At 45.8% G+C, this 72,089-nt stretch overlaps 1 long non-coding RNA gene and 1 pseudogene across 1 annotated transcript; both read right to left on the reverse strand.

Annotated features, from left to right (window-relative positions):
• Positions 1-9,504: 9,504 nt before the first annotated feature.
• On the reverse strand, positions 9,505-42,229 carry LOC134943617 (uncharacterized). The gene is made up of 3 exons (XR_010181638.1): positions 41,899-42,229; positions 23,193-23,343; positions 9,505-9,750 (listed from the first exon to the last, which is right to left on the reverse strand). It is a non-coding gene; the product is annotated as an uncharacterized LOC134943617 (long non-coding RNA).
• Positions 23,510-23,660, reverse strand: LOC134946721 (U2 spliceosomal RNA; annotated as a pseudogene).
• Positions 42,230-72,089: the final 29,860 nt, after the last annotated feature.

Genomic DNA, 72,089 nt, shown 5'->3' on the forward strand with positions numbered 1-72,089 from the left:
CCGAACCCTACCGGACTTTGCCTTCCGAGTTCGGTTCCGAGCCAGGCTCGGGTTTTCCCGCCTGACTCGGAAACCTGAACGCAGCAAAACGTCATCATCCCGCTGTCGGATTCTCGCGGGATTTGGATTCCATAAAAAGAGCCGCGTGTCGCGGCCATTTTCACTCCAGTCTCGGAGAGTATATTGAGAGGACGTGTCCTCAGTATTCAGTGTCTGTGTGGGGGCGGGAAAGTGGGGTGGCGAGTCTTGTGCTGTATTGTGCTGTCCAGTGTAGTCAGTGTATTGTGCTGCATCAGTCCAGCCAGTCATAGTGTTGGTGTCCTCTGCTGCCATATATCCAGTGTAGCTGTATAAAGTGGTGCTGTGTTGTGCTGCCCAGTCCAGTGTAGTCAGTGTATTGTGCTGCATCAGTCCAGCCAGTCAGTGTTGGTGTCCTCTCCTGCTCTCCTGCCATATATCCAGTGTAGCTCTGTTGTGCTGTGCAGCCCAATGAGGTCAGTGTATTGTGCTGCATCAGTCCAGCCAGTCACAGTGTTGGTGTCCTCTGATGCCATATATCCAGTGTAGCTGTATAAAGTGGTGTTGTGTTATGCTGCATCAGACCAGTGGTAGTGTCCTGTCCATCAGTCATTCCAGTGAGGATATATGCTGCTGCTATATGTCCACTGCTGCTGTATAATAATAATAATAATAACAACAACCACAAGTCCCTTACAGTGTTGTTGTGTTGTGCTGCATCAGACCAGTGGTAGTGTCCTGTCCATCAGTCATTCCAGTGAAAATATATGCTGCTGCTATATGTCATTTGCTGCCGTATAATAATTATAACAACAACCACAAGTCCCTTAAAGTGTTGTTGTGTTGTGCTGCATCAGACCAGGGGTAGTGTCCTGTCCATCAGTCATTCCAGTGATTATATACGCTGCTGCTATATATCCACTGCTGCTGTATAATAATTATAACAACAACCACAAGTCCCTTACAGTGTTGATTTGTTGTGCTGCATCAGACCAGTGGTATTGTTCTGCCCATCAGTCATTCAAGTGATGCTGTACGCTGCTGCTATATGTCAACTGCTGCTGTATAATAAGTATAACAACAACCACAAGACCCTTACAGTGTTGTTGTGTTGTGCTGCATCAGACCAGTGGTAGTGTCCTGTCCATCAGTCATTCCAGTGACGATATACGCTGCTGCTATATGTCCACTGCTGCCGTATAATAGTAATAATAAACAACAGCCACAAGTACCTTACAGTGTTGTTGTGTTGTGCTGCATCAGACCAGTGGTAGTGTCCTGTCCATCAGTCATTCCAGTCATTCCTGTGCCGCATATTGTCTTATATAACTCCCAAAAAATATCAAAGAAGAGCCATTCCTCCTAGTGCTGAAGCTGCTGCCACTAGCCATGACATAGATGATGAAATGCCATCAACGTCGTCTGCCAAGGCCGATGCCCAATGTGATAGTAGAGGGCATGTAAAATCCAAAAAGCCAAAATTCAGTAAAAAGAACCAAAAAAAGAAATTTAAATCATCTGAGGAGAAATGGAAACTTGCCAATATGCCATTTACGACACGGAGTGGCAAGGAACGGCAGACGCCCTGGACTATGTTCATGGCTAGTGGTTCAGCTTCACATGACGATGGAAGCCCTCATCCTCCCACTAGAAAAATTAAAAGAGTTAAGCTGGAAAGAGCACAGAAAAGAACTGTGGCCCTCCTTCCGAGTTGTTCGCTCGTTGCCGAGTTTCGCTATATTGCGATTAGTCGCTTACTGCGCATGCGCAAGGTTCGCAGAGCGCATGCGGTTAGTTATTTTACTCAAAAGTTAGGTATTTTACTCACGGCATAACGAGGATTTTTCTTCATTCTGGTGATCGGAATGTGATTGACAGGAAGTGGGTGTTTCTGGGCGGAAACTGGCCGTTTTATGGGTGTGTGCGGAAAAACGCTGCCGTTTCTGGGAAAAACGCGGGAGTGGCTGGAGAAACGGGGGAGTGTCTGGGCGAACGCTGGGTGTGTTTGTGACGTCAAACCAGGAACGAAACTGACTGAACTGATCGCAGTAGCAGAGTAAGTCCCGAGCTACTCAGAAACTGCAAAGAAATTTCTATTCGCAATTATGCGAATCTTTCGTTCGCAATTCTGCTATGCTAAGATTCACTCCCAGCAGGCGGCGGCTTAGCGTGTGCAATGCTGCTAAAAGCAGCTAGCGAGCAAACAACTCGGAATGAGGGCCTGTGTGTTCTGAGATGGTATCACAAATCCCGAAGGAGAGTCCAAGTGTGTCGGCGGTTGCGATGCCTCACCTTCCCAACACTGGACGGGAAGAGGTGGCTCTTTCCACCATTTGCACGCCCCCTGCAAGTGCTGGAAGGGGCACCCACAGTGCAGTTCCTGATATTTAAATTGAAGATGTCACTGTTGAAGTACACCAGGATGAGGATATGGGTGTTGCTGGTGCTGAGGAGGAAGTTGACGATGAGGATTCTGATGGTGATGTGGTTTGTTTAAGTCAGGTACTGGGGGAGACACCTGTTGTTCTTTGGACGAAAAAAAAACCCATTGTGATGCCTGGGCAAACTACCAAAGAAGCAACCTCTTCGGTGTGGAATTATTTCTCCACAAATCCGGAAACAGGTGTCAAGCCATCTGTTGCCTCTGTCAATCTGTAATAAGTAGGGGTAAGGATGTTAACCACATAGGAACATCCTCCCTTATATGTCACCTGCTGCGCATTCATCAGAAGTCATTGTCAAGTTGTGAAACTTTGGGTAAGAGCATAAGCAGTCCACTGACACCTAAATCCCTTCTACCTCCTGTACCCAAACTCCTGCAAGCCACACCACCAACTCCCTCAATGTCAACTTCCTCCTCAGTCAGGAAAGTCAGTAGTCCTGCAGGCCATGTCACTGTCAAGACTGAGGAGTCCTCTCCTAACCAGGATTCCTCCGTAGGATCCTTGGGTGGTACGCCTGCTATTGCTGCTGCTGTTGCTGCTGGGTGTCGATCGTCATCCCAGGGGCGAAGTTGGAAGACCACTTGTACTACTTCCAGTAAGCAATTGACTGTCCAACAGTCCTTTGCGAGGAAGATGAAATATGACAGCAGTCATCCTTTTGCAAAGCGGATAACTGAGACCTTGACAGCTATGTTGGTGTTAGACGTGCGTCCGATATCCGCCATTAGTTCAGTGGGACTTAGAGAATTGTTTGAGGTACTGTGTCCCCGGAATCAAATCCCATCTAGGTTCCACTTCTCTAGGCAGGCGATACCGAGAATGTACACAGACATCAGAAAAAGAGTCACCAGTGTCCTACAAAATGCAGTTGTATCCAGTGTCCACTTAACCACGGACATGTGGCAGGGCAGACTAAGGACTATATAACTGTAACAGCCCACTGGGTAGATGTATGGCCTCCCGCAGCAACAACAGCAGCTGCACCAGTAGCAGCATCTCGCAAACACCAACTCGTTCCTAGGCAAGCTATGCTATGTATCACCGCTTTCCGTAAGAGGAACACAGCTGACAACCTCTTACAGAAACTGAGGAACATCATTGCAGAATGGCTTACCCCAATTGGACTCTCCTGGGGATTTGTGATATCGGGCAATGGGGGTAATTCCAAGTTGATCGCAGCAGGAATTTTTTTAGCAGTTGGGCAAAACCATGTGGGGAGGCAGATATAACATGTGCAGAGAGAGTTAGATTTGGTTGGGTAATTTTATTTCTGTGCAGGGTAAATACTAGCTGCTTTATTTTTACATTGCAAATTAGATTGCAGATTGAACACACCACACCCAAATCTAACTCTCTCTGCACATGTTAAATCTGCCTCCCCTGCAGTGCACATGGTTTTGCCCAACTGTTAACAAAATTCCTGCTGCGATCAACTTGGAATTACCCCCAATGCCACCAATATTGTGCGTGCATTACATCTGGGCAAATTCCAACATGTCCCATGTTTTGCACATACAATTAATTTGGTGGTGCAGAATTTTTTTAAAAATGTCAGGGGTGTGCAGGAGATATTGACGGTGGCTCGAAAAATTGCGGGACACTTTCGGCATTCTGCCACTGCGTGCCGAAGACTGGAGTGCCAGCAAACACTCCTGAACCTGCCCTGCCATCAACTGAAGCAAGAGGTGGTAACGAGGTGGAATTCAACACAGAGGTGTATCTACCCATTGGCCAGGATGGCACTCGCCAGGGGCGTTAGCCAAGCAGGGGGCACCTTCCAACGGTGCCACCCTCGACCAATGGGTGGAATCTCTTAAGCCGTAGTGTCTGGCAATACCTGCTGTGCCAAGCTAACTGTGCATTGCCTTGGATGGAGGGTGGAGGATTGCTCAGCAGGCAGGAGCTGGCGCCGGTGTCCAGCATCGCAATGCACTACAGGGAAGAAACTGAAAATAAACTACTACTCCCAGCAACCCTTGTTGTCGGGAGCTCCCGGCGGCAAGCGCTGCTGGAAGCTGTAGTTTATTTTCAGTTTCTTCACGTAGTTTATTGTGGTGACGGACACCGGCGCCAGCTCCTGCCTGCTAAGTGATTCTCCGCCCGCCATCCCAGGCAGCTCGGCACAGCAGGTATTGCCAGACTCTGGCTATCTGCTAGGATGCTGTGGGGTGGGGACTAGGGCTATGTTCTGTGTGGGGAGGTTATGTATGTGTTGGAAGTAGGGGAGACTACCACTATGTGCTAAGGGTGGACTACAGGTATGTGCTGGGAGGGGGATGGGGACTATGGCTAAGTGCTTGGGGAGGTGAGGAGCTATGTGCAGGGAGGGGGACTATGGCTATCTATGCTGGCAGGGAACTATTGTTATGTGATGGGAGGGGGTGGGGACTATTGTACGACTGTGTTGGGAGAGGTGGAGACTACAGCTATATGCAGGGGGACTACGGCTATTGCTTGGGGAAGTGGGGGCTATGGCTATCTACTGGGAGGGGACTATGGCTATGTGCTGGGAGGGGGATGGGGACTATGACTATATGACTGTGGGGGCATATCTGGCACTATAAGGGCATATCTGGCACCATGGGGGTATGTGTATCTGAAAACATGGGGGCATATCTGGCAACGTTGGGGCATATCTGGCAACGTTGGGGGCATATGTGTACCTGGCACTGTGGGGGCATATCTGGCACTGTGGTGGTATATCTGGTACTGTGGGGTCATATGTGTATCTGGCACTGTGGGGTTCATAGCTAGCAACTTGGGGGCATATCTGGCACTGTGGGGACTTATGTGGGGACTTATGTGTATCTGGCACTATGGGGGCATGTGTGTATCTGGCACTGTGTGGGCATGTGAGTATCTGGCACTGTGTGGGCATGTGCGTATCTGGCACTATTGGGGGCATATGTGTATCTGGCACTGCACTATTGGGGTCATATGTGTATCATGACTCCATTTTCATTGGTCACACCCCATGTGGTGTGGCCCATTTTTTGGCCAAAGGCATGCGCACACAGTACATCTAAGACTTTTTTCTACTTGCACTGCACTGCACTTATTTGCACTACTATTTGATTATACTACCTGGCCTTGGGTGGCATTGCCTCCTCAGCCAGGCCAGGCATTGCTGATGTCTCCTCAGTGTTATAAGAATTACTGTGTGGGCATTATGTGTAAAGGGAACTGCTACTGTGTGGGCAAAGGGGTATATTCAATTGAAGTCGGATCCATTCCGACATTCATTTGTTATAATGGATACGACCTGGGCTATTCAATGCATTCTAAATTTGACTTTAAAAAAGTCGAATTGAGATGCGGGAGCTTAGACGTGGAGAGCCGCGGGCAGACGGGGGAGAGCAGCACTACACCGCTGCTGTAGCGCTGCTCTCCCCCGTCTGCCTGTGGCTCTCCCCCGTCTCCCCGCCCCCGCCTCTCCCGGTCCCCGCATCATAGCCGCTGCTCACGGCAGCGTCCACCCGGCTCCAGCAAGCGAGGTCTCGCTTGCTGGAGCCGGGTAGATGCTGCTGTGAGCGGCGGCTGTGATACATCCTCCGGCGCTGCTCTCCCCATCTGCCCACGGCTCTCCCCGTCTCTGCTCCTGCATCTCACTACGACTTTTTTTAAAGCCGAATTGAGATGGTCGAAAAGGGGGCCAAAACCTGTCGGTTTTGGCCCTGTTTTCGACACAAGCACGCGGATCGGCAGCTATTCCGCCGATCCATGTGATTTTCGACAAAACGAATTCCTCATCTTGACGAATAATTTGGGGTTAGATTAAATAAATCGGAACCCCGTCCAACCTAAAAAAGTTGAAAACTGTCGTCTTTTTCGACAGACGGTAGCTTTTGACTTCAATTGAATATACCCCATAATGTGTATAAGGGTTATTACTGTGTAGTGTCATTTGAATTGAGTGGTACTATTGTATGGTCATGCCCCTTTTCCACAAGATCATGTCCCTTTCCCACAAGATCATGTCCCTTTTTTGCACATGCACCTCCCCTATTTCAAATACGGGGGGCGCCAGTCCCTTACTTTGCCAGGGGTGCCCAGACCCCTAGATACACCCCTGATTCAACACTCTATATGCTTCAGAGGATGGAAGAGCAGCAAAAGGCCATTCAAGCCTATACATCCACCTACAATATAGGCAAAGGAGGGGTAATGCACCTGACTCAAGCGCAGTGGAGAATGATTTCCATCTTGTGCAAGGTTCTCCAACCCTTCGAACTTGCCACACGTGAAGTCAGTTCAGACACTGCCAGCTTGAGTCAGGTCATTCCTCTCATCAGACTTTTGCAGAAGCAGCTGGAGAAATTGGAGGAGCTAATACAGAGCGATTCCGCAAAGTATGTGGGACTTGTGGATGGAGCCCTTCATTCGCTTTGCCAGGATTCAAGGGTGGTCAATCTGTTGAAATCAGAGCAATACATTTTGGCCACCGTGCTCGATCCAAGGTTTAAAGCCTACGTTGTATCTTTCTTTCCAGCAGACACAAGTGTGCAGAGGTGCAAAGATCTGCTGGTTAGTAAATTGTCAACTCAAGCGGAACGTGACCCATCAACAGCTCCTCCTTCAATTTCTCCCACCACTGGGGCTGCAAGGAAAAGGATAAGATTTCCTAGCCCACCCGCTGGCGGTGATGCAGGGCAGTCAGGAGTGAAAGCTGAGATCTGGCCCGGACTGAAGGACCTGCCAACGATTACTGACATGTCTACTGTCACTGCATATGATTCTGTCACCATTTAAAGAATGGTGGAGGATTATATGAGTGACAGCATCCAAGTAGGCACGTCAGACAGTCCGTATGTATACTGGCAGGAAAAAGAGGCAATTTGGAAGCCCTTGCACAAACTGGCTTTATTTTACCTCAGTTGCTCCCCCTCCAGTGTGTACTCCGGAAGAGTGTTTAGTGCAGCCAGTAACCTTGTCAGCGATCGGTGTAGGAGATTACTTCCACTAAATGTGGAGAAGATGATGTTCATCAAAATTAATTATAAATTCCTCTGGGAAGACCTTTACCAGCAATTGCCTCCGGAAAGTACACAGGAACCTGTGATGGTGGATTCCAGTGGGGACGAATTAATACTTTGTGAGAAGGAGGATGTACACAGTGAAGGGGTGAGCAATCGGAGGATGAGGATGAGGTCGACATCTTGCCTCTGTAGAGCCAGTTTGTGCAAGGAGAGATTGATTGCTTCTTTTTTGGTGGGGGCCCAAACAAACCAGTCATTTTAGCCACAGTCGTGTGGCAGACCCTGTCGCTGAAATGATTGGTTTGTTAAAGTGTGCATGTCCTGTTTATACAACATAAGGGTGGGTGGGAAGGCCCAAGGATATTTCCATCTTGCACCTCTTTTTCTTTTTTGCATCATGTGCTGTTTGGGGGCTAGTTTTTTTAAGTGCCATCCTGTCAGTAACTGCAGTGCCACTCCTAGATGGGCCAGGTGTTTGTGCCGCACACTTGTGTCACTTAGCTTGGCCATCCAGCTACCTCATTGCACCTCTTTTTCTTCTTTGCATCATGTGCTGTTTGGGGCCTATTTTTTAAATTTGCCATCCTGTCTGCTACTGCAGTGCCACTCCTAGATGGGCCAGGTGTTTGTGTCGCACACTTTTGTTGCTTAGCTTAGTCATACAGCGACCTCATTGAACCTCTTTTTCTTCTTTGCTTGATGTGCTGTTTGGGGCCTATTTTTTAATCTGCCATCCGATCTGCCACTGCAGTGCCACTCCTAGATGGGCCAGGTGTTTGTGCCGCACACTTGTGTCGCTTAGATTGGCCATCCAGCTACCTCATTGCACCTCTTTTTCTTCTTTGCATCATGTGATGTTTGGGGACTATTTTTTAAATCTGCCATCCTGTCTGCCACTGCAGTGCCACTCCTAGATGGGCCAGGTGTTTGTGCCGCACACTTGTGTCGCTTAGCTTAGTCTTACAGCTACCTCATTGCACCTCTTTCTTTTTTGCATCATGTGCTGTTTGGGGTCTATTTTTTAAATCTGCCATCCTGTCTGCCACTGCAGTGCCACTCCTAGATGGGCAAGGTGTTTGTGCCGCACACTTGTGTCACTTAGCTTAGTCATACAGCTACCTCATTGCACCTCATTTTCTTCTTTGCTTCATGTGCTGTTTGGGGCCTATTGTTTAAATCTGCTATCCTATCTGCCACTGCAATGCCACTCCTAGATGGGCCAGGTGTTTGTGCTGTACACTTGTGTCGCTTAGCTTAGCCATCCAGCTACCTAATTGCACCTCTTTTTCTTCTTTGCATCATGTGCTGTTTGGGGACTAGTTTTTGAATAGTGCCATCTTGTCTGCAACTGCAGTGCAACTCCTAGATGGGCCAGGTGTTTGTGCCACACACTTGTGTCGCTTAGCTTAGTCATACAGCCACCTCGGTGCAACTTTTAGGCCTAAAAACAATATTGTGAGGTGTGAGGTGTTCAGAATAGACTGGAAATGATTGTTATTGAGGTAACTAATACAGTAGGAGCAAAATTACCCCCAAAATTCTGTGGTTCTAGCTGTTTTTATGTTTTTTTCTAAAATCGTCCAGATCCAAAACCAAAACACGAAAGTGGAATTAGAACCAAAACACGAAAAGTGCCAGCCGCACATCTCTAATATATATATATATATATATATATATATATACTCTCCAAAATGACCCGCCACTCCAGCGGTCCCCTCCGCACAGGTATAACTGCTCACGGTGCCCTCCTCGTAGAGTCAATCCTCTGGAATATACCCAATACAATGAGGCGGCACTCAGGAGACTTCTTAATGGTGCTGTTTAATGCAGTGTCTATGTTTCGGGGACGCAGACCCTTCGTCAGGATATATATATATATATATAGACACTTAAGTCCTTACTTTGCGCTGATAAGAGCTACACCTCACAAGGTATCCCGTGTTAGATAGGGTACAATGTGAAAGATGCAAACATAAAATGGTTTTCCAGGGGAGCTAAGGGATATGTTTCTATATGTATCTCCACCAACAAGTAAATACCAACTTATAAAAGTTAGCCACAACCACTTAAATAATACAAATTTATTTACATATTGAACATCATGTCAATAAAAAAGTGACTCACAGTCTTTACGTCGTCAGCATTTATACATTTTATCCATAATAAAAACATTTAACATTAAAAACAATTGTATTGAAAGTGTTTGATTGTGGGGAATACATTTTCTGGTCCAATTTCTTGCAGAAATCAACAAAATCTGTAGATAACAACCAACGCGTTTCATCCATAGGACTTCTTCAGGGGTCTAGTATCTAGGTGGTAAATATAAAATTCAGTATCATATAGCCATGTGGTGGGTGGTACATTTCTCCACTATAGTATACATATCAATACAGTCATCTAAGTGGACTTATGGAGCATTTATCAGTTCGATAACAGAACAGTAACATAGGAGGTCATTCAGACCTGATCGCTTGCTAGCAGTTTTTTGCAGAGTGGTACAAAAAAACTTTGTGCAGTTTCTGAGTTGCCCAGAACTTCAGCCTGTCCGGACCGGAATTGACGTCAGGAACCTTCACTGCAAATGCTTGTACACGCCTACGTTTTCCAAACCACTCCCAGAAAACGGTCAGTTGACACCCACAAACGCCTTCTTCCTGTGAATCACTTTGCAATCGGCTGTGTGAATGGATTCTTTGTAAAACCCATCGCACAGCAACGATCTGCTTTGTACCCGTGCGATGCGCCTGTGCATTGCGGTACATACGCATGCACAGTTCTGACCTGATCGCAGCGCTGCAAAAAAAAACTAGCGTGCAATCAGGTTTGAATGACCCCCATAATCAGGTCACATTTCGGTCAAGTCACTACCTGATTATGTTACAGTTCATCTTCATTGGTACGATTACCCTCACTAAAGACATATGGTTTTTCAGATATTCCATCTGTGGGACAGTTTTAATTGTACCGATAAATGCACCATCTCCCTAATATACTCCAGTATGCAAATAATAACAATCTGGTATCTTTCATTATTATTTAGTTTGGCTGATAAAAAAAATAAATCACAATTCTAAACATCTCAGATCACTTGATTTCATTTGTGCCAAATTTGTATATATACAGTAAAACATAGTTAAATAAACTTATATTTATAGAAACAAAAATCTACAAATGGTTTATTTTATATAGTTGTATTTCTTATTCGATATGCCCAGTGGTAATAAGGATATTAAGAAATTAGTTTATCTAAAATCCTTTTCTTCTCATAGATCATAGGATAGTAACTCATAATATCATTTAATAAAATTTAATTAGCTAATAAAAAATTAGCTAATGCTGTGGATTTCTATATATACTTTAAATTCCATAATACAGAGACTCTAGATATAAATTTTATTTACAATCTCTGACCAAAATGTTTCCAAACTGTTTATCTACAACTTGACTTCTATTATACATAATTAAAACAAATGATTGCTGCCTGAATGATTGGAATATTTTCAAAGTCCCAAAGTTTCATTAAGGAAGGGTCACCATCCCAAACTTCATTAAAAGGCAATAAAAAGGCAGAAAACACTGTATTACATTTTTTTTGCCTAAGTTCCATAAATACAGTAATTTTAGAGACCAAGAGCCAGATGTTAATAATTCTAGTAACACTGTAATAGATAATTTCGATTTTGTGTATTGCAATTAATAAAATATCAAATATAGAGCTTTTGAAGTAAAATATTTATATAATTTTAATATATAAACAAGCGTTTCCCCACATATCATTACATATGAAGCCACCTACTGGTTTGTTTGTTTTTTATTTCTGGTACAATACTTAATTAATTCATAAATAAATAAATACATAAATAAATAGTTCATGAAATGATCCATATGGGAATAATTGGAATGCGGATTTTAAAGGATTAATCAAAACATAGCCTGCTTTGTCAAAAATATTACTACAATTACTATAACTAACAAAATTACTAAAATTACTCCAATACATTTAGATATGAAACCATTAAGATTTTATTCAAGAGCTGATACCACTAGGAAATCTACATTGACTAATCCTTAAAGAGTCACAATATAATTTAATTGGAGTTACTATAAAGCAGACAAATAAAGCGTAAAAGCAATGAATGTAAGTCCAACAAAAAAAAGTAATGCTAACCTTTGTCCAGGAAGAGTTTTAAAAATGGGTTCAACATATATACTAAATCTCTATTCTAAAATATACAGTAGCTCAGATATGGCATTCATTTCACTAATTACAGTATGATTATTGCACATATAGGGGTGTATTCAGTTATCGTCGAAAACTGCCATCTTGTCGGAAAGACGGCAGTTTCTGACAGGTTTAGGTCGGAAGGGGTTCCGACCTATTCAATGCGGCCCCTTTTATTCCGACAAGTCGAGAATTCAGACTTGTCGGAAGCCTGTCGGAATGCACGCGGACGTGTATTGTCGGAAGCACGGCCAAACCCGACTGATTTTAGCCCCGTTTCCGACAATGTCAATCCGACTTTAAAAAAAAGTCGGATTGCATACATTGGGAATGGGCCAAACCTGTCAGGTTTGGCCAGGCATGGAATACACACGTCGGATCCTTTCCGTCGTAAAGGATCCGACATGAATTGAATACCCCCCATAGTGTGTGTTATAATGAGTTTTTGTGAAGATACAGATTGCCGTAGGATGGCAATGATATTGTCACTAAGCAAGCCCACACATCAGTGCCGTGCTGGGCTCTCTCTCAGCTCTCCCGCTCTGTGATTGCTGCAGACCGCTGTTTATCTTCCACCTCAGTGATCGCGGTGATTGGCGTCCCACATGGAGCCAGCGTAAGGCAGGAAGCTGTATCAGTGGTGAGTGGCTATCATCTGAGACCCAGGGGTCTAAAGATCCTTCAGAGGCACCTCCTGATTGTCAGTGCTGGTACTGCAACATCCCAGTGTTCCTGCAATAGCTAGTACTGCAACATCCTAGTGTTCCTCTGAAGCACGGATTATGGAAAATATTGCTTTGATGCAATATATTTCTCTAGAAAGGTTATACATTGAACTGTGAGTGGCCCCATGAATTTTTCATTTCTACCCAAATGAACTTCAACCTTTTTGGATCTATAAAACTTCAATAAATGAATAATTGTAAAGCATGAACATCTTAGCATGCACAAAGCAAGGTGACATAAAGTACACTTCAAACATCAACCTTTTTACTTAAATCCATTTATTAACTGCAAACCATTAAGTCTAGAGCAACTCAGTTTTTACAAATGATCATTATTACAGTAATACAGTATATCATTTTCAAAATGATCCCAATAATATATTAAATCCTTTGTTTTGTTACATCCAGTGCTTTGCTACTGCAAACTATATTATCTAAAGCAACTTCTTTCATTTGAATTGATCGTGAGCACATTAATATATAATATTTTACTAATTAACCTGATTACAATCATAACACTTAGAAAAAAAGATGATTAAGGTATATAAATCTGTTATGACCTGTATTCTGCTATTTATCCAGGAACTCATAAAAAAAACCTTGTTCATAAGAAGCTCAGATTACAGGCCCACCAACATTGGATTCAAGTTAGGGAAACTTTTTATGACTATTCCCACATGATTGCTGTATCTGCAACTTTTACTTACAGTAGGTCAATCTAGTTTAATTGGAACAAAAACAAATCTAAGGTGTTTGCACACATCTCTCAGTGCATGAAATAGATTTCAATAAAAGTGAGATTGAGGTGGGAAAATTCATTTAGCTGTGGTAACTGATCCATCAGAGCTTTTTTTTTATCCTGCCTCAGTGTGTTTAAAAAAATCTCCCAATAATTAGCCGGTTTTCAGAAATCGGGCATTGAAAACATATAGATCCATGAATTTATCACAGATTCTATTTGTTTTCACCCAAAAACGGATAATTGTTGCTCCCAAAAAAATGTATCGGGGCTAATTGAATTCCCCCTAGTATTTGTTAGTATTTGCAGCTTGAAGAATATGCATATGAAGCTAATGTGAAGCAATCATTATGGTGTATCATGGTAACAGGAGACGCACTGGTGAGCAACCATGGGAGCCAAAGGAATGACAGCATTACATGACAAAAGCAGCATTACATCAGTAAAATATATTCTAGTGTTTCTGAAATGTACAGTCTGCTTTGTATGCTGATTACCAGAATTCTTACAACAGCTTAGTATGTTTGTCATCAAAATTTGTTTTGTTTTGTAAACTAATCACCTGAATGGACACTAGAGGGCAGATTCAATTTCCAGCATGAAATTTAAAAAACTCTGCGGTGCAGATTTTTTCCCAAAGCTGCATGATGTTGCTATTCAATTGCAAGACTGAAAATGGGAAGCAACTCTATAGAAATCACTGCGTCTTTTTTCGGGTGGGCTTCAGTATGCCGACTGCAGTATACCGGCGCTGGGATCCCGACAGCCGGCATAACGACACTTATTCTCCCTCATGGGGGTCCACGACCCCCCTGGAGGGAGAATAATATAGCGTGGCGTGTATAGCGCGCCACCGTGCCCGTAGCGTGGCGAGCGTAGCGTGGCAAGCGTAGCGAGCCCACAAGGGGCTCATTTGCGGTCGCCACGCTGTCGGTAAGCCGGCAGTCGGCCTCCCGGCGCCGGTATGCTGGTCGCCGGGACCCCGACCGCCAGCATACCATAGTGAACCCTCTTTTTTCACGCACCTCCAAAGCAAGTTTGATTTTTCTTAAAATCATTGTTTTTAGGAAAAATTACTGTGACTTTCTCTGGGACCCCATCCCCTCCCTCCCTTGAAGACTAATTAAGCAATTGCAAGTGTCTAATTAGCTTAATTAGTCAGTAATTACTCACCTTCCAAAGCAGGGTCTTCTGCATCCAATGTCGGGAGCCAATCCTCTGCAGCAGCGGTGACAATGTGAGATGTGTGGAGTATCTGTGAGTGTGTACAAGAAATAAGAGAATCTCTTCGGTGCGCAAAGCAGCCTATACAGTAAATTGCACAGAAATTGGGTGACTCCCACACCCCAATATTGTATAGAAAAAAAATGGATGTGCAATAAATAGTATATGGCGCTAATGAGTTATTTAGACAGTAATCTAGTCCCAGGAGTAAATAACACAATATACAGTAAGGGGTCAAATAGTAGCAGTGTTAATAATTATTTACGTTCCTGCAGTAAGTCTATTGTCCAGCGTATAGCATCATCTTTCAGACGTCACTATTTCTCCCTCTGAATCCTCTTTGATGTCGAGGTCTCAGTCGTGATAATCATAGAAAGGAATTAAAATAAACCGTATATCGTGTAATATGTTCTTTTTAATAAAAACTCAGACTGGACAACATAAAATACATATATGAGTAAAAAACATATGGTTCTGAGTCTGGAACCCACATAAAGCACACTAAACGTCAGGTGATATCCCAAACAGGTAAAAGAGGGAATAATTATCGGAGGGTTTAAGAACCTAAACAAGTTCTCAAACAGATGTGATCAAAATTCCAGATGGCCTCCCGGGAAAAGGTCCTCCAGTATCCGGTATTCAGTCCCTCTGGATAACACTGCGGGGGTCGCCTGCGTTACACCAACGCGTTTCAAACCCTTCTGGGTTCTTTATCAAGGTCGTGTGCTAAACTCTTCTCACAATGATCCTTTTATTACACCCTCCACCAATCTGTTATGATTCCCGAACTCCAGACCAGAGGAGATCTTATGGCAGAGGTCTGAGTACAGGGAAGATCTGCTGGTAGTGGGAGCAGGAGAGCCTAGTAACCCCTGGCGCCCTAACTCCGTTGTCTCGCCCGTGTTATCAGAAATCCCCTGCGAGACTATGGTTGCTTGAGCCCATGGCAGCCGCGTTCGAAGGGCGGATTATGTCTGCCCAACCCCGATGCCCCCTCAGGTCTTAATGGGAGACAAAGGGAAATCCGAGACAGGGTGATAACAAGGGGCCCTCTGACTAAGCAACCAGGCCAGGGGTTACAAGCTAACTAACTTAAACCAAAGGTATGTGCGGACTAGCCGCCAGGGAAAAGGACAACCAAGGATCCACCGATCCGTTACTCCTATCCAGCACCGCTGGATACCAGAGTGGATCTGTGGGAGCGGAATCCTCCGCAAAAGCTCCAGAACACAAATATACTAAATAATAAACAGTAAGCGGAAAAGCCGCAACACACGGCTGCGCCGCGACTCACGAACACCACAGGATGTTAAAGGTGCTCGGTCAGACTCCAGGAATGATGACAACTTTCCGAGTACAGGACCACTGAGGACAGGAACAACCGGATTGAGCAAGACTGGAACTCTCTGCAACTGACACAGGCAAACAGGAAGCTATCACCGGCGTCTGTGGGAAGTCCAAAGGGTGCTTATAACAGAGAGCTCCCCAATCAGGAGCCAGACTGGGTAATCACAATGAATGCCGTGCAGCTTGCAAGCTGCACGGCCAGCACACCATAAAATAATTAGAACAGACCCAGCAACGGGGAACGCGGCCCGAACGTGGCGTCCCCGTTGCTAGGGTCAGAGCGGCTCCGTGCGCCCGGCGTCTAGCGTTGCCAGGGAGCCGGCGGCTGTACGCGCACGGCGTCCCTGGTTGCTAGGCGCCGGGCCGCACCGACGAGCGGACCCCGGCGCCTAACACAATCAGATTCAAAATCACTCATAAAAAACACCTGTTAAAATGTGGCTGCCTCCATATGTTTAGCCCTGTTTCCATGGCAACCGCCCACATAGAATTTACAGACTTTTGAGAAGCTTCTAAAACACAGATTCACAGAGCTTCCCACTTTGTATAACAAAATTCAACTATATTAAATAGTTGCAATGACAAATATTCAGAGGGCCCATCAAGTTCAGCAAGTGCCCGTATCTTGCCTGCTGTTCATAAGAGTATTGTATCACATCCAGTGCCTTGTTGTCAGGAGACCGCACTGCCTCCTTGTCTTAACTAGCCACACATCGGGATTTGTAACAGACTTAGGGGGCAATTCTGAGTTGATCGCAGCAGGATTTTTTTTAGCAGTTGGGCAAAACCATGTGCACTGCAGGGGAGGCAGATATAACATGTGCAGAGAGAGTTAGATTTGGGTGTGGTGTGTTCAATCTGCAATCTAAATTGCAGTGTAAAAATAAAGCATCCAGTATTTACCCTGCACAGAAACAAAATAACCCACCCAAATCTAACTCTCTCTGCACATATTATAGTTGCATCCCCTGCAGTGCACATGGTTTTGCCCAACTGCTAAAAAAAATCCTGCTGCGATCAACTTGGAATTACCACCTTAACCCGCTGCTCGTTACTCCCGTATGTAAACATACACCTCTTCGTTGATTGACCGCATGGCCGTAATGTCACTTCCGGTCCTTGTTTTCTAGGATACCCAGTTCTTAACCTATCTTAAGTCACCACATATACTTCCAAAGTCACTGTTGCTTAGCAACGCCCAGTTCATATAGTAGTTTAACATGTCTTTCAATCTTCTTTTATAGAGGACAGATGGTAAGTAGTCCCTTAATATGAGGAATTATTCATTACTCCTTTTTACTGGTAAAATGCGGAAACAGTCTTTAGTTCAATTATATAGTTGTTCCGCAATATGACCTCTCCTGTCAACAAGGAGAAATAGATGCATAGTAACACAAAGAAATGAACCAAATGTTACATACACAATCAGATTTTTTTTAAATTGATACTGTTCACTGATATTTCACAAAAAACACTTTAATTCACTTTAGCGCCATATATTATTTATTGCACATCCATTTTTTTTTCTATCTGTGAGTGTGTGCATGAGTGTGTGTGATTCCCTCCTCCCCCCGTATGAGTGTATTCCTACTGGATCTGGTCACTTAGACAACTGCACCTCCCAGCAGCACCCTACCTAATGAAAAGATGGAGGGGAGACTACTGGGAACGGCGGAGAGCACTGGTGAGCCACAGAGAGTATCATTTATTATTTTGTTTCACATGCAGTGGATTTTCAGTGCTTGAAATCCCTAGGAGCAAATGCAGGATTTCTCGAAGGAGGTTTCCAAATGTTTGATTTTAGAGTGAATGTCACCAGTCCATGAAGGATGCATAATTAGTATGTAACAAGCTATAGTATGCCCCAAACAAAGTTTATGAAATACTTCAGACATAAGCAGGCCAAATAATTATGGTGAGCCACTTACCAGATTCCTTCTCTGGTGCGATGTTTGAGCGCTCAGATCCACAGAAACAGACATACAGCAGACTTGGTAGGAAAATCTGCTGTTACAGCACATGTGCAGCAGCTCTATTCCATCCGTTATACTGCCTGGAGTGGCCCCTGGCCAGGCTGTGAAGAAGGGGGGCTTTCCAAGCAACTGAAACCCCCCCTGAGTTGGCCTATGAACCCTATAACATTTTTTTATTGGCAACTGTAGGCATTGGGAGCGCGCATCCTCATGTTAATCCAAAATTGGGCGTGAGGTACACAAGGTTTTTTACCTCGCTAAACCTAGCGCCCAATTGAATTCTCCCGCCCATATATTGGTCAAATGCTGAGTATAGTAATCCTGTATATTTAAAGCATATTTGCATAAGAAAAGAGCATGTCTTTAGTAAATATGACTTTTGTATTATATTATGTTGTGTGACATTCTTTGTGATTTTTGAGACCTCCCCTTCAGGAGATCACAGTGCAGAGGTCCAATATGCAAGTAAAGGGGGCATGATAATGTGAAGCCTTCGCACAAAATTTCATAGTGTGATATCCTATTAGATGCGGTAATTTACCTCTGCTAAAAGGCTCGCCAGGGTGACGGTGCCGGTGTCCTGATCCCAGATGCCGGCATTTGTTGTGTATTATGCATTCCATGCCTCAGACACACAAAACACAATCCTCAATAAGCAGCCTTTCAGAGCCGTAATAACACATGGGTCCTTGAACTTATCCCAGATCCCAATTTTTATTGCACGAAAACATGTATTTATGGCTGGAAAAAAATGTTCTAGAATAGGATAGCCCGATACTCACCATCAGGCTACAATCGTGATATTAGCCTGTTTATCCGGTTGAAAAATTAATGGGGCTAATAGGATACCCGTAATAGGCTCTCATACATTCCCAGAAAAGTTGTTGACTGCTTGCGATTTCAAGGTGTACTCTGAGGTTTTAAAAAGCTCCTATGTGAATAATAATAATAATAATAATAATACAATTCATTCCACATGTTCTGCGAATTTGATTCAATTCTTACCATCAAGCTTTATTCTTTTAGCTTTATAGGCGAGATGTAATAGCGTCCGAGATTGCCGGAGGTGCAGGATGCCTACGGTTGCTCAGACGTTTTTTTAAAGCAGCCATAAGCCAAAGCAGTGCCTTGTAAATGACTGCTGCTTTATAAAAGAGAGTTTAAATAAAATAAAATAAAAACACAAAACAACTTTGTTATAATTAAATTCATTGAACATGATGGATATTTGTGTAAGAAAAGACATATAAACACACTAGTGCACAATAAGTAATATGCACACGTCATATTTCAGTAAACAATTGCGCATAGAAATATATGGCTGCTTGTGTGTTCTGAAAATTGTACTTTTTATTTATTTGTATATTATTTTTGGGCACAATCTATTGTGCCAGCATAGAACAATTTTGAAGATCTCAATACTTATTTTCCATCTTATGTGCCCAACTGAAACATCGCTGTAAACATTACTTCTGCTCATTTTTGTTTCTTTATTGAGTTACAGCATTGACTGAACAACTTCTGCTCAACAGCTGTATTCTTGAATTAATTGTGTGACAGCTATAGGTTGGCTGCCTGCCAACATCTGATGCATGGAGAGCAAAGGGATTAAAAGGCTGTGTAAACCTAACTACTGTAGTTGTTTTCAAATTCACCAGATAAAGGTCAGCTGGATGCTTTGGCAGATAAACAGCATCTTAATTTAGGCCAAATTACAATATAAATATTATTAAAATTTATTTTTTTTAAACTCATGGGATATGACTATTACAAACCATCAATAGATACTGTATGTGGCTAGTTTATCCAAAACACTTTGGAGACCAATATTTTCCTGCATGAGTAAACAACAAAATCTCATTTTAAATTCACATTATTAAAACAATTTTTTATTTGAAGATAATGCAAACAAGAACATGACCAGCGTTTAAAATTATATTAATTAATTTTATGTAAACAATGGATTCCATACCAGATAACAGGATTTTGGTACTTACCGATAAATCCCTTACTCTGAGTCCATAGAGGACGCTAGAGTTCGTACCATGGGTATAGATTGGTGATCAGTCGAGCCAGCACTTTAAAATGTTAAATGTGTGTGACTGGCTCCTCCCACTCTATACCACATCCCCAGACCAGTTAAGAAACTGTGCCAGAGGAGAGACGGCAACACGGCCAACAGAGGAGGAGGTAAGCAAGATCAGAGATCTCCGTAAAACAGGAACATCAGAAACACACAGACACATAACCACACAAAAAATGCAAAATGGCAGAAAGGCAAGGAAAACTTGCAACCAGGTCCTAAAAACACCCAGCCATCCAGAATTCCAGGGGCAACCAGGTATAGAACCACACCACCAGAAAAAAGCAGCGCAGGGTGGGCGTCCAGTGTCCCCTATGGACTCAGAGAAAGGGATTTATCGGTAAGTACCAAAATCCTGTTTTCTCTCTCATCCATAGGGGACGCTGGAGTTAGTACCATGGGTTTGTCCCAGAGCTTCCCAAACTGTCGGAGGAGCGCTGAGAATCTCGGAAGACTGCACAGTCTAGCCAAGACTCTAGGCCACAACCGAGATGCTTTTTGGAGCGTGACAAAATTATGTCAGGCAACCTAATATGCAGTATGACCCAAAGGGAACTGATAGAGAGACCCACCAACAAATAGAAGGAGGCGATACAGATGCCAGAAATGGCCGAGAAGCAGAGAGGCTAGGATCGGCCAATAAAACAAGATGACTGGGATACATATGTCGTACCAATAGCCTTGCCAGCAAGCCAGATAGCATGTCAAGGCTGGCCATGCAGTTATCGAAACAAAGGTGGAGCCATCATGGCTACACAAATATTGTAGTCACGATCATGCCCTAAATAATCATAAGGATTGCAGAGGCTAGCCCGAAAGATTGCAACCCTGCAATAGCAAGTGAGAACCGCAGCGTAAGGCGGAACATTGAAGGCCAACAACTCCCTGAACAAACAGATGAATGTCTGACAGGATAAGTTATTGGGAAGACCCACCAGTGAGTCTACACTTTAAAAGAAGAGCATAGAGAGCCCTGCTTGCCAACAAAAACGTAAAAACAGAAAAGTTGGCACCAACCAACAAGAGTAAACTGCTTAAGCCACAAATGCCGTTCGATATTATAGGAATGCCTGGACTACATGTGGCATGCATACACAGATGAGCCACCAGAATTTTCTGCATTCCTACACCTCTGGAACAGCCAATCTGTCAAGCATTGGTGCCAGAACAAGCCCAAACACAGAGGCAACATTCCAGGGTTGTCCATGAAAGAATCAGCAGATCTGTTGACCGAGACCTGCGAGGCTAGACAAGAGAATGAGAACAAAACAGTTGTATATTGTCTACACTGCATGAGTAAACAGGGAAGGAGTACGAAAAACAGTGAACACCTAAGCTAGCTGGTAAGACCACAGATCTCACAAGGCCTCCACAGTTAGTGCCTTTCACCGGAGTAGAAATTATCTGTGCAGAAAACTCACTCTAAGGTAAGTAGGGTTTGTCCTTTGCAAAGACCACTGGTTATATGTCGACTTAGGGAGAAAAACCGAATGGTGGTAGTATAAATTGTGTACTTCTTACACTTATAAGTATGTCACAGTAGAGGTGTAGCGCACAAGCGGTTATACATACTCATAAGACCTAGAACCAACTTTGGAAAGGAGAAGCAAAGTGACCCAATGCCATTCAAGTATCCCTGGGTGCAGGGCATCGATGGGCAGGGGAGAATCCTGAGTGGATACCTGGACTTGTCCGGAGAGACCAAGTGTATTGTACAACCAATACCGGGGAGAAATCTGCAACTGAGTAATCTGGACCAGCTTGTAGAGGAGAAAATCCAGACCGTGTGAAAGAGGAAATCTCATAGGGATGTACTGGAACGGTCTCTTAAAAGCCAACCTCCACATTTTAGAAGTTTGAAAGACCCAGCAAGCCAAGCCCCTTTTGCTTAAGGAGATTAACCAAGAGAAGCTACACAAATAGAACTAAGCATCTTTCATGTATAAGTGATGCTAACAGAAGCAGTTACCAAATATCTCTCCAGACGAGGCTTAAAGGGAATAGGTCATCCAGATAAGGGATGAAACCTACAACTCTAGGTCACAGTTGAGGAACTCCTGTGACCACATATAAAACCTCCTTATTAACGGGAAGTCAGTGGAAAAAGTATAAATATATATATGAAAACTGGAAGACGACAAGAGGACTACAAACCCAAATTACTTAAGAAGGATTTTTCAGAAGGGAACAAGGAGGAAATAGTCCAGGGATATTCAGGAAATCTCCCTGCACCAAGTCTATACTTGGATGTAAGCCCTCAGTTCCAGAAGAGACTGAGACCTTAACACAGCTCCCCACAGTACATGTGGTCTTGATATCAGAATATGTGCTATAAGAATCAGGACCTGTGAAATGGACAGACTGGAATGGTGGTGACTATCCTTTACATCTAAAGTAATTGAGATATATGAGACATGCTTGTGGAGGTCCTGATCCCAATCGTGAAAAGAAAAGGATCCAGGAGACCCAATCCACACTGCGATCTTCTAGTTAAGATGGTAAACATCGCTATTAGTCAAGGGAATCTCCTGGAGAACCCGAATGTACCCATAACCTGTACATGTATACCATATATATATTATTCATATAGATATATGTATGAATATATATATATATATATATATATATATATACACACACACACACACACATATACATACACACATACATCTGCACATATTAAATGTTAGTTCTGCAGTAAGGTTTGTATCCTGGTCCGTTTGTGTACATGTCCCTGCTGTTAGCTCATTGAGCCACAGGGCTCTGTTCTTAGAAAAGGGCTGGACCAGACAAACCTCTCTTCTGGGCAGGAAACGGAATACTACGATAGCTTAGTATTCCATCTATAAATAGGGGAGAGAACTGGAAGACATCAAATGATGGCAGAGCTCTGCCAGAAGTTTCTGTCAACTTTCTCCACTCTCCCTAACCTGTAGGAAAAGGAGGTACATATATACATATATAATGATTTTTCCAGATATGTAATGTATATATTCTAAATAATTGTAAAGCAATAGCAGGACATAAAATATTGCACAAAGTGCCAATGTTTCCCTTCCTGATATTAAACACTGGTCAAACCTAGGATACGAACCAGAAACTCTGACATCGCTGTGTGCAGGGAACATCACTGTGTGTAGGGAACTTAAACACTAGGCTACAGAGCCTACCCCTACCCATCATTACTAGCAAACTATCCCCTGGGTGCAAAAATAAGAAGCTCCTTACAGCCTTACAGCTTCTGTTATTGGGCAGCTGCGTTTTAAGGAGACGCTCAAAACACTGCAGATGCTTAAATAGAAACCTCCCACTGTTACACATAGAAGCAAAAGGTCAAGCTCTGGAGGCATATAAGTAAACCAGAACCACCTCACAGACGTGTATATGTGTTCTACAGAAGCACAAGTCTGCAAAACTAGGACCGAAGGTGAAACATACCTGGATCTATCTTCTATACAAAGTCAAGTCTAATCATGTTCTGGTGACTCCCAAATACTCCCTGTTCCTTGTGGCCAAAGACAGCTGCAGAGAAAAACCGACTTGACCGTATGCAAATGGACACTCTGTCAGATGACCGTATAGTAGGAATCTGTGGGGAATAAGGGTCATTATAAACAGTACAGACTGGAATACATGCTAGCAAATGTGTCCCAGAAACAGTGCACAGCACGCTGTGTTTGTAAGAAGAATAATAGCATAATGAAATTTATCTCAGACTACGTCACGTGTTTTATAGAAGTGTTGGATTCAAATTACCTCGTTACACTGTCCAGATGGTGCAATACCAGGTCATTGCATGGAGTGGACAACCTCCATTCAATATATATGGCCCCCAGATAGGGGCACATGAGATATGAAACTGATAAGAACAGATACTACTCTGATCCTAGAGGGCAGAGAACTGGTTAATAAATACATATATCACTAAATTACCGGGCCAGTGGATGACATTGAACACGCACGGCCAAAACAGGAACTGATATCTGTAAACCTGTGTTACTCTCAGAGGGAACTAATAATAACCAGTACCCTAGATTGAGCTTTGTTAAACAAATAACTAACTCCATACAGATATATGGACATGTACAACATACATATATGCATACATAAATATACTGTATACAAATATATAATACAGGCATATATATCCCCAGAATATCATGTTGGGATGTCAGTGTGTTTAACACGGTCCCTCCCCCCTCCAGTGTGGGAGCAAATGGTGCCATGCGCCAGCCTGTACCTGGCATCTTAAAGATTGGGTGACTGCATAACCTCTAGACTAGCTATGTTCCTAGCTAACCTGCTGCTAGTACCAGAGGTGGTGTGTACAGTAGTAAGTGAGCTGGGCAGGGAACCATATCTCTGTGTTACCTTAGTGCTGAGCTGCCTTACTGTCACAGCATAGGAGTGTATAGTGCCATGTGTCAGCGTGCACCCGTTGTACTGTAGCGCACTGTCTGTGCCATAGATGCTCGCCTTCATCACAAGCCCTGCAATGCACCCATCGTAGTGAGGGAGTGATGGGCGCCTTGTTGTGGTCTGCCTCCTGCCCGGCGTCAGACTTCCCGCTGTTACTTTGGCGGTCCCTGTCAGCTGCCCTGCTAATTACAACAGCAAGATTTTCATAGAGGCGGAGGGAAAGGAAGATTGGCCTGGACGGCGCTTACCGCCACCCGGCTGCCGTACACTCTGCGTATGGACAGAGGGGGGAGGGGCACCACCTGGCTATACGCTGCGGCTAGCCTCCTGGCTATATCATACCTCCCAACATGACCCTCTCCAGGAGGGACACAATGCTCTGCTCCTGGACTTTTCTCTTAATGTATGATTGCAATCACCTGTGCTGAAACACCTATCTTATCCATTTACTTGTTCAACACAGGTGCTGGCAACCTTAAATGAAGAGAAAAGTCCAGAAGCAGAGCATTTTGTCCTTCCTGGAGAGGGTCATGTTGGGAGGTATGCTATATGCTGAAACGCCCCCCCCCCCCCCCCCCCCCCGGCCCCAAGACGGGGAATGCTGCTCACTACAGCTCTATGGGGCAGATATATTAAGCCTGGAGAAGTGATAAAGCAGTGATAACTACTGTAAGTGATAAGTGCAAGGTGATAACGCACCAGCCAATCCAGCATTTTAGCGCTGTGTGCAAGAAACGGCATTGGCACCCCCCCCCCCCATGCAAGACAGGGGCAGTGCGCGCCGTAGGCGCGTGAAAAATATATAGAGGTGTGGCTTCATGGGGAAAGGGCGTGGCCACAAAATAATACCAATTCATACTACGGTGCAGAGTAGTCTCCATTATTCAACTTACGCTGCACAGTAGCACCACTACACCAGGTAGAGCCCTTTTTACACATTACGGCAGGCAGAGTCCCCTTTTTTACACATTACAGCAGACAGCGTCCCCCTTTTTACACATTATTGCAGACAGAGTCCCCTTTTTACACATTTCGGCAGACAGCGTCCCCTTTTTTACACATTACAGCAGACAGCTTCCCCTTTTTTACACATTACCGCAGGCAGAGTCAATCTTTTTACACTTTACACTAGACAGAGTCCCCACACATTATGGCAGGCTTTTACAAAGGGAAGGAGGGAGATAGAGAGAGGGAAAGAGAGAAAGGGAGAGAGAGACAGAAAGGGAAAGAGTGAGTAATAATAATGTGATGCCCAGTATCTGCCCCACTGACCCCTGCTAACCACAACTGCAGCTGCTGTCCCCGCAGGGGTTAATAGACTGTCCGGTTGCTAGGCAACCACAGCGGTCCGGACGATTACCTGCAGGACACTAGGACCCAGAGTTGGAAAAGCTGGAGACTCGTGGTGATTGGCGGTCCAGAGAGCGGGAGAAGAGGAGGCAGGACTGGCGTCGAAGAGGAGAGCGCGGTAGAGAAGGGCCTCACTGAGCAGCCGCTGAGAAGACGGAGTGTGTCCCACCGCTGCACGGAAGGAGGGACGGGGAGCGCGACCCACCGCTGCACTGACGGGAAGGAAGGTGCGACCCGCCGCTGCATTGCCAGGAGATGGAGGGCGACAAGAGAGAAGAGCCGGGGAGTGATGTCATGCCCGGCCGCCGGGGAGAGCATATACGCTGCCGCTGCCCGGCGGGAACAGGCTGCCGCTGGCCGCCAGAGAAGAGCTGGCAGCCGGGGACTGGGGAGAGCAGCCGCTGGAGTCAGCGCGACCGCTGACATAAGGAAAAAAGGGGATAAGTGCTGCTGCAACCGCGGCAGGAGCTGGCTGCGATCCGGGGAGCGTCGTGCTCCTGAGCACCCAAGAGGAAGGGAGAACCACGTCTGGACCCCGAACAGAAACAGGTACCTGCTCCCCATGTTGAGCCCCCTGTATTAATCAGGATCTCTTAGAGACAGCCCTGTCCACTCACCCCCTGGAAATCACACTAAGACCCAGATATGCGGTACCTGCCACATCCGTAGTTTCAATAGACTAACCATACTTCAGCCGTCCAGCGCAGTTATACGGAGAACTAAGGCGTCACCTACGTGCACCAACCAATCCATTGTGCAACCCTCCCAGTTACCACTGATGCCTGGTCACTAAACATTTAACCCTGTATCATCCATAACCCCTATATTCCTTTGGAGTTACCACGTGCCTTGCGTGGATTCATACCTGGACGTTCAGGACATTATATAGGGAAAGAGACTCTGATAGGAGTTCATAGCACCATCCAGTGGTCCATTAATTTGATGTTGAAATTCTCTTACATTTGTATCTCAAATATGATCTCTTGCATTAGTTATTTCTAATATGATAACGTGTCCATTGATGTAAGAAAAGTGTTCAAGTTGATGTTGAAAAGTGTTCATTATATCACTAATGTAATATGAGATAATGTGCCTTATTGGATTGTACTGAGTTTACCCACCTGCGAATCCAAGCCACTTAACCAGGGTAGTACCCATTCTTTTTTTTACAATAAATCTGTGTTATTGTATCCTACCATAGTAATCCTTACACACTTTGGGGGTGTTGTCCGTACTGGGGTATCCCCGTCCTTCTGCCCAAATCCTATACAGGAGTTCTACGCAGATCCGGGAGGAGCCGCACCCGGGAACAGGTCAACCAGACAAGCCGCAACAGGACTGACAGGAATCTCAACGTATCACAATTACATTTACTCTGGGGCAGCACTAAGAGCAGTGTGTGAATAGTAGCATCTGTCCAGCATCCCCCTGCACCGCCCTGCAGTCTGACACAATGTCCCCGATGTCACGGAACTGACCTGAGGGGAGCTTCTCCTCTATCCTCAGCAGGAAGGGTGGGGAGCAGCGGCGTCTGAGATAGATGTGTGGCTCGCGGGACTCGGGAGAGCAGCATCTGTGCCTCCATACTCTGCTCCCTACGGCCGGGCTCTGGGGGGCATCTTCTCAGGAGCTAGTCTGCGCCCCTCTTCATTGGCTGCCTCCTCCGTTGCCATAGTACACAGCCGGGGGGAAGCGGAGCCCACACAGGACAAGCAGCGCTGCTTGCTGTACTGTATATAACTAGCAGTGCATCCGAGAGAGAAGGAGCCGCGTACGCTGCTAGTGTTATACATTCAGCGGGTGGATGATACTCGGCGGCGTAAAAACATTTTAGTGATCTCGGGGTAAGGCGGACAATGGCGCCCACACACCAACTGCGCTGTGTGCAACGCACCGTCCGCACTGCCCTAGTTACGGCTCTGGTGCAAGGTGATAACGTACCAGCCAATAAGCTCCAGTATGTAAATTGGCAGTTAGGAACTGATTGGCTGGTGCGTTATCACCTTGCACTTATCACTTACAGTAGTTATCAGTGCTTTATCACTTCTCCAGGCTTAATACATCTGCCCCTGAGTCCCTGCACTGTTGAGGGAGGCATAAACATGTCATTATGAGCAAAGCTAACCACCATCTAACTTCAGAGGATACAGCAGTTCTGTCTGTATAATGTATACACATAGGGGGTAATTCAGACCTGATCGCTCGCTAGCGTTTTTTGCAGCGCTGCGATCAGGTCAGAACTGCGCATGCATATGCATCGCAATGCGCAGGTGCGTCGTCCGGGTACAAAGCGGATCGTTGCTGTGTGATGGGTTTTATGAAGAATCCATTCACACAGCCGATCGCAAGGAGATTGACAGGAAGAAGGTGTTTGTGGGTGGCAACTGACCATTTTCAAGGAGTGGTTGGTAAAAAGCAGGCGTGTCCAAGCGTTTGCAGGGCGGGTGTCTGACGTCAATTCCGGCCCCGGACAGGCTGAAGTGATCGCAGCAGCTGAGTAAGTCCTGGGCAAACTTGCAATGGGAGAAAACAGAAGGTTCTTGTGTGGGTGCACTCTTGAGAGAAAAAATTGATAATGTATGAAATTTTTAGAGAATGCTAAAGACATAACGTTTATTGACAATATTAAAACAAAATTACCCTTTCCAAGGATCTATGAAGCAAATAAAGATTTGAGAAAAAATATTAAAATTGTTCTGGTCTCTTTATTTCAAAGAGTATTTGGAAAGGTTGTAGACATTAGTGCCAATAAATCAATGATATCATCCTGCTCTATGTCTTTGGTTTTCTTCCCAAAAATCAGATTTTCCCTTTTAGTTGCTGCAGTGGCTGTATATGCCCGTTTGAGTGAGCGTTTGCTATAGCCTCTGGTTAGGAGGCGATTAGTAAGTTCCAAACTCTTGATTTTGAAGATTCGGTCCTCCGAGCAATTACGTCTCAAACGCAAGTATTCCCCTTTCGGGATGTTTTCAATGGTGGGGGGAAAATGTGAGCTTGTTTGGTGAAGGAGACTGTTGGTTGCCGTCTCCTTACGATATAATTCAGTTTCCAAGAAACCTGCGTCAGATGTGTAGATATTAAGATCGAGGAATGGTACCCTTTCAGAGCTAATGAGATGTGTCAAGGTAATGTTAAGATCATTCGTATTGAGAATCTGAATAAAGTCCATGAGCATACCTCTGTCACCATTCCAGATTATGAATACGTCGTCGATGTATCTCAACCATAATATTACATGTATAGTGTATTTCTCTATCGTCCTAGTGGATGCTGGGGTTCCTGAAAGGACCATGGGGAATAGCGGCTCCGCAGGAGACAGGGCACAAAAAGTAAAGCTTTTCCAGATCAGGTGGTGTGCACTGGCTCCTCCCCCTATGACCCTCCTCCAGACTCCAGTTAGATTTTTGTGCCCGGCCGAGAAGGGTGCAATCTAGGTGGCTCTCCTAAAGAGCTGCTTAGAAAAAGTTTAGCTAGGTTTTTTATTTTACAGTGATTCCTGCTGGCAACAGGATCACTGCAGCGAGGGACTGAGGGGAGAAGGAGTCAACTCACCTGCGTGCAGGATGGATTGGCTTCTTGGCTACTGGACATCAAGCTCCAGAGGGATGATCACAGGTACAGCCTGGATGGTCACCGGAGCCGCGCCGCCGGCCCCCTTGCAGATGCTGAAGTCAGAAGAGGTCCAGAATCGGCGGCTGAAGACTCCTGCAGTTTTCTAAAGGTAGCGCACAGCACTGCAGCTGTGCGCCATTTTCCTCTCAGCACACTTCACACGGCAGTCACTGAGGGTGCAGGGCGCTGGGAGGGGGGCGCCCTGGGAGGCAAATGTAACCTATATAAAGGCTAAAAATACCTCACATATAGCCCCCAGAGGCTATATGGAGATATTTAACCCCTGCCTGATTTCTCTAAATAGCGGGAGACGAGCCCGCCAGAAAAGGGGCGGGGCCTATCTCCTCAGCACACGGCGCCATTTCCTCTCACAGCTCCGCTGGTCAGGACGGCTCCCAAGTCTCTCCCCTGCACTGCACTACAGAAACAGGTTAAAACAGAGAGGGGGGGCAAATTTATGGCGATATTTTGATATAACAAAGCAGCTATAAGGGAGCACTTATTATAAGGCTATCCCTGATATATATATATAGCGCTTTTGGTGTGTGCTGGCAAACTCTCCCTCTGTCTCCCCAAAGGGCTAGTGGGTCCTGTCTTCGTTAGGAGCATTCCCTGTGTGTCTGCTGTGTGTCGGTACGTGTGTGTCGACATGTATGAGGACGATATTGGCGTGGAGGCGGAGCAATTGCCAAATATGAGGATGTCACCCCCTAGGGAGTCGACACCAGAATGGATGCCTTTATTTATGGAACTACGGGATAGTGTCAACACGCTAAAGCAGTCGTTTGACGACATGAGACGGCCGGACAATCAATTAGTGCCTGTCCAGGCGACTCAAACACCGTCAGGGGCTGTGAAACGCCCTTTGCCTCAGTCGGTCGACACAGACCCAGACACAGGCGATGACTCCAGTGGTGACGGTGACGAATCAACCGTATTTTCCAGTAGGGCCACACGTTATATGATTTTGGCAATGAAGGAGGCGTTACATTTAGCTGATACTACAGGTACCACTAAACAGGGTATTATGTGGGGTGTGAAAAAACTACCTATAGTTTTTCCTGAATCAGAAGAATTAAATGACGTGTGTAATGAAGCGTGGGTTGCCCCTGATAAAAAGCTGATAATTTCAAAGAAATTATTGGCATTATACCCTTTCCCGCCAGAGGTTAGGGAGCGCTGGGAAACACCTCCTAGGGTGGACAAGGCGCTAACACGCTTATCTAAACAAGTGGCGTTACCCTCTCCTGAGACGGCCGCACTTAAAGATCCATCAGATAGGAGGATGGAAAATATCCAAAAAAGTATATACACACATGCAGGTGTTATACTACGACCAGCTATAGCGACTGCCTGGATGTGCAGTGCTGGGGTAGTTTGGTCAGAGTCCCTGATTGAAAATATTGATACCCTGGACAGGGACAATATTTTACTGTCGTTAGAACAAATAAAGGATGCATTTCTTTATATGCGTGATGCACAGAGGGATATCTGCACACTGGCATCACGGGTAAGTGCTATGTCCATTTCGGCCAGAAGAACTTTATGGACGCGACAGTGGACAGGCGATGCGGACTCAAAACGGCATATGGAAGTTTTGCAGTATAAAGGGGAGGAGTTATTTGGAGTCGGTCTATCAGATTTGGTGGCCACGGCTACAGCCGGGAAATCCACCTTTCTACCTCAAGTCACTCCCCAACAGAAAAAGGCACCGACCTTTCAACCGCAGCCCTTTCGTTCCTTTAAAAATAAGAGAGCAAAGGGCTATTCATATCTGCCACGAGGCAGAGGTCGAGGGAAGAGACAGCAACAGGCAGCTCCTTCCCAGGAACAGAAGCCCTCCCCGGCTTCTACAAAAGCCTCAGCATGACGCTGGGGCTTCTCAAGCGGACTCGGGGACGGTGGGGGGTCGTCTCAAAAATTACAGCGCGCAGTGGGCTCACTCGCAAGTAGATCCCTGGATCCTGCAGATAATATCTCAGGGGTACAGGTTGGAATTAGAGACAGATCCACCTCGCCGTTTCCTGAAGTCTGCTTTACCAACGTCCCCCTCCGAAAGGGAGACGGTTTTGGAAGCCATTCACAAGCTGTACTCTCAGCAGGTGATAGTCAAGGTACCTCTTCTACAACAAGGGAAGGGGTATTATTCCACTCTTTTTGTGGTACCGAAGCCGGATGGCTCGGTAAGGCCTATTCTAAATCTGAAGTCCTTGAACCTGTACATAAAGAAGTTCAAGTTCAAGATGGAGTCACTCAGAGCAGTGATAGCGAACCTGGAAGAGGGGGACTTTATGGTATCCTTGGACATCAAGGATGCGTATCTCCACGTTCCAATTTACCCCTCACACCAGGGGTACCTCAGGTTCGTTGTACAAAACTGTCACTATCAGTTTCAGATGCTGCCGTTCGGATTGTCCACGGCACCTCGGGTCTTTACAAAGGTAATGGCCGAGATGATGATTCTTCTTCGAAGAAAAGGCGTATTAATTATCCCATACTTGGACGATCTCCTAATAAGGGCAAGGTCCAGAGAACAGCTAGAGATGGGATTAGCACTGTCTCAAGAAGTGCTAAAACAGCACGGGTGGATTCTGAATATTCCAAAATCCCAGTTAATGCCGACAACTCGTCTGCTGTTCCTAGGGATGATTCTGGACACGGTTCAGAAAAAGGTTTTTCTCCCGGAGGAAAAAGCCAAGGAGTTATCCGAGCTTGTCAGGAACCTCCTAAAACCAGGAAAGGTGTCTGTACATCAATGCACAAGAGTCCTGGGAAAAATGGTGGCTTCTTACGAAGCAATTCCATTCGGCAGATTCCACGCAAGAATTTTCCAAAGGGATCTGTTGGACAAATGGTCAGGGTCGCATATTCAGATGCACCTACGGATAACCCTGTCTCCAAGGACAAGGGTGTCTCTTCTGTGGTGGTTGCAGAGTCCTCATCTATTGGAGGGCCGCAGATTCGGCATACAGGATTGGATCCTGGTGACCACGGACGCCAGCCTGAGAGGCTGGGGAGCAGTCACACAAGGAAGAAACTTCCAGGGAGTATGGACGAGCCTGGAAACGTCTCTTCACATAAACATATTGGAACTAAGAGCAATATACAATGCTCTAAGCCAGGCAGAACCTCTGCTTCAAAAAAAAAAAAAAAAAAACGGTGTTGATCCAGTCGGACAACATCACGGCAGTCGCCCATGTGAACAGACAGGGCGGCACAAGAAGCAGGAGTGCAATGGCAGAAGCTGCAAGGATTCTTCGCTGGGCAGAGAATCATGTGATAGCACTGTCAGCAGTGTTCATCCCGGGAGTGGACAACTGGGAAGCAGACTTCCTCAGCAGACACGATCTTCACCCGGGAGAGTGGGGACTTCATCCAGAAGTCTTCCACATGCTGGTAACCCGTTGGGAAAGACCGATGGTGGACATGATGGCGTCTCGCCTCAACAAAAAACTGGACAGGTATTGCGCCAGGTCAAGAGATCCGCAGGCAATAGCTGTGGACGCGCTGGTAACGCCTTGGGTGTACCAGTCGGTGTATGTGTTTCCTCCTCTGCCTCTCATACCAAAAGTATTGAGAATTATACGGCAAAGAGGCGTGAGAACGATACTAGTGGTTCCGGATTGGCCAAGAAGGACTTGGTACCCGGAACTTCAAGAGATGATCACGGAAGATCCGTGGCCTCTACCTCTAAGGAGGGACTTGCTTCAGCAGGGTCCCTGTCTGTTTCAAGACTTACCGCGGCTGCGTTTGACGGCATGGCGGTTGAACGCCGGATCCTAAAGGAAAAAGGCATGCCGGAAGAAGTCATTCCTACTTTGATTAAAGCGAGGAAGGAAGTAACCGTGCAACATTATCACCGAATTTGGCGAAAATATGTTGCGTGGTGCGAAGATCGGAGTGCTCCGACGGAGGAATTTCAACTGGGTCGATTCCTACATTTCCTGCAATCAGGATTGTCTATGGGTCTCAAATTGGGATCTATTAAGGTTCAAATTTCGGCCCTGTCGATTTTCTTTCAAAAAGAATTGGCTTCAGTCCCTGAAGTCCAGACCTTTGTTAAGGGAGTGCTGCATATACAGCCGCCTGTGGTGCCTCCAGTGGCACCGTGGGATCTCAATGTGGTTTTGGAATTTCTAAAATCTCATTGGTTTGAACCACTAAAAAAGGTGGATTTGAAATATCTCACATGGAAAGTGACCATGCTTCTAGCCCTGGCTTCGGCCAGGAGAGTGTCAGAACTGGCAGCTTTATCTTACAAAAGCCCATATCTGATTTTCCATTCGGACAGGGCAGAACTGCGGACTCGTCCGCATTTTCTCCCTAAGGTGGTGTCAGCATTTCATCTGAACCAGCCTATTGTAGTGCCTGCGGCTACAAGTGACTTGGAGGACTCCAAGTTACTGGACGTTGTCAGAGCATTAAAAATATATATTGCAAGGACAGCTGGAGTCAGAAAATCTGACTCGTTGTTTATATTGTATGCACCCAACAAGATGGGTGCTCCTGCGTCTAAGCAGACGATTGCTCGTTGGATCTGTAGCACAATCCAACTTGCACATTCTGTGGCAGGCCTGCCACAGCCTAAATCTGTAAAGGCCCACTCCACAAGGAAGGTGGGCTCATCTTGGGCGGCTGCCCGAGGGGTCTCGGCATTACAACTCTGCCGAGCAGCTACGTGGTCAGGGGAGAACACGTTTGTAAAATTTTACAAATTTGATACTCTGGCTAAGGAGGACCTGGAGTTCTCTCATTCGGTGCTGCAGAGTCATCCGCACTCTCCCGCCCGTTTGGGAGCTTTGGTATAATCCCCATGGTCCTTTCAGGAACCCCAGCATCCACTAGGACGATAGAGAAAATAAGATTTTACTTACCGATAAATCTATTTCTCGGAGTCCGTAGTGGATGCTGGGCGCCCATCCCAAGTGCGGATTATCTGCAATAATTGTACATAGTTATTGTTAACTAATTCGGGTTATTGTTGAAGGAAGCCATCTTTCAGAGGCTCCGCTGTTATCATACTGTTAACTGGGTTTAGATCACAAGTTGTACGGTGTGATTGGTGTGGCTGGTATGAGTCTTACCCGGGATTCAAAATCCTCCCTTATTGTGTACGCTCGTCCGGGCACAGTACCTAACTGGAGTCTGGAGGAGGGTCATAGGGGGAGGAGCCAGTGCACACCACCTGATCTGGAAAAGCTTTACTTTTTGTGCCCTGTCTCCTGCGGAGCCGCTATTCCCCATGGTCCTTTCAGGAACCCCAGCATCCACTACGGACTCCGAGAAATAGATTTATCGGTAAGTAAAATCTTATTTTTTCATTGGAGGTATTGAAAACATAAAAATGCTCCCACCACCACAAAAAAAGGTTCGCATATGTGGGTGCACATGCCGCACCCATTGTGGTTCCCCTGATTTGTAGGAAAACATGGTCTTGAAAGACAAAATAATTTTTAGAGAGAACAAAATTGAGCAACTGTAAAAGAAAATCGGAAAAGTCATTGGTGCCAATTTGATCCAGAAAGAATTTGGCTGCTGTCAGGCCTTGATGATGATTAATACTGGAGTAAAGCGCCTCTACATCTAGAGTCACTAGGAGGAAATCATTCTCAAAATGAATATCGTGGATTTTCCGCAATAAATCTGCCATATCCTGTAAGTATGATGGTAATTCCAGAACAAATTCACGTAGATGTAGGTCCAGAAATCGACTGGGTTGCTCCAAGATCCCACCGTTACCTGACATTATTGGTCTGCCAGGTGGCTGGTGAGCATTTTTGTGAATCTTGGGCAAAAGGTAGAACGTAGGAGTTTTAGGATTTTGGACAGTGAGATATGCTGCTTCTTGTTTGGTGATAGTGCCCTGTGCAGCAGCTTCTTGTATCAAAGAGGTATAAGCTTTCAAGAACTTAGTAGTTGGATCATTCAGAAGCTTCTTATAACACAAAGGATTGAATAGCTGTCTGTGTGCTTCAGTGACATACATTTGTTGTGGCCAAAGAACAATATTGCCACCTTTATCCGATGGTTTTATAATTATATCACGCCAGGTTTCCATTTCACGTAAGGCTTATCTCTCTTTAAATGTGAGATTCCTGGGAAGGTGTTGATGACCAGTTTTAGTTTGAACATAGATGTCATCAAATTCTTTTGACACTCTGTTCAAAAAGATCTTAATTTCTGGACTGGTGTTATCTGGAGGAAAAAATGAAGGTTTGGGTTTACATTTGGGTCGACAGGATGTATTTTCTTCCATATTAGATTCCGTTTGAAGTTCCTCTAGGACTTGGATAGCTTGAAGATCATCAGTGGACAATTCTGCGCTACAGGTGCTCCCTTGTCTCAGTTGTTGTTTGGCAAAAAAATTTTTAAGAAGAAGCTTCCTACCAAACAGTCTCAGATCTTTCTCCCAGGAGAATCTGTTAAAAGATTTGGAGGGTGAAAAGGAAAGACCTTTCGCTAGTACCTTCATGTGGACAGGGGAGAGAGATCTTTCAGACAGATTAATGACCTGTAGTAAGGAGGAATTCTCATGAACTACCGCAATGTTTTACTCTGACGAGCAGGGTATCGTGCGGTCCTTGATGTGTCCCAATCTGGGTTGCGTCTGTCGTTTCTTCTTTCCCCCTCGCCTGGTTTTCCTTGATTTTTGATTCGGGTACAAAGCGGATCGTTGCTGTGTGATGGGTTTTATGGAGAATCCATTCACACAGCCGATCGCAAGGAGATTGACAGGAAGAAGGTGTTTGTGGGTGGCAACTGACCATTTTCAGGGAGTGGTTGGTAAAAAGCAGGCGTGTCCAAGCGTTTGCAGGGCGGGTGTCTGACGTCAATTCCGGCCCCGGACAGGCTGAAGTGATCGCAGCAACTGAGTAAGTCCTGGGCAACTCAGAAACTGCACAAGATCTTTTTGTACCGCTCGGCTGCACACTTGCACGGCTAAAATACACTCCCCGGTGGGCGGCGACTATGCGTACGCAGGACTGCAAAAAACAGCTAGCGAACGAACAGGTCTGAATTACCCCTATAGACCATAGCATGGTCTGCTCCATGAATGGACTGAGGAGTTCTACCAGCACCATGGCTCCTGCTGTATAACCGCGAGCTGGCCCGGGGACCCCGCTAGCGGGGATCTGGGTTATACTTACAGAGCTTCTCTCTTCAGCCATGCTGCCAGTGGCGGTGGGCTGCTTGGGGCTCCATCTCAGCAGTAAACTGCTGGATGCGAGATACCCAGGGACTGATGTCTCAGCAGCCAGAGACTCAGGCTCCAAACCCCGCAGGGTGGGACCGAGCTCCCCCAGCAGCTCCCCCGTAGCAGCCTGGCAGGGGCAAACTGCCAGACTGTTGCAGAAGTTTAAAAGTTAGAAAAAAAATCTCACTGCTTAGTGTCATATCAAAGAGCCGGACGGAGGCTATGTACAGTAAGAGGGGTCGCAAGAATCCTGAAACCTCTGTATAATTTTCATACTACCTGCAAGCGCCTCAAGTCCTATTGGAGAAAAGCTCCACATAAATAAAATTATTATTATTATTATTTAGTTGCTATAACTTTCCACTTATATAAGCAACTGCAATGTAAAATTACAGTTCAGATTACATAGATCAGAGGGTAATCAATCCCACATTAGTAGAGTCCCCTAAAAATGGTCTAGTACAATATACGGTCCTTGTATGCTTATGACCCCTTTTAGACGAACTGTATATGATGAAGGGAAAGATAATATATGTATGTTGGCTGGATAGTTCCAAAGCAGCTGTTCACTAGTATATCGGGTAAATGCATACTGTGACGTTTGAGGTGATGGAAGAACATCCTAATTCATTTCTTCACCTCTACTGTGATTTCGTCAGAGGATGAGAGGCTAAAATGAATGTAAGAAGTTCGATCTAAATGACATATCATATATCCTTTCCATAATGAATCCTAATTGCTAGCAGCAAACCTAGCACGTGGTAAAATCATGTTTAGTTATCATAAATTAATAGCACTGACTACCACTGAATTGGAAAGAGATAAAAACTGTTACTATAGAAAACAACTGTTAAAAATATATTTACAAGATTTTTTTCAAATAACTATTACAACAATTTGGTGATTCACTAAAGGAAAAATCTACGGCTGAGGTACTGTAATAAGCTAACCAGCGGTAATACAATGTTCAAATAAATTGAATATCTAAATTGAATTACATATATTTGAGACAAGCAAATTTGTTTCAGATGATCATAACATAATAACAGTTGGTTATAACATTATTATTGATGATACAACACTCTATATTTGTAATCATAATGTATTGTAAACTCCCATATGTTACGGATGAGTACCTGGAACTCAGGGGAGTATGCTACAGCTGGGAAGTTCCAGTACTCACAGCTAGAATTGATGTCTGCAGCAACGCGTGCTTTACCCCTGACTCCGTTACCCCTCTTAGTGGTCAGATGGTGCCTGCGGTGCTAGTGTTCTTCTGCCCATGGCAGCCACGTTTGAATGGGTGAGTTAGGTCCGCCTAAACTCCGATGCCCCCCGGTATTAAGTGACAAGGCACCACCCAAGACTGCGAGTGAGTAAGGGGGAACCTAACTAACCTTCAACACCAATGCACGAGTGATAATGAGAACAACAATGGTCTTAGATGTTATAAGCAAATAAACAGTGAGAGCAACAATGCTCAGGGATGTTAAAGATATAAATATAAACAAAGAACTGTTAGCGTGGATACTCCACGAAAACCTGAACACCGGCTGGCAAGATCTGGTCAAGAATCGATCAGTCAAAGTTTCCAGGTCACAGCACAACACAGGCAGGATCTCTAACGAGCTGACAGGTTCACACAGAAGTAAGAACTATCACCAGCGTCTTAGGAGTGACCAGGAAGAGAATATAAATGGTGTTGCACCAATCACAGAAGAAACTCCATAATTGCAAATATCGTGCAGCTGTCCTGCTGCACGTCCTTGTACACAGCTGGGTACTTAGTTACCCAGCAACGAGGAATGCTGTCTGCCTCCGGCATCCCCGTTGCTAGGGATCCGGCGGCCCACAGAGCCCGGCGTCTGCCTGTTGCGCCGGGTGGGGACCAGGAGACTTTGCACCAAGCGTCTGCCTGTTGCTAGGTGCTGGGCGGGGACCAGAAAACCTTGCGCCCGGCGTCCGCCTGTTGCTAGGTGCCAAGCGGGGGTCAGCGGGAGGTGCGGCGTCCCGGCTCCACGGCAACGGCCGGGACATGCGCCTCCTGGCGCTAACACCATATTGGAACAGTGAGATGCAGTTAATATACCGGCTGTCGGTATCCCAGAGATCAGCAGACTGATGCCAGAATTCCAACAGCCGGTGTAATACAGATGCCCGTAATCCTGACCGCCGCAGCTTATTCTCACTCAGTAGGTGGGTCCACGCCACCAACAGTGTGGGAATATAACATGTGGCGAGCAAAGCAAAACACTGGGCCTGAAGCATGGCGAGTGCAGTGAGCTCGCGAGGGGACATGCTGCCTCACTGCCGGGATTTTGTCAGACTGGATGCTGCTGTCAGTATAGTGACAGCCGGCATCCCATCTGCCAGTAAAACATAAGTATTCAGGAACAGTCATGCCAACTTATATGATCTAACTTCCATATCCAATGTCAGCTAGCTTTCATATACCATACATAGAATTTCTGTAATTCCCTTTTATGTGTCAGGGTGTTGAATACTTAATTTAATAATATAAATGTTTTGATGCTTCTCACTGTAGTAGTGTTTTTAATTGTGACTCCCTTGTTTATAATAGTGGATCAAATTATACAGCACAGACAGCATCCCAATGACGACCATAAAGTACAGACAGTATAAAAGTCACCATCACATAGGACATTGGCCCTCATTCCGAGTTGTTCGCTCGCAAGCTGCTTTTAGCAGCATTGCACACGCTAAGCCGCCGCCTACTGGGAGTGAATCTTAGCATAGCAGAATTGTGAACGAAAGATTCTCAAAATTGCGAATAGAAATTTCTTAGCAGTTTCTGAGTAGCTCGACACTTACTCTGCCACTGCGATCAGTTCAGTCAGTTTCGTTCCTGGTTTGACGTCACAAACACACCCAGCGTTCGCCCAGACACTCCCCCGTTTCTCCAGCCACTCCCGCGTTTTTCCCAGAAACGGCAGCGTTTTTTCACACACACACCCATAAAACGGTCAGTTTCCGACCAGAAACACCCACTTCCTGTCAATCACACTCCGATCACCAGAACGAAGAAAAAACCTCGTAATGCCGTGAGTAAAATACCAAACTTCTAAGCAAATTTACTTGACGCAGCCGCAGTGCGAACATTGCGCATGCGCAGTTAGCGGAAAATCACACTGATGCGAAGAAAAATAACGAGCGAACAACTCGGAATGAGGGCCATTGAGCATTGTCATACAGTATATTGATCATACACCGCCAATTGATTGCGATATAGAAGTAAATCCCAACACTAAGTAAGTATGCTAACCTTATCCTTCTACCCCCCTAACACTAACCCTCCCTCCCCACAGCCTAACCATAGCTTCCCTAGGTGGTGCCTAAACCTAAACCCACCCTTCCAGCAGGACAACCCTAACTGATGTAATCAAAACCCTAAACAATGTTGCAGTGTGGAAAAATATTTGAATAATATGATGTTGCAATTGGTAGCATGTACATTGATTGGATACACTGTGCCCGATTGGCTAGCATGATCACATGACCTCACCAGGTGCTTCTATACAATTATATAATTAAGAGGTGACTATAAGGTCTTGATATAAATAGGACGGGGTATAGACGAGTCCACCAGGAGCCAATGGCAAGAGTTTAAGAGTGTGGGTTGGCTCCTCCCTCTATGCCCCTCCTACCAGACTCAGTCTAGAAACTGTGCCTGAGGAGACGACATGCTTCGAGAGAAGGACTTAAAACAGATAGTGGTGAGATTCATACCAGCTCACACATACAAGGCACGTCAAGTCAACTAGCTTGAACTAATCAGCAAACGGCTGAAACATTACTTACCCAATAACTATGCAGTATGTAACTAAACGAAGTGTTACTGAACCAAATAACATATGCAGGAAAACAGATTACGAGAAAAGGATTTACCGGTAGGTACCAAAATCCTATTATCTCTTACGTCCTAGAGGATGCTGGGGTCCACATTAGTACCATGGGGATGTACCAAAGCTCCAAGAACGGGAGGGAGAGCGCGGAGGCTCCTGTAGAACTGATTGACCGAACTTCAGATCATCTGAGGCCAAAGTATCGAACTTGTAGAACCTTGCAAACGTGTTCGACCCAGACCAAGTTGCCGCTCGGCAAAGCTGCGTTGCCAAGACACCCCGGGCAGCCACCCAGGAAGACCCCACCTTACAAGTAGAGTGAACCTTAACAGATTTTGGACACAGCAGTCCTGCCGTAGAATAGGCATGCTGGATAGTGAACCTAATCCAGCGAGAAATAGACTGCTTAGTAGCAGCACACCCAATTTTCTTGGGATCGTATAGGGCAAACAAAGAGTCCGACTTCCTGTGACGAGAAGTTCTCTTCACATAAATCTTCAGAGCCCTCACAACATCCAAGGCCCACACGCTTCTCTCAATAAGACACGCCGCCGTTCAGTCCGGCGGCAGCGTGTCTCAGCTGTCAGAACTGGGAGGAGAGCGCGGCTGTCGGGTGGGAGCGGCGGCGTGTAGGACTTTAAACCAGCCGCCGGTTAGTGAGCCAATCAGAGCTCGCAGACCGGCAGCCAATCAGGAGCCGCGGCTGCCGGTCCGCGAGCTCTAATTGGCTCCCGCCACCCAACATAGCCGCGCTCTCCTCCGTATCCCGCAGAAAGGAGTGGTAAGCAGCACGGGGGGGGGGGGAATCTGTATACCTGGCACTGTGGGGACATCTGTATACTTGGCACTGTGAGGACATCTGTATACCTGGCACTGTGAGGGGCATTTGTATAGCTGGCACTGTGGGGGCATCTGTATACCTGGCACTGTGGGGGCATCTGTATACCTGGCACTGTGGGGACATCTGTATACCTGGCACTGTGGGGGGCATTTGTATACCTGGCGCTGTGGGGACATCTGTATACCTGGCACTGTGAGGAGCATTTGTATACCTGGCACTGTGGGGGAATCTGTATACCTGGCACTGTGGGGGCATCTGTATACCTGGCACTGTGAGGGGCATTTGTATACCTGGCACTGTGAGGGGCATTTGTATACCTGGCACTGTGGGGACATTTGTATACCTAGCACTGTGGGGGGCATCTGTATACCTGGCACTGTGGGGGCATCTGTATACCTGGCACTGTGAGGGGCATCTGTATACCTGGTACTCTGGGGGCATCTGTATACTTGGCACTGTGGTGGCATCTGTATACCTGGCACTGTGAGGGACATTTGTATACCTGGCACTGTGGGGACATCTGTATACCTGGCACTGTGAGGGGCATTTGTATACCTGGCACTCTGGGGGCATCTGTATACCTGGCACTGTGGGGGCATTTGTATACCTGGCACTGTGGGGGCAATTGTGGATCTGGCACTGCACTATTGGGGGCATATGTGTATCACGTCCCATTTTAACTGGCCACACCCATTTTTTTACAGCTAAGGGGCAGACCTACTGGAGGGCAGGGTCATTTTTTAAGTTGAGAATTTTTGTATGGCCCCCGAAGGATTTTATAAATATCCAAATGGCCCTCGGTAGAAAAAAGGTTCCCCACCCCTGGTTTAGAGGCACATGGTGCGGCCCTGAGCCAGCGCTTACCCCCACACTGGTCCACAAGTCTGTCGGGGTCCGCGGATCTCAGCCAGCAAGTTTTACCTCAGGCCAGTATAATCTATGAAAAGCGAGAAGACAGCGCCATTAAGGGGGCAGAGGTTCTCAGAGCGGACCCAGCAGCGTTCCAGCGCCATTTTCCTGCCTGCACAGCGCTGGATGGAAGAACAGGTCCCTCCACAGCAGCTCCAACTGTCAGCTATAACTGTCAGTACACGGTACCAAGGGGCTGTAGAAAGGGGAGGGGAGGCTGTAAACCGACTGTATCTCCTATTAAGGGACACAGTCTGCGCTGACAACGGGTCTCCCTTTGCTGAAAGCGCTGTGTGTGGGTTGGATCCGATCTCTGTGTCTCTCTTGCCATTCTTGGGGGGGAAACTCTGTCTGCCCCCACCGGTGTATGTGGAGTGTTTGATGGTCTCCTTTAGCTATGTCCAGGGACACTGTGTCATATGCTGTAGAGGATTTATCCTCCCAGGATGATCCCATTCCATGTAATCAGGATAGCACTGGTTTAGCACAGATACCAGCAAGGGAACCAGAGTGGTTTTCCTCTATCAAATCTTGGATTTCTCAGATTTCCGACAGGGTTGCAAGTAATGAATCTGCAACCCAGGTATTACAGAGCTCTATGACAGTATGGCCTGGTTCTGGAACCTCAGGACGTCCCGCTATATACCCCCACAAACGTGCGCTTGTGCATGTCACACAAGACGACACGGATACCAATTCTGACACTACAGATGGTGATGGGGATGTGTTGCGGTGGTCCGCATCTCTTGCAAAGGGGGTGCAATTGTTGATAGAGGCTATTAGGGATGTGTTAAATGTTAATGATACCACACCTGAGCAGGTTGAGGAGGCTTTTTTCACTGAAAATAAAAAAGCCTCGCTAACCTTCCCTGCGTCAAAGGAATTGAATGCTATCTTTGAGAAAAAATTCCAGATCCGTAAAAGGGTCCAGGTGGCATTTCCTTTCCCTGAGGAGGATAGGAAAAAATGGGAAAACCCGCCGAGTGTTGACGCCTCTGTGTCCAGACTCTCAAAGAAGGTGGTTTTACCTGTTCCAGCATCTACCGCCTTAAAGGAGCCGGCTAATAGGAATATTGATAACACGCTTAAATCAATGTACACTGCTTCAGGGGCCATATTACGTCCCACTATTGCTACTGCATGGATTGCAAAGGCAATAGTAAAGTGGTCGGCTACCTTACTTGAGGATTTGGGTACGATGGATAGGGATGACGTTGCATTGTATTTACACAACATACATGATTCTGCAGGTTTTATGGTAGAATCCATGAAAGGCCTGGGTTCCATGGCTGCCGGAATATCTTCCATGTCTGTTTCAGCTTGTCGGGGACTGTGGCTGCGCCAGTGGTCGGCCGACGTGGAATACAGAAGAAGTGTGGAGTCCCTACCCTATACAGGTCAGGCTGTCTTTGGGGAAGCTCTAGATGCGTGGATATCCACCGCTACAGCGGGTAAGTCTCCGTTTCTTCCCTCAGCAGCACCTGCTCCGAAGAAATCTTTCTTTTCATCTGCAATGCAGTCCTTTCGGCCTAACAAGCCTAGAAATCGAGAACTTCCAATACCTTCTTTAGGGGAGGTCGGGTTAAGTCCAACAAACCTGCCGCTGCAGCTTCCCAGGAACAAAAGCCTGCATCAGGTACGCCAAAGTCATCCGCATGACGGTGGACTGCACGCCCCTGTGGTGGGGCCAGTGGGAGTGAGACTCAGACACTTCAGTCATGTCTGGGTATCGTTCGGCCTGGATCCCAGGGTGTCTCAGGGATACAGGCTGGAATTTCAAAGTCTCCCTCCTCATCGCTTTTTCAAGTCAGGCTTCCCAACTCTGTTGGAGGACAGCACTGTACTACAAGGCGCTGTCCAAAACCTGGTAGAGGCACAGGTCATTGTGCCAGTACCACCTCACATGCTGAACAATGGTTACTATTCAAACCTTTTCGTGGCACCAAAACCGGATAGTTCGGTCACGCCCATTCTGAACCTAAAATCGTTGAACCCCTTTCTAAAGGAGTTCAAGTTCAAGATGGAGTCTCTCAGGGCGGTGATATTAGGTCTGGAAAAAGGGGAATTCCTGGTATCCCAAGATATCAAGGATGCGTACCTCCACATTCCGATCTGGCTGCCGCATCAGGCTTATCTCCACTTCACATTGCTGCACTATCATTTCCAGTTCCAGGCACTGCCATTCGGCCTCTCCACAGCACTGAGAGTGTTTACCAAGGTGATGGCGGAAATGATGATTCTCCTCTGCAAGCAGGGTGTGAACATAATTCCATATCTGGACAACCTGCTGATAAAGGCATCGTCCAAGGAGAGGCTGCAGCAGTCCATTGTTCTCACAACGTGACTGCTCCAGAGTCACGGTTGGATTCTGAACCCTCCAAAGTCACATTTGGAATCAACTCAGAGGTTGTCATTTCTGGGAATGATCCTGGATACGGAAGTGCAGAGAGTGTTTCTTCCGCAGGAAAAGGTGTTGGTGATACAAGCCATGGTCCGGTGTGTTCTGAAGCCACCCCGGGTGTCGGTTCATCAATACATTCGCCTATTGGGAAAGATGGCGGCCTCTTACAAGGCTTTCCAGTATGGGAGGTTCCACGCTCGGACCTTCCAACTGGATCTCCTGGACAAATGGTCGGGATCTCACCTCCACATGCACCAGAGAATTCGTCTGTCGCCAAAGGCCAGGATTTCACTCCTCTGGTGGCTCCAATTGCCTCACCTTCTGGAGTAACGCAGGTTCGGGATTCAGGGCTGGGTCCTTCTTACCACGGATATGAGCCTTCGGGGCTGGGGAGCAGTCACTCAAGGAGTAACCTTCCAAGGACGGTGGTCAAGCCTGGAAGCCGGCCTGCATATCAACATCCTGGAACTAAGAGCTGTCTACAACGGTCTTCTTCAGGCGGCCCCTCTTCTGAGAAATCGGGCCATTCAAGTGCAGTCGGACAACGTAACAACAGTGGATTACATAAACTGACAAGGCGGAACGAAGAGCAGAGCGGCAATGTTAGAGGTGACAAGAATACTCCTCTGGACAGAAAAGCACGCGTTAGCGCTGTCAGCCATCTTCATTCTGGGAGTAGAAAACTGAGAAGCAGACTTCCTCAGCAGACACGATCTCCATCTAGGAGAGTGGGGACTCCATCCGGAGGTGTTCAAGGAAATAACAGATCTTTGGGGTTTACCCCAAATAGACATGATGGCCTCTCATCTCAACAAGAAGCTTCAACGTTATTGTTCCAGGTCGAGGGACCCATGGGCAGTGGCAGTGGATGCCCTGGTGTCTCCATGGGTGTTCCAGTCAGTGTACGTGTTTCCACCACTCCCACTCATCCAAAGAATCCTAAAGCTCATAAGAAGAACAAGGGTTCAAGTGATCCCCATTGCCCCAGACTGGCCAAGAAGGGCTTGGTACGCGGACCTTCTGAATCTACTGCAAGAAGAGCAGAGGCATCTTCCTCTTTGGGAGGACCTGCTGCAGCAGGGGATGTTTGCCTATCAAGACTTACCGCGGCTACGTTTGACGGCATGGAAGTTGAGCGCCTGATTCTTGCTCGGAAGGGCATTCCGAAGAAGGTTATTCCAACCCTCATACAAGCTAGGAAAGGGGTAACGTCTAAACATTACCATCATATTTGGAAGAAATATGTCTCTTGGTGTGAGTCCAAGAAGTTTCCTACAGTGGAATTTCAACTGGGACGTTTCCTCCTGTTTCTGCAAGCAGGAGTAGATATGGACCTGACTTTGGGTTCTGTGAAGGTCCAGATTTCAGCCCTATCCATTTTCTTTCAGAAACAATTGGCTGTCCTCCCTGAGGTTCAGACCTTTTTGAAGGGAGTTCTTCATATCCAACCTCCCTTTGTACCGCCTACGGCGCCTTGGGACCTTAACGTGGTGTAGCAGTTCCTCCAGTCAGATTGGTTTGAACCTCTACAGGAGGTAGAGGTCAAATTTCTTACATGGAAGGCGGTCACTTTGTTGGCCTTGGCTTCTGCTAGACGTGTGTCCAAGCTGGGGGCTTTATCCTGTAAAAGCCCTTACTTGATCTTCCACAAAGATAGAGCTGAGCTCTGGACTTGTCAGCAGTTTCTTCCGAAGGTTGTGTCGGCATTTCGCATCAACCAACCTATTGTGGTACCAGGGGCTACTGACTCCTCAATTACATCAAAGTCCTTGGATATCATAAGGGCTCTGAAGATATATGTGAAGAGAACTTCTCGTCACAGAAAGTTGGACTCTTTGTCCTCTATGATCCCAAGAAAATTGGGTGTCCAGCTTCTAAGCAGACTATTTCTCGCTGGATTAGGTTCACTATCCAGCACGCTTATTCTATGGCAGGGCTGCCGTGTCCAAAATCTGTTAAGGCCCACTCTACTCGTAAGGTGGGGTCTTCCTGGGCGGCTGCCTGGGGTGTCTCGGCAGTGCAACTTTGCCGAGCTGCAACTTGGTCTGGGTCGAACACGTTTGTAAAGTTTTACAAGTTCAATACTTTGGCCTCTGATGATCTGAAGTTCAGTCAATCAGTTCTACAGGAGCCTCCGCGCTCTCCCTCCCATTCTGGGAGCTTTGGTACATCCCCATGGTACTAATGTGGACCCCAGCATCCTCTAGGACGTAAGAGAAAATAGGATTTTGGTTACCTACCGGTAAATCCTTTTCTCGTAGTCCATAGAGGATGCTGGGCGCCCGCCCAGCGCTTTGTTCTCCTGCAAATGTTATTTGGTTCAGTACAACTTCATTTTAGTTGAGTACTGCATTGTTACTTGGTAAGTAATGTTTCAGCTGTTGCTGAGTAGTTCAAGCTAGTTGACTTGACGTGCCTTGTATGTGTGAGCTGGTATGAATCTCACCATTATCTGTGTATAATCCTTCTCTCGAAGTGTGTCGTCTCCTCGGGCACAGTTTCTAAACTGAGTCTGGTGGGAGGGGCATAGAGGGAGGAGCCAGCCCACACTCTCAAACTCTTAAAGTGCCAATGGCTTCTGGTGGACCCGTCTATACCCATGGTACTAATGTGGACCCCAGCATCCTCTACGGACTACAAGAAAAGGATTTACCGGTAGGTAAGGTAACCAAAATCCTATTTTTTCCTATCCTCCTCAGGGAAAGGAAAAGCTACCAGAATCCTCTTAGGGATCTGAAACTTCTTTTCAGGATTCACCCAGGCCTTTTCAAATACAGCATTCAGCTCTTTTGATGTAGGGAAGGTTAGCGAGGCTTTCTTGTTTTCCGTGAAGAAAGCCTCCTCAACCTGCTCAGGTGTGGTATCATTAACATTTAACACATCCCTGATAGCCTCTATCAACAACTGCACCCCCCTTGCAAGAGATGCGGACCCCCGCAATACATCCCCATCACCATCTGTAGTGTCAGAATCGGTATCTGTGTCATCTTGTGTTACCTGCACAAGAGCATGTTTGTGGGGGTATATAGAGGGGTGACCTGAGGTACCTGACAAGGGCCACACAGCCATAGAGGACTGCAATACCTGGGATGCCGACTCATTACTGGTAACTCTGTCAGAAATCTGAGTAATACAAGTCCTGATAGAGGAAAACCACTCTGGTTTCCTTGCTGGAATCTGTATTAAACCAGTGCTAACCTGATTACATGGAATGGGATCATCCTGGGAGGATAAATCCTCTGCAGCATATGACACTGTATCCCTGAACATTGCTGCTGGTGACCACCAAACACACCACACACACACAGGATGGGGTAAGACAGAGTTTCCCCCCCAAGAATGGCAAGAGAGAGACAGAGATTGGAGCCAACCCACACCAGCGCTTAACAACAGGAGAAACCCCCTTACCAGCGCTGACTTGTGCACCTTAATAGGACACACAGTCAAACAATTAGCCTCCCCTCCCTTCTACAACCCCCTAATACCGTTACAGTAATCTGGAGCTGCTGTGGAGGGACCAGGATCTTTCTTCAGCAAACAGCATGCAGTAAAATGGCGCTGAAATGCTGCAGGGTCCGCTCTGAGGAGAAGAGCCGCCCCCTTTATGGCGCTGTCTTCCCGCTCATCTGAGTTTGAAAATGGTCTGAGGAGTTGTGCTGTCTGGGATACCTGGGGCCCGACAGGCTTGCTGACCAATGGTGTGGGGTAGGCGATGGACCAGGGCGCCCCTCACAGCGCCGCACAGTGTGCCTCTGGAACCATCCTGGAGCGCGGTTAATACTGCGCTCCAACCCCTGTTGCCACCATCTTCACACCGGCCCCCTGCTTGCTAGGGGGGTCGGTGACTAACTCAAAACTTTCTTCAGCTCTGTAAGGGGTCGGCGGCATACTGCTGGGGTGAGCGGTTCCCCTGCGGCGGAGAGCGATCAGCTCCTCTTGAGCTCAGTGTCCAGTCAACGGAGTCAGTGGCTCAGACCCCGGAGGGCGGACACTGCTCTCCCCCTTACTCCCACGCTGCAGGGAGGCTGTTGCCAGCAGCCTCCCTGTAAAATAAAAAACTCTAAAACTAAACTTTATTAGGAAAGCTCAGGTGAGCTCCCCTAGCTGTGACCGGCTCCTCCGGGCACATTTTCTAAACTGAGTCTGGTAGGAGGGGCATAGAAGGAGGAGCCAGCCCACACTCTTAAACTCTTAAAGTGCCAATGGCTCCTGGTGGACCCGTCTATACCCCATGGTACTAATGTGGACCCCAGCATCCTCTAGGACGTTAGAGAAATAATAATTACTGTATATATAGATGTGATTGCCTTCTATGCAGTGCTACATTTTCATTAAGTCTAATTGTGTTTTGGTTGCTTTATTCAACACACCTGACATCTATGACACAATCTGAGAGCTATAAATGGCAGCCATATGCCAAGCCTAACTATATGCTCCTGAGGAAGATGTGGGCACTTCCAGATTGAAACGTGTTGAGCCATAAAACAAGTACCTACTGTAAGAACATCATCATCTGGATTAGTGTGAATATTGTGAGGACACTTTAAATCCTGGATCCACTGTTTGCCTACACTCTCGCAGCGAGGAATACTTGCCAGCAGGGATCAAACAGTTTGCATGGACAGGATAAAACTCTCTTGTCTTGCTGGGTAATACACGGGATTTCTGGTATCTCATAACCAATCTACATCCAGTGACTGTGTCTTTAAAATCTAAAGGATAGATCCTATTTCACTTCAAGTGCACATATACCCCTTTTCCACTAGCTGTTTTTACCCGTGTTTTTGCATGGGGGCGCGCATAGACACAGGTTTTTAGTAGGTGGAAACGGGTCAACACGGGTTGAGTGACCCGGGAATCCTACCCGGCTATTTACCTGGGTAGAACACGGTAATGACACGGATAACGGTGCAGTGGAAACGGTCATTACACGTGTTTTCAGACCCAAGTAACGCTCTGAGACGCTGATTGGTGCTTCTGGGGCACTGGAAGATGATGTCATCCCTGGGAGACACGCTGGGAACATGCAGGCACCGCAGCAGCAAAAAATGCGGATGCACATCTATTGCAGCAGCTACAACACTACGCTGGGCACATGCAGGCATTGAGGCAGCTTGCAAACAAAACACTCTGAAGTCACGCTGGGTACATACAGATATTTTTATTGCAGCAGCTTCCAAACAAACAGACAATATACAGCAGCAGAAGCTCCAGCACAGCAACATGGCTAGCCATACCTGGTCAGACACAGAGATCAAAGAGCTGCTTAATATTCGGGGAGAGGAAGAAATTAGAAGGCAGGTGACTGGAACAGTTAAGGATGCTATCGTTTACAAGAACATATCCCTTATGCTGGCAGAAAGGGGCATCCAAAAAACCCGGCAACAAGTCGTTAAAAAATTGAAGGCACTACGCAGACAATTCCCCAAAGTGAACGACCATAACCGCAAGAAAAGTGGTGCTGGGCGTATGGAATGGGCATATTATGACCTATGCTATAGTATCTTCGGCAAAACTGCAATAACAAATCCCATAGAACTATCGTCATCCAGCTCTGCCAGTCGCCAGATGTCAGTCGACGAGGACTGTGACGAAACACAGCACAGCCTTCCCAGCTCACAATGCAGCCCATCATCCCCGCTGCTTATATCGGACAGCAGTTTCGAAGACTAGACCGTCAATGATAATTCCATCAGTGCCACTATTGAGGACGTACCACAGTCTCAAGCGGAGACGTCGCAAGTCGCAACCACCCAAGACCACGACTTTGCGCTCAAATAGTAAGTATTACCATTACAAATACAGTTGCAGCAGTCCCTGTACAAAATCTATGTAAAGGCATGGTAATGTTGCAGAGTATAGCTAGTGTGCAGGTGGGAGAAGGCCACAAACACGTATATGCTACCACTGCTATTTGTTAATAGAATCATGGTAATGTTGCAGAGTATAGCTAGTGTGCAGGTGGGAGAAGGCCACAAACACGTATATGCTACCACTGCTATTTTTATATTGTTGCTTACATTCTGTTTCATCCCCTTCACAGTCTACAACATTCCACAGCGGTCAGAGCAATGAAGTCCATTATCGTGGATCACCTGCGTGAGGCGGATAGTGAGCTCAATGCCCAGGAAGATGCACGGCTTGAGAGATTTCTTGCGTCAGAAAAAGAAATGCATCAAACTTTTATGAGGCAGTTAATGACCATGCATGATAGGCAGATTACATTTTTTGAACGCACGTTTGCACGTACCATAGGGAATACCACACAAGCACAACAGCAAGACACAGCCTACCCACAGCACCCATATGGTCCATACAACTATGAGCCTCCCTCAAATCCCCCAACACAAATCCCGCAATCCTCAGAATATCGGGTATATAGACAACTGCCTTAGAGCAGTGGGTGATAAAACAATGTTTGTGTTTTAATGTTCTGTTTGCACTGTATCCTCAACCCTGATACCTACAAATCCAAACATTATTTTGATTTTACAGAGTGCCCTGTTGGCACTTTAAACTTTTATATTGTTACCTCAGATAATAGGCAGTGGGATCCAGATATTGGGGCTACCTTTTATATTGTTACCTCAGAAAATGTGCTGCAGTGTGATCCAAATATTGGGGGTACCCCGATACCTGCCAAACCAAACATTAGGTTTTTTTTTTTACAGAGTGCCCTGTTTGCACTTTACTCTTTTATACTGTTACCTCAGGGCAGGTGTCTTCACCATGTGGCCCTCTAGCTGTTGTGGAAACACATAGCAACACATGCTGGTACATGTTGTTCCACAACAGCTGGAGGGACACATGTTGAAGACCCCTTGCGTTATGTGGAATTTTACAGTGTCATGTTTGCACTTAAATATTTTATATTGTTACCTCAGAAAATGTGTGCCAACTGTTTAAAAGAAAACATATAATAACATAACTTTTGAACCAAATTTTTATAACTAAAAAACAAAATAAACAAAAATTGTTTGCACACAAAAACTTGTCTGTCTTCTCTACTGCAACATTGTTTGAAGATTAGCTGCAATGGTGGCCCTTATGCACTCGCTGGCAGCTTCATGCCCCCCCCACCCACCACCACCACCACCACCCTGCCTGGTGCATCATGTACAGTGACCCCCGCCCCATGATCATGTACATTCCACTCGGGGAGAAAGTTTTCCTTTTGAATCTCACATATGTTATGGAGAATGCTGCAGGCTGCTACTATATCTTGCATTATTTTCAAGTCCACATCATCCCTCTTCATGAGGCAGCGCCAGCGTCCTTTTAAACGCCCAAACGCATTCTCCACTGCCATACGGGCCGAACTTAGGGCATGGGTATATGATGTCTGTTCGGGGGATAAGTGAACATGCTGGGTGTAGCCCTTCATTAGCCAGCGCTGTAATGGGTATGCTGCATCACCAATGAGGTGGACCGAGATGTCCACACCATGTACGATCACTGATTTCTGTTAATAAAACATTAATATTATTACAGGGGTAAAACTTGACTATTGGTTTATGGGCGAACATTAGTTTAAGTAGTAAATAATCTTACCTCTCGAGGGAAAAGCCATCCACCAAGCTTGTCCTCAGCAATACTGTAAAGATCGGAGTTGGCGAGAACCCTTGCATCATGGGACCGTCCGGGCCACCCTATGAAGACATCTGTGAAACTAAAAATAAAGGTTTATGCATTATCATAAAACAGGCCAAGCCTATTTCAAACACATTAGTGAAACAGTGCTTACCAGTATTTGTGGTCCACTACAGCTTGCAGAACAATGGAATGCCAACCCTTACTATTGTAATAGTCTGCTGGGTTGTCACGGGGGGCGATGATGGGGATGTGGGTCCCATCTATGGCACCAGCACACTGTGGGTAGCCACGCTTCTTAAACCCTTTTATAGTCGCATCTAGCCGCTGTCCTTGTGGCAAGGAAATAAAGCGATGGTACATGGTATCCAGCAATGCCCACGTGACCTGGTAGACAATCTTGCAGACCGTGCCAATCCCTACTCCAAATAAACTGGAAACTGTGCGATACTCTCCAGGAGTAGCATACCACCAGAGAGCAATCGCTAATCTCCTGGCTGGCTCAATGGGCTTCCGGAACCTGGTGGTCTGCATGGTTATTGCGGGGGACAGTAGTTCCAAAACATACTCGAATGTAGCGCGAGACATCCTGAAGTTTTCCATCCACTGCTCCTCCTGATATGCTAGAATAGTCTGCATGAATGCTTCTCCATGTCTGCGATCTCTCACCCACATTCTTCGGCTTGGTGTAGAGTTCATTGTTATGAGAGAAATAACAACAGTGGATGATATACGCGCTCTCCTCCTTTTCAAATATTTGCGTCGATAGGTAGCCCTCTCTGCAAAGAATTGAGCTCTCCTTCTCCAGCTCTGCAGTAGGTGCCACAAGGTGAAAAGCTGCATCAAGCTGTCTGTAGCAGAATTAAGCAGCAGTAAACTGCAAACAGTCTGCGACTCCATGCTAGACACAGCTACTGCACCGGCGTCCATTGCAGCAATGCTGTGAGCAGGCCCCACCCCTCCCTTTTGGTCCTTTTGATGACATCATCTTAATGAGACAGTAAAAAGTCCATTTGTAATGACAGCAATAGGCTTTTACAGAGCTTACCCGGGTTAGGTGAAAACAGATCAGACACGGGAATAACCCGTGTCGAAGTGTAGTGGAAACAGGGTGGCCGACACGGGTTGTAGCCGTGTTAAACATCCCGGATCGGACACGGTACTTAGGTGGAAAAAGAATATAAGTGACTGGAAATTGTCTCATTTATTTATTCATAATAGACCGGTCTATGGACAATATGGCGCTAACCAGTTGATTTAGGACATGTGTCATATGTACTGTATGTGTAATTTTAAAATGTTTTTATGCTACAAGCATTTATCAGTCTATTAAATAACGTACCTAATTTTAACCAAACCACTTTGCTTACATCAGTTTTCTTACTGATTATGGTAGAGCAGGGGTGGGAAACCTCCGGCCCGCGGGCAGTATAAGGCCCACGAAGCCGTATGCTCCGGCCCACCCGCTTCTCTAAGTGAGACACGCCGCCGCTCAGTCCGGCGGCAGCGTGTCTCAGCTGTCAGAACAGGGAGGAGAGCTCGGCTGTCGGGTGGGAGCGGCGGCGTGTAGGACTTGAAACCAGCCGCCGGTTCGTGAGCCAATCGGAGCTCGCGGACCGGCAGCCGTGGCTCCTGATTGGCTGCCGGTCCGTGAGCTCTGATTGGCTCTCGAACCGGCGGCTGGTTTCAAGTCCTACATGCTGCCACCCAACATAGCCGCGCTCTCCTCCGTGTCCCGCCGAAAAGAGCGGTAAGCAGCACGGGGGTGGGGGGGGCATCTGTATACCTGGCACTGTGGGGACATCTGTATACTTGGCACTGTGGGGACATCTGTATAACTGGCACTGTGAGGGGCATTTGTATACCTGGCACTGTGGGGGCATATGTATACCTGGCACTGTGGGGACATCTGTATACCTGGCACTGTGAGGAGCATTTGTATACCTGGCACTGTGGGGGCATCTGTATACCTGTCACTGTGAGGGGCATTTGTATACCTGGCACTGTGAGGGGCATTTGTATACCTGGCACTGTGGGGACATCTGTATACCTGGCACTGTGAGGGGCATCTGTATACCTGGCACTGTGGGGGCATCTGTATACCTGGCACTGTGGGGGCATCTGTATACCTGGCACTGTGAGAGGCATTTGTATACCTGGCACTGTGAGGGGCATTTGTATACCTGGCACTGTGGGGACATTTGTATACCTGGCACTGTGAGGGGCATCTGTATACCTGGCACTGTGGGGACATCTGTATACCTGACACTGTGGGGCATCTGTATACCTGGCAATGTGAGGGGCATTTGTATACCTGGCACTGTGGGGACATCTGTATACCTGGCACTGTGAGAGGCATTTGTATACCAGGCACTGTGGGGGCATCTGTATACCTGGCACTGTGGGGGCATTTGTATACCTGGCACTGTGGGGGCAATTGTAAATCTGGCACTGCACTATTGGGGGCATATGTGTATCACGTCCCATTTTAACTGGCCACACCCATTTTTTTGGCGCGCGCACACACAGTACCTCTGAGGGGCAGACCTACTGGGGGGCAGGGTAATTTTTTAAGTTCAGAATTTTTCTATGGCCCCCGAAGGATTTTATAAATATCCAAATGGCCCTCGGTAGAAAAAAGGTTCACCCCCCCTGCCTTAGGCAATTCTTACCCTTAGCGGATCCCTGTCTCCCACCTGCTTGAACTCCCAGTTGGAAGCCTCAGCGTCATGCTAAAGTAGCTGGTGGAACAGATGTTGTATTCTGTTCCTGCCCCTCCTCTCCCGAAGAAGGGGGGTGGAGCCTCTGGACCTTTCTGTTTTCCCGACTCGAAAGGACTGAACTTGCGGGCCCAAAACAAATGGTTTCTTCGCAGGAGGTGCTGCGGAAGGAAGAAAGGCCGACTTACCCGATGTAGTCTTAGACACTCATGTATCTAATGCGTCCCCAAATAGTGCTTCTGTGTAAGGAAAAGTTTCCACCTTTTTCTTAGATTCTGTGTCCGCCGTCCACTGGTTCAGCCAGAGGTCTCTGCGAGCCGACACCGCCATGGAAGACAGTCGTGCAGATATTAATCCAATGTCTTTCATGAAACCTCCCTGAAAATTTATTGTCGGATTCGGGTGTGTTTTGGATTCGGGTGGGGTTTTTTTTCTTTCAAAAAACCCTCAAAAACAGCTTAAATCATAGAATTTGGGGGTCATTTTGATCCCATAGTATTATTAACCTCAATAACCATAATTTCCACTCATTTCCAGTCTATTCTGAACACCTCACAATATTATTTTTAGTCCTAAAATTTGCACCGAGGTCGCTGGATGACTAAGCTAAACGACCCAAGTGGGCGGCACAAACACCTGGCCCATCTAGGAGTGGCACTGCAGTATTAGACAGGATGGCACTTAAAAAAATTAGCCCCAAACATCACATGATGCAGAGATAAATAAATAAAAAAGAGGTGCAAGATGGAATTGTCCTTGGGCCCTCCCACCCACCTCCCACCCACCCTTATGTTGTATAACCAGGACATGCACACTTTAACAAACCCATCATTTCAGCCACATGGTCTGCCACACGACTGTGGCTGAAATGACTGGTTGGTTTGGTCCCCCACCAAAATGAAGCAATCAATCTCTCCTTGCACAAACTGGCTCTACAGAGGCAAGATATCCACCTCCTCCTCATTGTCCGATTCCTCACCCCTTTCACTGTGTACATCCCCCTCCTCACAGAGTATTAATTCATCCCCACTGGAATCCACCATCTCAGGTCCCTGTGTACTTTCTGGAGGCAATTGCTGGTGAATGTCTCCACAGAGGAATTGATTATAATTCATTTTGATGAACATCCTCTTCTCCACATTTTCTGGACGTAACCTCGTACGCCGATTGCTGACAAGGTGAGCGGCTGCACTAAACACTCTTTCGTAGTACACACTGGAGGGGGTGCAACTTAGGTAAAATAAAGCCAGTTTGTGCAAGGGCCTCCAAATTGCCTCTTTTTCCTGCCAGTATACGTACGGACTGTGTGACGTGCCTACTTGGATGCGGTCACTCATATAATCCTCCACCATTCTTTCAATGGTGACAGAATCATATGCAGTGACAGTAGACGACATGTCAGTAATCGTTGGCAGGTCCTTCAGTCCGGACCAGATGTCAACACTCGCTCCAGACTGCCCTGCATCACCGCCAGTGGGTGGGCTCGGAATTCTTAGCCTTTTCCTCGCAGCCCCAGTTGCGGGAGAATGTGAAGGAGGAGCTGTTGACGGGTCACGTTCCGCTTGACTTGACAAGAGTCTCTCCAGCAGGTCTTTGAACATCTGCAGACTTGTGTCTGCCAGAAAGAGAGATATAACGTAGGTTTTAAACCTAGGATCGAGCACGGTGGCCAAAATGTAGTGCTCTGATTTCAACAGATTGACCACCCATGAATCCTGGTTAAGCGAATGAAGGGCTCCATCCACAAGTCCCATATGCCTAGCGGAATCGCTCCGTTTTAGCTCCTCCTTCAATCTCTCCAGCTTCTTCTGCAAAAGCCTGATGAGGGGAATGACCTGACTCAGGCTGGCAATGTCTGAACTGACTTCACGTATGGCAAGTTCAAGGGGTTGCAGAACCTTGTACAACATTGAAATCATTCTCCACTGCGCTTGAGTCAGGTGCATTCCCCCTCCTTTGCCTATATTGTAGGCTGATGTATAGGCTTGAATGGCCTTTTGCTGCTCCTCCATCCTCTGAAGCATATAGAGGGTTGAATTCCACCTCGTTACCACCTCTTGCTGTCAGGGCAGGATCAGGAGTGTTTGCTGGTGCTCCAGTCTTCGGCACGCGGTGGCTGAATGCCGAAAGTGGCCCACAATTCTTCGGGCCACCAACAGCATCTCTTGCAAGCCCCTGTCATTTTTTTTACAATTCTTCACCACCAAATTCAATGTATGTGCAAAACATGGGATGTGCTGGAATCTGCCCACATGTAATGCACGCACAATATTGGTGGCGTTGTCCGATGTCACAAATCCCCAGGAGAGTCCAATTGGGGTAAGCCATTCTGCGATAATGTTCCTCAGTTTCCATAAGAGGTTGTCAGCTGTGTACCTCTTATGGAAAGCGGTGATACAAAGCGTAGCCTGCCTAGGAACGAGTTGGCGTTTGCGAGATGCTGCTACTGGTGCCGCCGCTGCTGTTCTTGCTGCGGGAGGCAATACATCTACCCAGTGAGCTGTCACAGTCATATAGTCCTAAATCTGTCCTGCTCCACTTGTCCACATGTCCGTGGTTAAGTGGACATTGGGTACAACTGCATTTTTTAGGACACTTGTGAGTCTTTTTCTGACGTCTGTGTACATTCTCGGTATCGCCTGCCTAGAGAAGTGGAACCTAGATGGTATTTGGTACAGGGGACACACTACCTCAAGAAATTCTCTAATTCCCTGTGAATTAACGGTGGATACCAGACACACGTTTAACACCAACACAGCTGCCAAGGCCTGAGTTATCCGCATTGCAGCAGGATGACTGCTGTGATATTTCATCTTCCTTGCAAAGGACTGTTGGACAGTCAATTGCTTACTGGAAGTAGTACAAGTGGTCTTCCGACTTCCCCTCTGGGATGATGATCGACTCCCAGCAGCAACAACAGGAGAGCCAGGAGCAGTAGGCGTTACACTCAAGGATCCATCGGAGGAATCCCAGACAGGAGAGGACTCGTCAGACTTGCCAGTGACATGGCCTGCAGGACTATTGGCTTTCCTGTCTAAGTAGGAAATTGACACTGATGGAGTTGGTGGTGTGGTTTGCAGGAGCTTGTGTACAAGAGGAAGGGATTTAGTTGTCAGTGGACTGCTTCTGCTGTCACCCAAAGTTTTTGAACTTGTCAATGACTTCTGATGAATGCGCTCCAGGTGACGTATAAGGGAGGATGTTCCTAGGTGGTTAACGTCCTTACCCCTACTTATTACAGCTTGACAAAGGCAACACATGGCTTGACACCTGTTGTCCGCATTTCTGTTAAAATAATTCCACCCCAAAGAGGTGATTTCTTTTGTAATTTGACCAGGCATGTCAATGGCCATATTCATCCCACAAACAACAGGTGTCTTCTCGGGTGCCTGACTTAAACAAACCATCTCACCATCAGAATCCTCCTTGTCAATGTTCTCCTCGGCGCCAGCAACACCCATATCCTCATCCTGGTGTACTTCAACAGTGACATCTTCAATTTGACTATCATGAACTGGACTGTGTGTGCTCCTTCCAGCACTTGCAGGGGGCATGCAAATGGTGGAAGGTGCCACCTCTTCCCGTCCAGTGTTGGGAAGGTCAGGCATCACAACCGACACAATTGGACTCTCCTTGGGGATTTGTGATTTAGAAGAACGCACAGTTCTTTGCTGTGCTTTTGCCAGCAAATGGCATATTGGCAAGTTTACGCTTCTTCTCAGACGCTTTTAATTTAGATTTTTGGGTCATTTTACTGAACTTTTGTTTTTTGTATTTTACATGCTCTCTACTATGACATTGGGCATCGGCCTTGGCAGACGACGTTGATGGCATTTCATTGTCTCAGCCATGACTAGTGGCAGTAGCATCAGCACGAGGTGGAAGTGGATCTTGATCTTTCCCTATTTTACCCTCCACATTTTTGTTCTCCATTTTTTAATGTGTGGAATTATATGCCAGTAATATATCAATAGCAATGGCCTACTGTACTGTACTATATATGTATACTGTTGTTCACCAAAATGCTGCACTGTAATACTATATATACTCCTCACAAAAATGCAGCACAGATATGGAATGGATACTTGCAGTGACACAGAGCTGCAAGATACAGCAATGGCCTACTGTACAACTATATACTGTTGGTCACCAAAATGCTGCACTGTAATACTATATATACTGCTCACAAAAATGCAGCACAGATATGGAATGGATACTTGCAGTGACACAGAGCTGCAAGATACAGCAATGGCCTACTGTACAACTATATACTGTTGGTCACCAAAATGCTGCACTGTAATACTATATATACTGCTCACAAAAATGCAGCACAGATATGGAATGGATACTTGCAGTGACACAGAGCTGCAAGATACAGCAATGGCCTACTGTACAACTATATACTGTTGGTCACCAAAATGCTGCACTGTAATACTATATATACTGCTCACAAAAATGCAGCACAGATATGGAATGGATACTTGCAGTGACACAGAGCTGCCAGATACTACAGCAATGGCCTAATGTACTGAACAACTATATACTGTTGGTCACCAAAATGCTGCACTGTAATACTATATACTGCTCACAAAAATGCAGCACAGATATGGAATGGATATTTGCAGTGACACAGAGCTGCAAGATACAGCAATGGCCTACTGTACTGTACAACTATATACTGTTGGTCACCAAAATGCTGCACTGTACTACTATATATACTGCTCACAAAAATGCAGCACAGATATGGAATGGATACTTGCAGTGACACGGAGCTGCAAGATACTACAGCAATGGCCTAATGTACTGTACAACTATATACTGTTGGTCACCAAAATGCTGCACTGTAATACTATATATACTGCTCACAAAAATGCAGCACAGATATGGACTGGATACTTGCAGTGCCACAGAGCTGCAAGATACAGCAATGGCCTACTGTACAACTATATACTGTTGGTCACCAAAATGCTGCACTGTAATACTATATACTGCTCACAAAAATGCAGCACAGATATGGAATGGATACTTGCAGTGACACTGAGCTGCAAGATACTACAGCAATGGCCTAATGTACTGTACAACTATATACTGTTGGTCACCAAAATGAAGCACACTGAGCACAGATATTTGCAGCACACTGAGCACAGATATGGAGCTTTTCAGGCAGAGAACGTAGATATATGCAGCACACTGAGCACAGATATTTGCAGCACACTGAGCACAGATATTGAGCTTTTCAGGCAGAGAACGTAGCCACGTCCTCTCTGCTCAATCGACAATGCACGAGTGAAAATGGCGGTGACGCGCAGCTCTTTATATTGAATATGAATCTCGCGAGAATCCGACAGCAGGATGATGACGTTCAGTCTCGTTCGGGTTAACCGAGCAAGGCGGGAAGATCCGAGGCTGCCTCGGACCCGTGTAAAATTGGTGAAGTTCGGGGGGGTTCGGATCTCGAGGAACCAAACCTGCTCATCTCTAATATATATATATATATATATATATATATGGAAAGAGTTTTATAGGTCAGTGCGCTTAGTCTAACGTTCAAATGTTCCTTTGAAGGAAGGGGTCGTCAAAAAGTCCAGATGTTTGGACTTAATCGGTCGTGAATGCTCCGTCAATAGACACCTCCCAAGCTTCTTTGGTGGCTGCTCAGTTCTTCAAAATATGACCTGGGTATATTCAGTCATGCAATTCTGTAGAGGCAGGGGAGAAGAACAAGCGCCATATGGTGTAGTATTTTAGATAAGTCGGAGTATTATGTACACGTATATAAAATGTAAGTACCGGATGGATTCTTGAGATCAGGCCTGTCTGTCTCTCTCTATTCTTGGTGGCTGTTCCCCACCCCTGCCATCTGTCCTGGATCCTGGAGGTGGAGCTAATTAACTATTACCTCTCAGGCAGAGAACTCAGGAAAACTGACAAGCTGTTTAACTCCGTGAGTGAAAAGACACAGGATCCAGGACAGATGGCAGGGGTGGGGAACAGCCACCATTTTATATACGTGTACATAATACTCCGACTTATCTAAAATACTACACCATATGGCGCTTGTTCTTCTCCCCTGCCTCTACATATATATATATATATATATATATGCAAAGAAAGGGGTGGTGTCTAAGGGAGCTAAACACATAGATATCATCCAGAATTTGACCACAAATCACTTTAAAATAATTTTTTTATATATTTATATAAAAGTATTCGACAATAACAGTGAATAAAAAATGGCTGACATGATCAAAATGCAGACATCAGATATGGACACCATATAATGCGGATAATTGGTAAGTCCAATGTGGTTTTCTTAATTAGTACATATCCGATGTTCTTATATCCGAACCAGAAATCCGACGTGTTTTGTCCAACAGGACTTCATCAGGGGCTCAATATCAAAAAAGTCGGAAGAACATAAAAGATGACCAATTAGTGATCGTATTAGTCCCACATCAGTAAAACAGGATTTGCAATAACAGATGTAATAAAAAGTGCGCTGATTCCACAGCAAGATTTTAATAGAATATGCCAACTCAGTAAGGCAAACAATAATACAATAATGCTGAGTTCGGTATAAGCCACAATTTCATTTTCGTGGATAATCCTCAGCAGGAAGAGTGGCTTCTCCTAGTCAGCAGACTGGTCATCTTTTATGTTCTTCCGACTTTTTTGATATTGAGCCCCTGATAAAGTCCAGTTGGACGAAACGCGTCGGGTATCTGGTTCGGATATAAGAACATCGGATATGTACTAATTAAGAAAACCACATTGGACTTACCAATCCTCCGCATTATATGGTGTCCATATCTGATGTCTGCATTTTGATCATGTCAGCCATTTTTTATTCACTGTTATTGTCTAATACTTTTATATAAATATATAAAAAAATTCTTTTAAAGTGATTTGTGGTCAAATTCTGGATGATATCTATGTGTTTAGCTCCCTCAGACACCACCCCTTTCTTTGCATTAGTACTATTGTATTCCATCCAACAGGGAGTACGTTTTGAGGTTGAGCTCTCCATTTAGCGCTATTGTTAGGTCTACCCCACTTTCCATATATATATATATATATATATTCTAATATATTCTGTATACTTTTCAATAGCATTGGAAACCCATGCACCCACAATAGTTGGCCTGAGGACAGTTTCACTGGCCGTGTATATAAATCTGAGTGTAGTCTCAAGTTTGCGGTCAGCCAGTTCTTTTAGTGAATTCGTACCGGGGACAGGCCAGGTAATATTTATTTGATAATCTGGACACGGAGGTGTACACCATGGGAGAAGTCTCCCATTTTGTCCTATCCTTTTCAGGGAACGGCTAAGCCGTGAAGATTCCCTTAAGAATCAGGAATTTATTTGTCTGGGTTTTCCCAGGCTTGTTCAAACATAGCATTTAATGTATCTGAAATAGGGAATGTTATCACAGGTTTCGTATTTATGTTAAAATAAACTCTTTTCTCCTGTACTGGAGGTATAACAGTGATTTCTAACTCTTCCCTGAAGTTTGCAATCATAGTTTGAATACTCTTTGCATTCTGTCTTCATATCCCCTTCCACGTCCCCCGTGTCGACATCTGTCGACTCGCATTATTTGTGCAATAGCACGCTTCGAGGGACATGAGGGGTCTGAAGAAGTTTTCAGATTGTACAAATCTATCAGTCAACTGAGAAATGATTAACTTTATGCTCTCTAAATCCTCTTCATGGGGACTAGGAAACATTACACAGTCCTGTCTTACTGACAGGAAATCATCTATAGCTGAATTACATTCTGCATTGTCTGACATATTCCTTATAGACATGATATACTGCAATTTCTCACATACACAGTTACACAGGGTATGCAAAACAGTTACCTTACTGATCTATCAGATTAATATGGCAGGAATTCATCTGCTGATGACATACATTCCATATCCTCTGATATATACTCTATAGACTGATAATGTGAACTTTCACCCACATACCCAGTCTGCAAAACAGTTACCTCAGAGATCGATCAGATTAATACAGAAGTATGAACCAGCCACATACCCAGAGCTTCTAGAAGATTTTTAATAATCTTCTGCGCTATTTGTCTTAATATGTTATATTTATCACCAAAATACACCACAGAGAGTTATGAGGAGGTCAGCTTCTCTGTAGCGTGTCCTCTGCGGTGCATGCAGTCTCAAAATGGCGCTGGTGGCTTGCTGGAACTGAAATGAGAAGAAACGCTGCCCACAAGATGGCGCGGTTCTCCCACGTTTTAGTTATTTATACTGGCTGGAAGGATTTATATGCAAACATAGGGTTTTTCATCCTTGGTTGCCACTGTGCCAGTTTAGGGATATGCCAGGTCAGAGCGCCCCTCCCTCGCTCTGCACCCAGTGGAATGCAGTTTAAGCTAGCGGAGCGCAGCGTCTCATACCTGCGTCTCCGTTCCCTGTCAGCCGCCATAGAAGCTATCTTTCCGTTGCCAGATCGTTAGCGTTTTAATACTCACCACCGACGTCTTCTGGCAGTTTCATGGGGTGGCGGCTGGTGCTGTGGGAGTGAGCGTTCGCCATCTGGGGCTATGCGATCAGTACCCTGAGGAGCTAATGGTGTCCTGTCAGCAGAAGCAGAAGCCATGAACTCTTTAGGAAGTTGGTTCCTGCTCCCCCCCCCCCCCCCCCCCCCCCCTAAGTCCCACAAAGCAAGGAGGCTGTTACCAGCAGTCTCCCTGTAGCTTAAAAACTTAGAAATATTCTTTCCTGGGCTCCTCTTCTGGAGCTCCCTGGAAGTGCTGCCGGCTCTCTCGGGCACAATTTCTGAACTGATGTCTGGAGGAGAGGCATATACACAGTATCTCAGAAATGCCATATAACAGTGATAACCAGTATATATGCACAATAATATATGATTTCCTTCCTTTCAAATCAAGGGGGTAACATCGGCGTATCTAAATATATTTTGGGGTAAAAGGTAAAAAAGTTCCCTGACCCCTGCTCTACACCCTTGATTCTAATAGTGCCAATACACTCCCTGATTCTGGAGAGGAAGGTCTAATTAAACATTATAACTGTTAAGAAACTATAAGGACCCGTATTGAAGTCTTTTTGACTTTTAGAAATGTGACACTATCAAGATCCTAGCATTGGGAGTTCAACAAGTGTGACTTGCTATTAAAGCATTGCACACTATGACTGTACAACAGTAAACATGATGAATAACCAAAATGTTTACAATCATACTACTGGCGCCCGTGATATGCTTTCAGTAGCATTTCTCAATTGTCATTTCAGGGCCCACATACTGCTTGTTTACATTATGAAATGTCACAAGACGTATATTTTTATATATAAAATATTACATTAAAATCAAACTATAAACTTGCCATTGGTGAAATAAAAGAGTAACATGTTGGAGCCATGGGTTCACCAGTTTCTATTGTCATTGTATTGTGCTGTATATTGTACCCAATTGCCAACAATCTCTGGGATTTCCTTAAGGTGATGGTTGTTCTGCCTATTCTATTCTCCACATTCTGCTTACACTCTTTAAGGAAATTGACCTCCACATGTGATTTCATTATCTCGGTCAGCATCTAGCCACAATGATCTACCACAAAACTTTAAAGGTGCAGTTGGCAGGCTTGTAATCTCTGTTTTAAATCGTACTACAATATGTGTGTTAATTTTAAACTCATACCAGGGGCTAAATGTAATAGCGAGTCTGCCCTGTTTTTTTTATTTTTAAAGACACAATCATTTACAAGGCAAAACAACATGGTTTTGCAGTGTAAATGATTGCTGTTTAAAAACAAAGGGGCAGACAGTCCAATACCTCCAGCAACTCAGAGGCTGTTACATTCAGCCCCTAGTGTTCAAAACTGGTACATAAAGCACAACTATCACAAAGATTATGTGGTAATTGGCTTGGCATTCTTTGTCATTCACTCAAAATGCAGGACATCTGGCACTGCACACAATTATGGCCATGGCCATCTTAAGGCTGGTGGGGGCCCAGGGCAACAGAGGTTGTGGGGGCCACCACCACCACAAAAATTGCTGGCAAAGGCACACCCCCCTCCCCCCGACACACACACACACACACACACACACTCACAGAGAGCAGCACAGCAACACACACAAACACTCACAGAGAGCAGCACAGCAACACACACACCTTCATAGAGAGCAGCACAGCAACACACACACTCAGGTGAGCAGCACAGCAACACACACATGCTCACACTCAATCCTAATATCACTTATGGAGAGCAGCAACACTGGAACAGCATGCCTCAGCAGCTGGCATCTCACAGTCACTGTGAGATTGACACTGACAGTGCACGGATGAGCTCCTCGGCAGCCACTGTTACTACACAGCTGAGCCGCCGGAGAGACGCGACATTGCAGTTCAGATGCCAAAGTGATCACCATGCGATTATGCGATAGATCGCATGGTAATCACGTGATGGGCACGTCACCGCAGAGTGGGAGCGGCCTCCGTCCACTCCCGGCGGGTGCCCATCGCGCATCGCATTGTGATATATCTGCGATTCGATAAATATTAAGTGCAGCACATACTATCTTGAGACGCGAGATTCGACCGGCGCAAGGTACCTAAAATGTGCATACAATCCTTCGATTTCTCTCACAGATTCGGTCGAAATCGATGGTTAGCACCGATTATCTCACAAGTGTATGGACACCATAAGAGCTTGTCTAACTTGTGCGCACCACAATTAATTGGTAGGTAGGACCCTTCCTCCCCTCAAATGAAGGTACTTCTATGATCTCCAGGGTTAAAATGCAGAAAAACTGGTCAGTAAAAAAAATACAAGCTTCATAAACAATTAATAAGCTTACTAAAAACCTCTTATATTCCTAAATTATCAACTTATTATGTTTATATATTTTCTATATTTATAAACTATTTTACCAGAAATTATAATAATAATAATAGGTTTTTTTGTGCTTAATAATTTTAAATATATTGTTTTTTTTAAGGATGGTTTGCTTTGTGCTGAGAAAATTATGTGCTGCGTATTTCCTTTCATTTATCTTTTCACAAAGGGAACAAACTGACTCAACTTGCTCCATTAATTCAAACTGTGTTAATCTGTTGTAATAAACTACATTATGCAATATTTTGAAGGTTTTTATACAGAATTTTAAAGTACAGTTTAATGGGTTTTGAGGCTGCAAAGTATTAAATCCCGATCAACACTTGTGACTATTTGATTTTTCTTTCTTTGTAGTGTTACTGTTTTCCAGATTATGCATTAATCTCAGACTGTGCGTTAAATTGTTTCTGGGCTACAGTTATAAATCATTAATGTATTATTGTGAGCTGTTTTTTAAAGGACAAACTGTTGTGTTACAGACTGCAGGGAGACACATTAAGATTTTGTATAACTAACTATATGTACATATATGAACAATAATAAACACACACACACACACACACACACACACACTCACACAAACACACATGCATATACTGGCCCCCCCAGTTTCTGATGGCAGCCCCGAACACAGCCACCGATTCCCGACCCAGGTGCCACCATCACACATCAAGTACCCTTACTGGCGGTTCAGCTGCCGGCACATGGTACATACACGGATCTCCCCGCTGCTGATACTTGTTGCTTATACCGTCAGTTGGTCATCTACACTGCCGGCTCCAAGTTTGTGCTTGGCTGTTGATGGTGATGAGTTATACTGCTTAAATATGGTGTATCATCACTGCAGCCATTAGGTGCACTCTGTATTTGGCAGTGATACTGGAAATCACTAGTACAAGCAAGGACATGCGGTAAGGTAAATGGCTCAGGAGGCACTGGCTTGTACCAGAGACAGATTTACATACAATATATATGAGCCCAAGGGTACATGTAGGCATTATACACAGGTGTAGCAGTATATGCTGGAATTTTGGTGAGTTTTGATCAGAGATGTGCGGACAAGATACACAGGTGAGGCACTGCCTACCCTGTTATAGATTTTTTTTCTCCAGAGTTTTAACTATAAAAATTACTACACTAATACAAAAAATATATTTCTAATATACGCTTTGTATTTTTAATAAACATATATATATATATATATATATATATACATACATACATACATACATACATAGCACAAGAAGACGTGGCACTTGTGGCTCAATAATACAAAATCACTCCATAGGGTCATTCCACATCAAGTCACCCCCAAAATGATGAAATGTCCACCACCCATCTCAGATTTTTCTGAATTTTTTTAGTTAAGAGAGGATGTCAAGACAACGATTTCTGCCAAATATCTCGACTGCCAATTTTTTTATTATACAGTATATTGATTTTTCAATTTATTACATTATTTACTGATCACGGCTTCTTTATCCAGTGTATTTTAAGTATCACTGGTGTTTATTAAGGAATCATCATGAAATTTGGACTCCTAAGGTAACTCTTATTCCCGAATCCAAAAATCCAAATCAAATTACTTTATCTGCTTTATGTTTCGAGTTATGGTAAAAATGCACGTTTTTCGAAAATACTTAAAAATGCTAGGTTCAATCAACATTAGACCTCCCAATTTTTTTTATTCGCTTAACAAAGGTATACATTACTACCACACACAAAATCAGCATGGTACTCAGGGCCTAATTCAGACCTGATCATAGCAACACATTTGTTAGCAGATGGGCAAAACCATGTGCACTGCAGGGGAGGCAGATATAACACGTGCAGAGAGAGTTAGATTTGGGTGGGGTGTGTTCAAACTGAAATCTAAATTGCAGTGTAAAAATAAAGCAGCCAGTATTTACCCTGCACAGAAACAATATAACCCTCCAAAATCTAACTCGCTCTGCACATGTTATATCTCCCCCCCTGCAGTGTACATGGTTTTGCCCATCTGTTAACAAATTTGCTGCTGCGGTCAGATCTGAATTAGGCCCTCCGTTTCATAGTGGAGAAACAAAATCATGAAGTTGACGTTCAATTACTGTTGTACCGCATACATAATTAACAAAAGAAATCATGAAATTGAAAAACTTAAGCATAACTCGAGGCAGTGGCGTAACTACTGCCCCCGCAGTCCTCGCGGTGGCTTGGGGGCGAGGGGCTGCGGGGGCGCCACTGATTTACAGCAGACTGACATGCGGACGAGCGTCCGCATGTCAGTCTGCAGTCTCCTTCCCTCCGCCGCTTGTTGGAGGGACACGGAGGGCTCACAGCGCGCCTCCCTGTGTCCCTCCTGCTGCATCATCTCCGGCGGCCGCGGGTATAATAGGGGGAAGTGCCGTCCGTGAGCTCTAATTGGCTCACGAACCGGCACTTCCCCCTATTAGACCCGCGGCCGCCGGAGATGATGCAGCAGGAGGGACACAGGAGAGACGAGCTGTGCCCTCCGTGTCCCTCCAAAAAGCGACGGGAGGGGGAATATCTGGCACTGGGGGCATATCTGGCACTGGGGGGGGGGATATCTGGCACTGGGGCATATATGGCACTGGGGGGGAATATCTGGCACTGGGGGCATATATGGCACTCGGGGGGGGATATCTGGCACTGGGGGCATATCTGGCACTGGAGGGGGGATATCTGGCACTGGGGCATATATGGCACTGGGGGGGAATATCTGGCACTGGGGGCATATATGGCACTCGGGGAGGATATCTGGCACTGGGGGCATATATGGCACGGGGGGCATATATGGCACTGGGGGGGAATATCTGGCACTGGGGGCATATATGGCACTGGGGGGGGATATCTGGCACTGGGGCATATATGGCAGGGGGGGGAATATCTGGCACTGGGGGGAATATCTGGCACTGGGGGGGGGATATCTGGCACTGGGGCATATATGGCACTGGGGGGGAATATCTGGCACTGGGGGCATATATGGCACTGGGGGGGAATATCTGGCACTGGGGGCATATATGGCACTGGGGGGGATATCTGGCACTGGGGGCATATATGGCACGGGGGGAATATCTGGCACTGGGGGGGAATATCTGGCACTGGGGGCATATATGGCACGGGGGGAATATCTGGCACTGGGGGGGAATATCTGGCACTGGGGGCATATATGGCACGGGGGGAATATCTGGAACTGGGGGGGAATATCTGGCACTGGGGGCATATATGGCACTGGGGGGGAATATCTGGCACTGGGGGCATATATGGCACTGGGGGGGATATCTGGCACTGGGGGCATATATGGCACGGGGGGAATATCTGGCACTGGGGGGGAATATCTGGCACTGGGGGGGAATATCTGGCACTGGGGGAATATCTGGCACTGGGGGGGAATATCTGGCACTGGGGGCATATATGGCATGGGGGGAATATCTGGCACTGGGGGGGGAATATCTGGCACTGGGGGCATATATGGCACTGGTGGCATATTTGGCACTGGGGGGGAATATATGGCACTGGGGGCATATCTGGCACTGGGGGCATATGTGGCACTGGGGGGGAATATCTGGCACTGGGGGCATATGTGGCACTGGGGGGGTATATGTGTACCTGGCACATGGGGACGATGACTATATTTGGCACTGGGGCATGTAAGTACCTGGCACCGTGGGGGAATATCTGGCACTGGGGACATATGTGGCACTGGGAGCACAGCCCTAGCAACAAGGACTACCTCCTAGCAACGAGCATGACACCCAGTGCATGAAACACCTGGCAACGAGCATGACACCCAGTGCATGAAACACCTGGCAACGAGCATGACACCCAGTGCATGAAACCCCTGGCAACGAGCATGACACCCTGAGCATGAAAACCCCTGGCACCGTGCATGTAACCAAGAGCATGAAACCCCTGGTAACGAGCATGACACCCAGTGCATGAAACCCCTGACAACGAGCAGGTAATTGAAAAGTATTTAGAAGCCTTACTGTAGGACTTAATGTGTAATGGGCATTACGGTGTGTGGCATAATGTATCACGGACATTGCGGTGTGTGTCATAATGTGTCACAGGCATTACGGTGTATGGTATACTATATCGCGGGCATTGTGATATGTGGTATAATGTCTCAGGGTCATTGCAGTGTGTGGCATAATGTATCACGGACATTGCGGTGTGTGTCATAATGTGTCAGGCATTACGGTGTGTGGTATACTATATCACTGGCATTGTGGTATGTGGTATAATGTCTCAGGGTCATTGCAGTGTGGCATAATACATAACGGGCATTGCGATGTGTGGCATAGGGTATAACGGGCAGGGCATTGCGGTATGTGTCACAGGCATTACGGTGTATGGTATACTATATCACGGGCATTGTGGTATAATGTCTCAAGGTCATTGCAGTGTGTGGCATAATGTGTCACAGGCATTGTATGTGCTATAATGTATCGGGCATTGCAGTGTGTGGCATAATGTATCACGGACATTGCGGTGTGTGTCATAATGTGTCACAGACATTGTATGTGCTATAATGTATCAGGGGCATTGCAGTGTGTAGCATAATGTATAACGGGCATTGCGATTCCTGTCATAATGTGTCACAGGCATTACGGTGTGTGGCATAATGTGTCACAGACATTACGGTGTGTGGCATAATGTGTCGGGGGCATTACAGTGTGTGCATATTGTGTCGTGCATTATTGTGTGCGGCATAATGTCTAAGGGCCATTGCAGTATGTGGCATAATGTATACTGGGCATTACTATAAGGAGGAAAAATGACAAATAATGTAAGGGGCATGAATCAGGATTATTTTTCTTTCCTGTGGTGGCCAACGTATGGGCGTGCAGGTTGCAAAACTGGGGTATAAGGTAGTCTTTTCCTGCAATACCACGCCCCTTTATGCGAAACCACGCCCACTCCAACAAAACCACGCCGCTTTTTTGGCGCGCGCATATTTATCCCTTTCTTGCTCCCAATTATGGAGCATGAAAAGGGGGGGGGGGGCGCCGAAGAATTTTTTGGCTTGGGGGAGAAAAATTTCTAGTTACGCCACTGACTCGAGTCCCTAACTTATTTAATGTCACAGTATACATGCTAAAACAATAAAGGTAAAACATCAGGTACAGCGGTTTGATGAAGATGATGAACATTCTCGGATGTGCCCTGGAAAGAAAGTCTGTTTCTGTAAAAGTTCCAGGAGGAAAAAATAATTCACAAACAGAAAAGTCTACTCCTAGCAAACTTGAAAGAGCTTTATCTTGCTTGAATGTCTGTTTTCCAGACATTCAAGTTGGATTGTCTAGGGTTTGTTCCTTACAACCTACATGGTGTGTTAGTTAGCGTTGCTGCAAGAGGTACAGTATGCATTCTGTGTGTGTTTGCGAAACTCACTAAAATGTAAAAAATTATTGGTTGCTGCACTTGAATGTTTCATCGGTGTGATAAATTTCCAGGTCTGGAAGCACTTCAGAAAATAATTGAAAAACCTTTTCATGATAGTGACATGGATGATGAGGACACAATGGTTTATAAGCAGTAGGTCCACAGTAAATTGCTTACAATCACTAGTACTGTGGAACAATTCTGTGAAGTTATTTGTGGTGCTGTTGATGATGCAACAGCTCATCTGTATACAGCAAAGTCGCAAGGTGAGTACCTACGCCAGTTGAAGGAAACCAATCAACCAGAAACAGAAGCTATGTGTTACTAGAATTTGCAGAAAATTATTAATTTATGTGTCGGGATGCAATTCAAGGATTCCACTGAGCCACTTCACAAGCAACAGTTCACTCATTTGCTGTATAAAGATAGAGCCATGCTCATCTATGCTGCGATGCGTGCGCATGGCACACTCATCGCGGCATAGTGTGAATGCGCTGTGCTGCGACTGATCACAGCCGGCATTCGCTCCATAGGCTTCCATTGGCGTGCATACGCATGCATTTGCGGGCACACTTGCCGCGAGGCAACGATTAGCGTGGCTACATCTGTTTTTTAGGCAAGATGATTGTGTGACATTTTAAACTGTGTGAGTCTGTGTTATATTAGTGATACCCGTGACCATGAAGCCGTAACTGTGCATGCCTTCATTACGGTAGTTATGAAACACTTAGCGGAACTATTTCTAAAATTGGAGTATGTTCACTACTTTAGTGATGTTGCTATTAAACATCTAGCCACCTGCACCAGTCAGCAAGCAGTGGAAACCCATCACATATTTACACCTTTGGAACTGTGTAGCTGGGCTGAAAAGATATATGGCATATAAAGTTTTTCTACGTGTCACAAAATGAAACACAAGACTGTAAAACCAAGCTGCATAGCTATCTAGAAACAGCAAAGACTGTGGTAGGAACACTTGCTCATCACCAATTTTGGCCTATTAATTATGAAGAACTACACATATTCCGATCATCAGACGACATGAAGACAGCAGGAACCACAGTTTTGGGGGTATCCAATTACAGGTGAAAATACTTTATATTTTTTTACAGGCTATCCAATTTGGTTGCCTGTAAAAAAAAAAGAAAAAATACATTATCTCCG

Source organism: Pseudophryne corroboree, chromosome 7 (genome assembly GCF_028390025.1).
Source record: "Pseudophryne corroboree isolate aPseCor3 chromosome 7, aPseCor3.hap2, whole genome shotgun sequence".
NCBI classification, from domain to species: Eukaryota; Metazoa; Chordata; class Amphibia; order Anura; family Myobatrachidae; genus Pseudophryne; species Pseudophryne corroboree.